The sequence below is a fragment of the Mya arenaria genome, chromosome 9 (assembly GCF_026914265.1).
Source record: "Mya arenaria isolate MELC-2E11 chromosome 9, ASM2691426v1".
In the NCBI taxonomy this organism is placed as follows: Eukaryota; Metazoa; Mollusca; class Bivalvia; order Myida; family Myidae; genus Mya; species Mya arenaria.
The window spans coordinates 53738587-53810675 of NC_069130.1; the positions used below are offsets into that span (position 1 = coordinate 53738587).

At 36.8% G+C, this 72089-nt stretch overlaps 3 protein-coding genes across 4 annotated transcripts in view; 2 read left to right on the forward strand and 1 right to left on the reverse strand.

The window, feature by feature from the left end:
- The first annotated feature begins 13352 nt into the window (after positions 1-13352).
- Positions 13353-34212, forward strand: LOC128245635 (hillarin-like). 2 transcript variants are annotated; one of them, XM_052963841.1, is made up of 14 exons: positions 13353-13848; positions 17061-17258; positions 20198-20395; positions 20791-20871; positions 21434-21582; positions 22549-22739; positions 24501-24631; positions 25317-25883; positions 26411-26546; positions 28044-28166; positions 28348-28505; positions 31599-31721; positions 32690-32875; positions 33518-34212. In XM_052963841.1, the coding sequence occupies exons 1-14, from the start codon at positions 13816-13818 to the stop codon at positions 33560-33562; spliced, it is 2319 nt and encodes a 772-aa protein (XP_052819801.1). In that variant the 5' UTR covers positions 13353-13815; the 3' UTR covers positions 33563-34212. The 2 variants fall into 2 exon arrangements, with proteins under 2 accessions (XP_052819801.1, XP_052819802.1); XM_052963842.1 differs by lacking the exon at positions 17061-17258 and having other exon boundaries at positions 13356-13848.
- Positions 34213-58341: 24129 nt separating this feature from the next.
- On the reverse strand, positions 58342-60048 carry LOC128246182 (uncharacterized). Its single transcript, XM_052964371.1, has one exon. It carries the CDS (start codon positions 60046-60048, stop codon positions 58342-58344), a length of 1707 nt encoding a protein of 568 aa, XP_052820331.1.
- An 11940-nt stretch (positions 60049-71988) lies between these two features.
- LOC128203711 (potassium voltage-gated channel subfamily B member 1-like) overlaps positions 71989-72089 on the forward strand; it is a 5175-nt gene continuing 5074 nt past the window's right edge. Inside the window, exon 1 of the mRNA XM_052905231.1 lies at positions 71989-72053. Within this exon, the coding sequence (XP_052761191.1) occupies positions 72031-72053 (23 nt within the window). The 5' untranslated portion in view covers positions 71989-72030. The remainder of the gene's footprint in view (positions 72054-72089) is intronic.

A 72089-nucleotide genomic window follows, 5' to 3' on the forward strand; every position in this document is an offset into this window, starting at 1 on the left:
AAGGTAGATGACATGAATTAAAATCTCAATGATTAAGAATGGGCGGAATGAGCGAAACGGCCAAGCCCTTCTTAATCATTAAGATTTTAATTCATGTCATTTTACTGACTTTAAATATAACTTCATTGGCTGACACACTGTCAACGCAAAATCTGACGCAGTTGTATCGAAGGGGTAGCAGTAGGCGGACGTTTAAACTCCCGCGGATGATGAAATTCTTAATGATAAAGATACATGTACAGTAGTACTTAATAATTGCCTATATGCAATTTCATTGGCTGTAAATGAAGGTTGTATTGTAGGAGTTATTTAGAAACAATCGAAAAAAGGACAATAATACACGTTAAAGTAATATACAAATATCACGTAAAGCGTACTTCATTCTTCGGCTTTAAGCCATATCGACTGATAAAGTTCAATCGATTACGAGCGGGTAGAAATGACGATGTCCAGTATGACTGACTATAAACGGCGTTGGCAGGTCAAACTTGTGTATTGAATCGCCGTCAGCGGACACGAAGAACCATATATAAACAAGTTTGACCGCCGGTCAAGGTGACGCGATTGTTTACCTAAATACTTTCATTACAACAGGATTAGAGTCTAGAGGTCAAATATTTTATCGGTTAGGCTTTGATGGCCTTGAATCGATCCGGAATCAAAATGTAGAAGTATCCACTATCGGTTTAAAATGTCAAACACGTGTCGACGCTGAACTATACTTAGATGCTACGGCCACGCACTAAGTTAACTAGGTAATAATAACAAAACTACTAATAAAAAAAATAATGTAAAAATGTATCACAGAACCCTATGTTAATTCCAAATCTTGTTTGGTTTCCAAATAAAATGAATATTTACGTAGGATGAGCAATATTTTAATTTTTTTGTAAAGACACAAGATCGTGTATGTTATTTTTGTAATATTTTGTAGTGGTAAACAACCTGAGGGACAGATTAAATACTTAAAAATATTTGTTGATCGTATTTTATTTGTAAACATACGTAATAGATCTGTAGGTGTTGTTTTTTTTGTTGTTTTTTTTGCTTCTATATAAAGGGAAACAACTTCAATTTGAAAAACACTCTTTTTGTTTTAAGACTTATCTTTCTTTCAATTATGAAAAAGGTTACATACTACTTATTGTTTTTTTGTAAATATTTGCTGTGAAAAATGTTTAAGTACTTGTTGAACAAAATGAGTATTTTTTTTTTCTTTTATTTAAGCGATCTGTGTTGTCTGTTTATTTTTTTTATAAGATACTGAAGTCTTTGTGAAAGATAAGAAAACAATGTTCGAACATATAACAGTTATGGTTTTGAGAAGTACAGAATTACCATTCTTCAATCACTTATTTTATTATGTTAATTCTGATGAATAGCAGGCATTTGATAAGCAAGTAATGTTTAAAAAAATTGGTCACAAAATGACCGTATAGTTATGAATTTTGCAAAGCTAAATATCAATATTTCAATTTCAATTAACTCTGTTTCAATATCTTAAAGATTCTCTCTTACTCCCAAATAAGATTGACCACTATTTATAAGACAATTGCTTTAATTTATCAAAAAGGATGAATAAATGTCGAAAACAATGTAGCTTATGAAGGATACCGAGTTTAATTTGAAAAAAAGGTGCAGAAAACAAAGTATTTCTACTTTTATGAGACGATAGTAGATCACAGTAAATCTTTTAGCACTCACCAATCATTTAACATTTTTGCGTTTTCAGCTATTAAGTAAACGGTTACAATCTTGTTATCATTATTTAATATTTTCCATAAATGCATTATTTAGTTAGTAGTTAATGGTTTTATCACTCAAAATTTATGTGTGTTATACATGTGTATGTAATGATTTTAAATAAGTGTTTCACTTTAAAAATAAATGTAGGCAATGAGTTATTGTTGTAGTATAACTCTGAGGTTTTCATTACCAAATATTGATGATTCAAATTTAATTTAATTCCTTTCCAACACATAAAGTTCTGAAAAGAAGTGCTGATACAAATGACCATACATCTTATAATATTCAGTTTTGAAATAAATTTAGTTTACCCCTAACAGAGCATATAAACGATGAAAAACACACAATTACATGTTAACAGACGGGCGAACGGACATACAGAAGTGCCCCTCATAAATGTTTAATTAAAATCTTAAAAGATTATCACGTTTTGAATAAAGACAACCCTGTCATCTAAAAGAGGGGAGTTGAAAGAAGATATTTGAACGTATGTCCTAAAAACAAAGTTTCTATTTCTGTTTCTCTGTTACATTTTCTTTGCATTGCCTTTACGTATACCTTCGCATATTGGTTAGACCGCGTGCATATTAATCCTTGTGCGGTTAGCGGAAAATACATAATTATTAATGATAAAAAAACACTCTTACCTGCCAATCAACTCTAAAATGTCGTTTAATATCTCACTGTTTGCACACACAGCGACGTTATAGATGGGCATACACTAAATGCGAATATAGAAATGGTCAGTCTTCGGTGAGGTTGGCGCTAAATAGCCACAAGAACGCCGCCCCATGCCAACGCAGGCGCAAGTTTGTTGCTTCCCTGACAACCGTTGAAGCCAGTTTGGACTGGTTTAGAACCTACGAGACTGAAAATTCTACGGAATGCTAAGAAACTGTTGTCGGTGTATTAACATGATCATGATCTACTTCTACAACTATGAAATATGTGAAAAACGGCCTCCGAATGGAAATTTCGAGATATAGTCAACAATTCTGTCTTTGTTTCACTGAATTAGGAGAAAGTGAATGACTTAACTCTTGGGAATCTTAATTATGTTTGCAATAAAACACTTCACTGGCAACCAATTTAAACTAATTTCTGCAGATACAAGCTAAAACACTACATTTAATTAATAATATAATTCAAAATTTTACGAACTACTTCTACTGATGTACCGGCATACATCCGAGGTTGTTTTCGATAAAAATGGCCGTGGAGCTCCGAATGAGGAGACAGAGTTTTAAGGTTAAATCGTCATTGTTTCAGGAGCTTTATGGAAACACTTGTAATCTGCAGTATTCCTAACAAGAGAATATACAACTGTATCAGATGTATTAAATACATGAGCATATTATTAAACAGTTAACAAAGATGTCGTTAATCACAGTGCAAACATTGTTGCTTCACCGTTTAGCCGCTGGAACTATTTTACTGAGATTGTAAAGTTTAAGTTTATTTTTTCAGTTTTTCATTTATGACTCAGGGGTTTATGGGGCGTCCGGATAAACAAGTCACGTAGTTCAGAATCCGCTATAAAACGGGCGGGTACATACCAACAACATGGGTTCGACGATAACTTATGACCTTAACGCTATTGTTCCCCACGGTGTTGATGTTGAAATATTGTTAGCGGATGAACGCATATAACACACTGCATTAGTAACTAAAATATGGCGTTAATTGATATCTCAGCACTACACTTGGTCCTTGGCATACGAGACAAGCTGTTGTCAAAAAGAGTCAAGTTTTTAATATACTCTTTACGCAACTGATCATCAACATAGCATGAGTAAGTAAACAGGGATAACTGTGATACAAAGTATCACAGCGGGTCCACAAACAGATCTACCATGTAAATATTTTGAAGTTGGTGTCGAGTCAAGGCTATGGAGGAATTAAAAGAGACCTATTTTGGTTAAACATTAGTCTATGCACAACTACAGTTTATATTAAACACTCCTTCCAGGTTTCAGTACAACTATAAGTTTTACAGGGGACAAAGTTCTGTGACAGACAGACAGCACTAAATCAATATGTCTCTTGCTTACTCGGGAAAAGACATAAATAAGGCAAACCAAAGTTACAGTTCTTGCACAAGCACAGCTGTAACAAAACTTTTTTTTATTTTGGTACCCATTTTTATATTCAGTAACAATTCTCGGGACATTTAGCTACTTATATTGAAAATAAGTTTCAATAACATATTAGTTAAATCACTATGTAAATTGACACTAACTTTACAATGCATCAGAGTCAAGTTTTCATATATGTTACATTGGTCAGCTGAGGAATTGGTCAGTAACATCAATACGGCAGTATCGAGTTTCCCTAAAGCATACATTGGTCAGCTAAGAAATTGGTCATTAAATTCTGAATGAGGCAGTAATTGGTCATCTATATGCACTGGACCATGAAATGTAATGACCATACAATAATTCAACACCCCGAGGGGCTTTGTGCGAAATGTGACAACACGCCTTTGAGGCTTAATGGACTGTACAAGTTAATGAACAAATAATAAATAAAATGAAAGGATTACACTTATTTCGCCATTAATGATTCATGCTTTATTTTTTACATCATATGAACATTTCATTAGCAACAGTTTGCCTTGTTTTCCACAAAACAACTTCGAAAATACAACAGATTAAAGAGAAATCTGTTTCATTTAAAATGATCAATAATGGATTGGCAAACAACATTCTTTTGATCGTTCTTTGATGTAGTTTTCCACAAGTTGTGAGGCTAACATTTAAAGCTACATTTACAATTAAAATAATTGGTTCAAACAATTGTAAATGAAACACCTAAAAAAGTAATTGACTCCGTGATATCTTCTCATCTTTTCACCAAACCAGCATTTTTTTTTAAAATAAGTCAATTCATTTCAATTAACTGCCATTTTCAAGAAAAATACACAATCATTCGTCTTTACGTACACTTTAAGGATTATATAAAATAAATTAAACAAAATAAGTCTTAAAAATCTTTAATTTCATTTTTTTCCTTCTTTGTCTATATGGTCAGCAATTGGTCAGCAACTCTACTCTATTTCTATATCGTCAGCTAACTCGTCAGCACTTTAGTACGTGCCCAGAAACGTTCCGAAAACAAACGTACGAAACACAACTCTGTAAAAAAATAGACTGTGTCTTCATTATTAATGTCAAAAGTAACACCGTTTATTTAATGACGAGACAATCATTATGGTAAGAACAACAACTCATGTAGTCAAGGTAAAAATTGACTGTGTCTACATTTTCAGCTCAAAAGTACTTGAATATTTAAGGAAAAAGAGACGCATATTTTCAACCAAGTTCTTAAGTCTCCATAAACCTTTTACTCACCACGTATTAAATAAAGCGGGCCGCTGCAGCGGCCCGCAATGAGGGATCACGCGTGTTGTTGTTTGTAAGGTGTACATGTTTGTTGAACACACCCCATGTGGGGCGGGCGGCTAAGCATTAAAATTTACACTTTGGGTTAAAAACGTGTAACTTAATAGCACTCACATACACCTACTGATTATTTCAAGATATGGACCCATGTCAGCAGCACTCACTGGTGACCAGGGGACTCATTTTTCAAAATGGCCGCCAAAATGACAGACCATTTCTTCAAATGCTTATATCTTTGTAACTATATGCAAATAGAGTCATATTTTTGGTGTCTAAATATACAGATTTTAAGCCTACGAAGCCATTGGGAAAATAAAAAATTGATATATAGAGTATTTTGTTTTAGAAATATCTTTTATATAATTTAAAATGGCCTTTTTTTGGGACAAACTCACCACCGAATATTAAACGATCATGATGCTGGTATGCTGAAAAGTTCCTAAAATATATAATAAACGGTCTTTTTGTGATAAAATATTATGAGGTTTTTTTTATTTCAAACAGTGAAGGTTTCTACCACAACGCATGAATTCAAGTATGCTTTCTTACTTTAAGATCGACATCCAACATGGGTCAAGAGGCTGCAACGATATTTTCTCATCGAGTCCTGTTTGAAGAATTCAATGCGCCTGTTTCAAGAAAAAACCCATGTCGTAAAGCTCTGCCACCACTGTTCTTCGTCATCTTGTTTTGTTCATCTTATATTTTGCTTTCAAGATAGTGTCCAGCTAATGATCTGACCAGATTTAGTTGTTTCTAAATTAAATGGACCAGTCAAGTCGAATAAACCTATTGCAGCAGTTGCAATGTCTGGTTGTAGCAAATGAGGGGACTGCAGACAGGAGCTTACCACGGAATAATTTGTTTCATGGTCTGCATGCCATGCTTCCATAGTATGGAATCCATACAGTTCGGCACTCGTGCCGCTGTTCCTGAAATGCGCACAGTCGGTTACCATGATTAAACACTCCATGAATATAGTTAAGGCTGCATAAAAATACCGCAATCCTGGACAAATTTAATTTCTTGTAATGGATCAACCACTGTTTGCAGTTGCAAAAAACAAAACAGTAAAACTTCATTGCAACATATGAAGGACATAAATATCTTACCATGGCTGGCGGACAACAGCTTTCCTTGGCGATTGGCTTGATGGAAGTTGTTGGACAACTTAACCAGGTTAAGGCATGCCCAACAATCAATAGCTGCTGCCATCTCCATCCTGCAACATGATGCTTACGACAGATCCAAAGAAACTCTTCTAGCGGGAGAGAATTTATTTATTTTCACAGACTGGTGTGACTGAAGACAGCATAACAACTAACGTTTAAATATTGTTATGTTGTGCTTGAAATGCAACTTTGAATATTTCGGATCATCGAATCAATCAGGACAGGAAACTGTCTGAGCTTCCGATACTCACTTGTATTCGATGGGTATTTAGCTTTGACCATATCAATTCTGCTAGATTGACTAGGTGCATATCAGAGACTTTTACTCTCTGTTAGAAATGCACACTGACATTTACCAAGAGTTTATCACAGGGAGGTTCGTTGCACACAATACAAATCGTCCATTCTCTGCCACGCCACTCGATCAAGCACACGAACAGGCAAATGCCAATGTGAAGGTGACAGTGGATCTTGGGGCATGACTGATAACCCAAATGCGCTACAACGCTGTACGGAAGTGTGCCTCTTGGGGACAGAACATTTGACGACTATTTCAAAAAACGTAGTTATGTCATTAATTGAGCAACAGCTAAAATATGCCGATAGGATTGATACAGTGTGTGATAAAATATGTCAATGAAAACTTGGTTGATAAAACAAAGTCAATTAAAGACCCTATAATGAAGAACAAACTCAGAGGTAGCAACAATGAAGGGAGACTGTTTCCCTTTTTCCAGATTAAACATTGCATGGCAATTCTGGGAAGGAAATCTTGAAGACTTTTTTCACACACGAAACTCAGCCATGGCCTCCAGCACTCTTGATTGGTGGGGCAATGAGGTCTGGAAAACAGGCAGGTTTACATGAAAAAGATTAACATCTGGCGCGATTAGTGGACGCAAACCCATAAGTAACTGCAAAGATACTGGATGGTGCAGTTTTAGTTCAAATTCTGTTCCGAAGAAACTCACAAACATTAAAAGACTATTCCATAACAGTATTTTCATAAATACTAAAATGAAAACTACAGGCACAACCCTGGTAGTAAAAAATATACCATACATTGGGCATGCCGATATGAATGATACATGGTGTGGGATGTTTACACCTAAGGCTGCCTGGAGGCAGCAACTAGAGAACAGAGAGGTAAGAAGGAAAGTGGAGCTTTCATCAAAGATGCCAAGTAACTGAAAAAGGCTTTTCTTCCTGTTAATGAGGACAAGCCAGATTTCTTACACCTGTTGACAGAGGAGGCTACAGGCAGAAACCTCCAAGGAAAACAAATCTTCAACTTATACGGGGTCAAAGTGCCGTTCAGCAACAAAGTGAGGAGATAAAGTGCCGATTGAACCATGCTCGCATGAAGAAACCGCCAGATTGATACATCATCTTCTTGATGCAGTACATGCTGGCCATGATTAGGTTATGACAAGGACATGCTACACTTGTAGTAGTCGTGATCATTCTGTTCCAACTAGCAAGCATTCCAATGGTACATGAAGTCTGAATATCACAGGTGTAAGGAGGTACCATAGGTACATTACAGCACATGCAATTGCAACTACTTTAGCCTGACCTGAAGCTCCAGCATTGGCAAGATTCCATGCGTTGACGTGAGGTGACACAACGTCCTTCTTTGCAGGTTTCGGCAAGAGGACAACATTGAACACGTAATATGTATTTCCGGTTGTCATTTAAGCATTCTCGTTACTCGCTGATGCCACTCCAAGTTTACCTGGCAGCACATTTGAAGTTCTGGGAGAAGTATGTTGTTCTCTTGTACGACAAAACAGGTCAACTGACGTAAAAGAGCAAGGCAGCATCTCTTTACACGTCGACCTTGAGGCTTGAAAAATATTCCTCCAACACAGGCAACTCTGAAACAGCATATACTACGAACAGCCTACCAAGCACAATATGTTTAGGAGCAATCACTACAAAACCCATATTAAGAAGACCTGCAAACTGGGGATAGCGCCAAAGTGATGGTTCATGGAAACCAAAATGGTCCACCATTGGTCAGAAACAAAAAATGTGTTATGAACTGATACACTGTAACTACCACAAGGCATGTAGGGGTGTGTGCAAATGCAGCTAACCTCCAGTGTAGATTTGATAGCAATATGTACCTCAATCCATGACACTTATGTGCGATGTACAATAAGCGACAAATGGCGTGTGTACGAAAAGCCGTAGTATTCTATGTTTTCATACAATTACTTGTAATGTGGCTCGTATTTTGACGTGTATAGTATTAAAGCAACACTGTTATTTGCTTAGGCAATACAGATCCTTTAATAGAGTGTTACTTTTAATTTGTTACATAGCATGCATATGTGGGTTGATTGGTTGATTGGCATAATTCAAACAGTCGTCACTATTTTTACTACTAACAATGATTCACTGGTTTTATATAAATGGCCATTTTAAATGATATAAAAGTTATTTATAAAACATATATCATTTTATGTGTGGCATTCTTGGCCATAATCTGTATTTGTAAACACCAAGAATTTGAGTGTACTACATATAGCTACAAAGATAAAAACATTTGAAGATATTGTCATTTAAAAAATGGCCGCCACGGTCACTAGGGGACGCTGCTAACTTAGGTCAATATCTAATCATTTTACGTAGGGAATGTTTTATATGTGTGCTAAGTGTCATGCTATTAGCCCAAAGTGCACGATTCTACCCCAAATGGCCCTTAACAGCATGGTTTTGTTGATTTATTTCTACGTTGTGAATCTATTGTGATATTTTTGAAATAATATTCAAGATATACCTGGAATAAACATGCGTTCATGGTATGTTTAGTAATAACGGAGACCGATTTTTTACCTTGAAATAGGGTAGCTTTTATTGCAGACCATATTTCCTACATAAGTTCGTATTTGTTATGTAGTAGAGGGTAATATTAGTCGAGGTGTTTTATTAGGCAGGACAGTCATTGTGATTATCTTTCAGGACAGTTATGGTGGTGTTATTTAAGGCAGGACAGTTATGGTGGTGTAATTTTCAGGCAGAACAGATATGGTAGTGTTTTTAAGGCAGGGCAGTAATGATGGTGTTCTTTCAGACGAGACAGTTATGTTACGATGCTTTCAGGCAGGACAGTAATGGTGGTGTTATTTCAGGCAGGACAGTAATGGTGGTGTTATTTCAGGCAGGACAGTAATGGTGGTGTTATTTCAGGCAGGACAGTAATGGTGGTGTTATTTCTGGCAGGACAGTAATGGTGGTGTTATTTCAGGCAGGACAGTAATGGTGGTGTTATTTCAGGCAGGACAGTTATGATGGTGTTATTTCAGGCAGGACAGTTATGGTGGTGTTCTTTCAGGAAGGACAGTTATGGTGGTGTTATTTCTGGCAGGACAGTTATGGTGGTGTTATTTCAGGCAGGACAGTAATGGTGGTGTTATTTCAGGCAGGACAGATATGGTAGCATGATTTCAGGAAGGATAGGTATAGTTCTCTTCTAGGAAGGACAGGTATAGTGTTCTTTCAGGCAGGGCAGTGATGGCGTTCTCACAGGCTGGACAGGTATAGTGTTCTATCAGGCTGGACAGGTATAGTGTTCTATCAGGCTGGACAGGTATAGTGTTCTTTCAGGCTGGACAGGTATAGTGTTCTTTCAGTCAGAACATTAATAGGGTTCTTTCCGACATGACAGTGATGGTGTTCTTTCCGACAGAACTGTTTTGTGTTCTTTCAGGCTTGACAGTTATGGTGTTCTATCAGGCATGACAGTTATGGTGTTCTTTTTGGCAGGACATGTATGGAGTTCTTTCAGGCAGGACTGATATCGTGTTCTTTCAGGCAGGATAGATATGGTGTTCTTCAGGCAGGACATGTATGGTTTTCTTTCAGGCAGGACATATATGGTGTTATTTCAGGCAGAACATGTATGGTGTTCTTTCAGTCAGGACATTTATGGTGTTATTTCAGTCAGGACAGATATGGTGTTCTTTCAGTCAGAACAGATATGGTGTTCTTAAGGCAGGACATATATGGTGTTCTTTCAGGCAGGGCAGATATGGTGTTATTTCAGGCAGGACATGTATGGTGTTAATTTAGGAAGGACATGTATGGTGTTATTTCAGGCAGGCAGGTCAGGTATGATGTTCTTTCAAGCAGGACATTTATGGTGTTCTTTCAGGCAGGACAGATATGTTGCAATTTCAGGCAGAATATGTATGGTGTTATTTCAGGCAGGACATGAATGGTGTTATTACAGGCAGGCAGGCCAGGTATGATTTTCTTTCAAGCAGGACATTTATGGTGTTCTTTCAGGCAGAACAGTTATGGTGTTCTTTCAGGAAGGACAGTTATGGGGCTCTTTCAGGCAGTACAGTTATGGTGTTCTTTCAGGCATGGTGTACCGCCAGGCAGGCCAGGTATGATGTTCTTTCAGGCAGGACAGTTATGGTGTTCATTCAGGCAGGACAGTTCTGGTAGCATGATTTCAGGAAGGATAGGTATGGTGTTCTTTCAGGCAGGACAGGTATATAGTGTTCTTTCAGGAAGGACAGTGATGGTGTTTTTTTCAGGCAGGAAAGGTATATAGTGCTCTTTCAGGAAGGACAGTGATGGTGTTCTTTCAGGCAGGACAGGTATGGTGTACCGTCAGGCAGGCCAGGTATGGTGTTCTTTCAGGCAGGACAGGTATATAGTGTTTTTTTTCAGGAATGACAGTGATGGTGTTCTTTCATGCAGGACAGTGATGGTGTTGATTCAGGCAGGACAGTTCTGGTAGCATGATTTCAGGAAGGATAGGCATGGTGTACCGTCAGGCAGGCCAGGTATGGTGTTTATTTCAGGCAGGACAGGTATAGTGTTCTTTCAGGAATGACAGTGATGGTGTTCTTTCAGGCAAGACAGTGATGGTGTTCTTTCAGGAAGGACAGTGATGGTGTTCTTTCAGACATGACAGTGATGGTGTTCTTTCAGGAAGGACAGGTATAGTGTTATTTCAGTCAGGACAGGTATAGTGTTCTTTCAGGCAGGACAGGTAAAGTGTTCTTTTAGGCAGGCCAGTGATGATGTTCTTTCAGGTTGGACAGGTATAGTGTTCTTTCAGGCAGGATAGATATGGTATTCTTTCAGGAAGGAGAGTGATTGTGTTCTTTCAGGCAGGACAGTAATAGTGTTCTTTCAGGCTGGACAGGTAAAGTGTTATTTCAGACTGGACAGGTATAGTGTTCTTTCAGGCAGAACAGTGATAGTGTTCTTTCCGACATGACAGTGGTGGTGTTCTTTCCGACATGACAGTGGTGGTGTTCTTTCAGGCTTGACAGTGATGGTGTTCTTTCAGGCATGACAGTGATGGTGTTATTTCAGGCATGACAGTGATGGTGTTCTTTCAGGCATGACAGTGATGGTGTTCTTTCGGTAAACGGACATTTGCCCCCCCGGACATTTGCCCCCCCGGATGTTTGCCCCCCTTTTGGACCATGGCGGACATGTATGGTGTTCTTTCAGGCAGGACATATATGGTGCTATTTCGAACAGGACAGTTATGGTTTATCCTTTAGGTAGGACAGGTATGGATGGTATTATTACCGACAAATTTATAATTGAACCATTTTTTTATACAAATTCTTTTGACAAAATATATGATTTTTAAATGAATCTGTATTTGACATTTTCACTCATTCTGTACATGACTTTTTAAATGAATCTGTATTTGACATTTTCAATCATTCTGTACATGACTTTTTAAATGAATCAGTATTTGACATTTTCAATCATTTTGGATATGAATTTTTCAACAAATATGTACATGACATTCTCAATCAAGTTGTACATGACATCTTCAATCAATCCCTACATGACATTCTCAATCAATTTGTACATGACATTTTCAATCAATCCCTTCATGACATTTTCATTCAATCTGTTTATGACATTTTCAATCAACCCCTATATGACATTTACAATTAATCTGGCTATGACTTTTTCAATCAATCTATATATGACATTTTCATTCAATCTGACTATGACATTTTCATTCAATGTCTATATATGACATTTTCATTCAATCTGACTATGACTTTTTCAATCAATCTTTATATGACATTTTCTATCAATTTGACTATGGCATTTCCAATCAATCTATACATGCCATTTTCCATCTATCAGGATATGACATTTTCAATCAAAACGGATGTGTCATGTTCATTCAATTTGATATAATTTCAATCAAACTGTATATAATACGTTTTTGTCATACTGACTATGACTTTTTCAATCAATCTTGATATGACAACTTCAATCAAACCTGATGTGACCTTTGTCATCAAACCTGATATTACATTTCCAATAAAACTAGATATGACTTCCTTAATAAAACAGGATATGTCATTTTCAATATTACATTTTAAAGCTAACTGGATATTACTTTTTTTAATAAAAGTGGATAGACATTTTTAATATGACATTTTCAATCAAACTGGATATGACATTTTGGATTAAATTGATAAAACATTTTCAAATAAACTTGTATGACAAAACTGTATATTATATTTTTAATCATACTTGATTTGAAAGTTCATATGTTATAATTAAGCATGAAATAATGATGGCTTTGTAAGAACGTTGTTGTAAGATTGTAGTAAATTAACTTAAACGGGTATGTCTTTAAATGCTTGTTCTTACACCAATCGTAACAACTCGGCCATCTCCGGCAAGTTTCGGGATAGACTGTTGGATGATAGCCGAAGTGTTCCGACTGGTTCTCACATTTGTTTTAACGCCAATACTCCAACAGATTAACCCCTTTAATAACTTCTTAAATCCTCGACTAGCTTTAAAACATAAATTAGGAAGTAATTAAAACTTAACTATGTATATCTTATCCTAAATACATTTCAATAAACCTTTTCTTTCAACGTTGTTGATTATAATTGTTATTTTGTTGTCGGGATAATGGTATAGTATGAATAAAATTGATTGTTTAAAATGACAATCAGCTCATTGTTTAAAGCCTCGTACGCATTATTTCATTTATTGAATGGTGAATAACTTCGTGCATGATAAAACATGTACCTATTAAGGATTTATTTAAACGGGTAATTTATGGAATAAATAAAATTTGAACGCCTGCTATTAAATAATCGATTATACATTGATGAATCAAATAATAGATCGGTCATAGTGCTTTGAGCAGATTACAGATGTTGTATACATGTAACTTTATAGTTCGTTGTTCTATTAAAAGCACCTGCAATAAAGCAGTAACGTTATCTTAACCGTTGATAAAATAATAGGAAGCTTGAAACACAATATGACGCTCAGTGTATTGATTGTTTGATCTTGTTTGTACGCGTATTTAAGAAAAAAGTCGGTTTCAAATAGGAAGTTATAACACTTAAGACATTTATTGAGTAATTCACAATAGCGTGTGGTATGAGAGTGTGTTTGTGATATACTGGAGTAAAGTGTTACAAGAGACAGCGGTGTTCTTGTTTGTCATTACATCGCCGGGATAAACAAATATGGGAGGAGGCGCTTCCAAACCCCCACCCTCGGTAAGTTTCTTTGGATGCCGCTGAGGCAGTGTACATAACTAGTCTTGGGATTTTAATCATACAGGGCCCGTGATACCGAAATCACTTAGTCCATTGTCTAACTTGCGTGAATATCTTTACTTTTTGTCTTTTTTTAATTAAGTTATTTCAAGAATGCACTTTCTCTTTTCCTAATTGTTTTACCTTTTAACAAAATATTCTTGCAGAACATAAAAGTGTGGGTTTTTAATAAGAAACATTTTTATTAATAATGAAATGTCTTTATATGTTTTATGAATATACCGGCGCTGGGCGTATTCTTTTTTGAAAAAGTGTTAATCGATTTTAATATAAAAGTTTAACCACCTCATTGATGTTATGTTTCATGTTACACCGCTAAATTTTATTATTTGCTAAATGTAATTAAAAGCACAATGTGTCTGGTTTACCTGGTATTTTTTAACAAATAAGAGTACACCAAACATGAGATTTCAATTCGATAAGTTACGAAACATACACTGATTTTAATTATGATAATATACAGTGAATAACATTTCACATAATATCGAATTAACCAAACTCCATTTTTCTCAATACATCGTATGTGCCCCTTAATTCGGTTTGAGTAAAAACGAAGCACTTTTGTAAAAGTGCAAGCACAGTCCTATCATCCATGTTAAGAACAGAACAGAATAGAACAGAACAGAACAGAACAATTATTTAACGGATGGTCATAGACCCGTGTGTCCAAATGTCATTAAGTATGTGACATTATATGATAATATGTATCTATTAGGTATGTTTTTCTATCAAATACTTTCTATTTTATTCCATGCTGTATGTATGTGTAAATTTGATAAATTACTCATTTGTATATGAAGACAAGCTGCACATATATGCCTATTCTTAATTTGTTGTACTATGATAGGGAAACACATTTTGGACATTCTTATTAATGTGAAACAACTGCATTTGAAGAGACAAATTAGCATTATATCCTAATATATCGGTTACATAGAGGTGACGAACGTGTATATTTTTTATCTCGTTAAAACGACTTACGTATCAAATTAAACAACTAAGCGTTAAAACGATATAATTGGCCAATCAGAATCATCAAATAATCGCGCATACATACACATGGATGAAGAACGGTGGATCTAAGGAAAAGTTATATTTTCACCACAGCCGCCAATATGTCGCTTAAAAGAGAAACCAAGTCCTTTCAACGAGTTACACAGATTTTAAACGAGATGCGTAAGTCGCTTTAACGAGATAAATTAAAAATCACACGTATGCCCCATCTATACCACCGTACACGTGTCGACAGTCCATGACTCGCCAAAATACTGGTCGGTAAGTATTAGCCGTAGATGATCCGTAGCAAATATATGACTTTAGTTGCAAACACTCATCCGAGTTCGATCTAATGGTTTGTGATTTGTATGAAATCGTCGTAATCATTGATCATTGATTATTACCACGTCGATGATCTTCACACATTTGTACATTGAATGTATGCGCTCGTATCTGTAATGCATTTCTTTATCAAGATCGTGACTACAATATACGTTTACCTTAATTGAGCTCTTAGAAACTATAACGCCAAAAGTATCTATTTATAATTGAATGCAAATACAGGCTTAGATGTTTGGTGTGATCTTTAAAACCAATATGCTTAAATTATGTTCATAGCCTAAAATTATTACAGTGATCTTTGATTCAAAATAACAATATTTTCTTTTGAATTAACCTTTTTCAATTAAAGGACTGGTAATATTGACATTGTTTGTTTGGTTAATGTTAAGTTAGAGGAGAAAGTGTTCATTAAAATAAATCTCTATAAATCTTATTAGTTTTGCGTAGGATTTATTAAATCAATGTTGAGTTCATTTAAAAGACCGTGCGTCATTTAACAAAATGTACAATCGAAAAACAACAAGCCGAGCGTTGAACATGTCACCCTTGACAATACAATGTGATAAGGATGATGATGATTATGATGATGATGATGTTTTTGTTGTTGTTGTTGTTGTTGTTGTTGTTGTTGTTGTTTTTGATGATGATGATGATGATGATGATGATGATGATGATGATGATGATGATGATGATGATGATGATGATGATGATGATGATGATGATGATACTCTTGCCATTGCTCCTGATGATTATAATGATGATGACGCAGCCTTTTGTTGCAAAAACGTTATATTTATTGAAAGCAATTCCTTCATAGTATAGATAAAGAAAGTGAAAATTCGAATTGTCATCATCTCACTTGTTAAGATCGGTGTCTTCACGAAATTTGAAACTTATGAACATAATAACAATACTTGAATGTTTACCTCATTGAAACGAAATATCTATTACCAACTCTCATTGGCAATCTTATTCATTGACACCTGAATGAAATGAATACATGAACCATTTTCTCCTCAAGACCCACGGACAAACAAAACATTTGAATACAATATAAAATGCACTTTTGTTCAAGCTAGGGATTTGAGTATAATTTAATGAATACATGAACACTTTTCTTCCCAATACCATCGGAAAAACAGAACATTTGAATAATATAAAAAGACACTTTTGTTCAGGCATAACTTGCTAGGGTTTGAAAAACAGTTTAGACGTTCACGATCGGACATGATACTTATTGATGTGAAAGTCGTTTATTGTCATATCTATACCTGTTTTTTATTAATAAGAATAACTTGAAGGTCATATTATTATCGTCCAAGCTTGGTTTCATCAGGGGCGTTAAAGCTGCACTCTCACAGATTGATCGTTTTGGCAACTTTTTTTTTCTTTAGTGTACTTGGAATGAGACAATTTTTGCGAAAATGGATGGAAACCAGTGATATAAGACTGTTGGCAAATGTCAGATCGCAGGTTTTCATTATTATGATAAAAAAGGATGTTTTATGCATTTTCTTTAAGCGTTACTAACGCGTTTAGCCTTAAATCATTAATTTTCAAACGTAAATATGAAAAAAAGCGATCTGATATTTTGTCAGTAGTCTTATATCACTGGTTTGCAGATATTTACGCAAAATTGGTTCATTCCAAAAAAAACCCCAACAAAAACGTTTTGTCAAAACGCTTTAACCTCTGAATAAAGATGACACAGGGGACCAGGATGTGTTTTGAAAATGTAATGTATTGTACTTTTAATCATTTTAGTTCAGGGTTTTCTTCAGAAATTCATCACTTAATCAGTTATCACATTTAAGGCAACGACCACTAACGATCCGTATAGCGTGGTAGACAAACCCACAACAGAGCAAAAACCTTCGGACAAAGTGAACACAACAGAAAACAGGACAAAACCCACCAACGCCAACGCTAGCTCTAATAATGTCCAAAGTGGGTCTTCGTCAAATCGTCCAAAATCAAACCAGCCGAAAAGCCGTACCAAGTTAAAAGACGGGGTAATTTTACGGCACTGGTGTACGGGTTTTAAGGGTTTTTTTCATTGCAGTGAGATGGTTTTTTTTTCTCGCTTACCACGGATATGGTGAAAGAGGCACGTTCTTTTGCAATGGATTTTTGAATTAAATTGTTACACCCTACGTTGTGTGTCTGCAGCGTTCATGCGTTCAGCGTTCAAAGCATATTTCTTTCAATGAAAAAGTAACGATTAATGCAAATATCGAACGCTTAGTAAAAATCTTATTTCTGTGACAAAAATAACTTTAAATATCTTAGTGAAAATGTTCGTCTGGCATAGCAATAAATTTACTGTATCATTGTTTTAGCCTTATAAACTAACATTTTAAGATATATGAACTATAATTATCTCTTTCATATGTTGCATTTGTTTACCTATGTCTTAATCTAGATTCGGGTTTTTCACTTTTCGTGCACCTGGTCGCTGGTTAGATAGGGAATAGCTTCAACTGTTTTCTTGATTTATATTTTGACATATAGCAACTATATATCTATAAATATGATTATGAGTTTTTAAGTGTTAAATATTTATAGATAAAGATAAAACACATTTGAACACAAAGAAAAAAAATCAAATTCGTTTTGTTTAAATTCCCGTCCAAGGTTAAATTCGATGATATCATCAAGAAAACGCATGTCATCATAGATAACATATCAATTGAATCAAGCAGAGATATATTTTATGAAAACACTGATTTGTTATGTGTCTTAGGGTAACTAATGCACAATTATGACCACCTAGTGTTGTTATCATTTTAAACGGTTTTAATGTGTAACAAACGGAGATTTAAACCTTTAAACAAACACTTGAAATTAAGATCACAAAAGAGCGATAATGGTCTAGTGGTATAGGTGTCCAACGATGACTCAAGAGGTTGTGGGTGCGATCAGCACCATGGTTCATGTATCATGGCCTCCCTTAATGGACACTAGTACTGATTTCTACCAATTATGAGACGGAATCGAGAACCCACTCAGCTTTCGCCATAAATAGAGCTAAAATATTAGTATAAACAAATATAACTTTAGCTAAAATGTTTCTGGTCATTTGTTTTACATACCACTTGTAGTAACCACCCTTAACAGTAAAAGATACTATATACTGGAATGAAACTTTGTACGTACCATGCCAGAGTATTTACACACATGTTTAGCAAATAATATAACTGTGCATGTGCCATAATATGGGTAAGAAAAGTGAGCAAAAACTTATTTTTTTCCGACCTCAATAATACTTAAAGGGACTCGCTCATTAATTGTATAATGCACTTTTTTTGTATGACGAAATGTTAAAAATAAGATACTGACGGCCGGAACCATTTAACAAATGTTGATGTAAGCTCAAATATTGTCTTTGAAGTCTACGATTTTGAATAGCTTTTAAACTTTTTCTGCAATTTTGGTATTAAAGAGTACACTAGTTATAATAGAAGTGTTTTCAGTGTATGGGGAAAAAGCGAGCCACTTTAAGTTAAAAATTGACGTTATGTGTCGATTTTGAGTACTGTTAGATAATGACTACCTTTCCTGTATCGGATGCGTGGCAAGAGGCGGACTTTATTGCACCCGCGCGGTTGATTATCTAAATGATAAAGCCAGGTACTTAACGATTGCCTATCTGCAGTTCCATTGATTGAAAATGTTGGTTGTTTCCTGAAGTACAGTAAATGGCAACGTTAAACGGAAATTTAATTCTGAAACTTTTTACGTTATAATAACACATTCCTTTGTCTCATTGGGGGGGGGGGGTGTGGGGGGGGGGGGGGTCATTGATATGTAAAATGATTCAGTGCATACCTATTGTTATTTCAGCAAATCATTTATGGATTCTTTCGCGTTTTATTTCGCATAGATTAGTAGACTTATTTTTTTCTGATGTTTAGTAGATGTAAACTTAATCTGTTACATATATGCATGCATTATAATGAAAAACGAATAATTTTTATACGACCTTAATATGATTCTTTATTTATATACTAATTTGCGACTACTTAATATGATGTTTACACGTACTAACATATATTTATTATATACACGTGTATATTGTTGACATATAGACTAACTCCAAACATAAACATGTATGTACCATTTCTTTTATAAATAAATGCTTGTAAATTATATGATTAAGCGTTTCTTTCATACTTTTCGATGAAATATGGGGTTTTAACAGTGAAATAACAACAGTGAAAATATCAATATGATATTTTCACTGCAAAATAAGGAGTGGAAATATCAACTTTCAGAACTGCTTTTAAATAACTAAAACTAACTATACTAAATCTATGAACTATAACATTAACCCGCCTCTTTATACCTGTGTTTACATGCAGTTATATTGAGTTTTCACATGCTTTTACTTAAATGTAAACTGTGGTATAATAAAAGAATATTGAGTTGAGTTGAGTTGATCAGACCACTGAGGTAATCCTGATCTTGTTGTGACCGACCAGACAGCCCATACTTCAGTAAATATATATAATCAGCATACAATACTTTTACAAATGTAACAAAACTATGTGGAGTTACCTGGCATCAACATGTGTTGATTTCACCAATACATCAATGAAAAAAACACTATTTATACAAATGATACCTACAAATATCCGAATAACATTTGGAGATATCTGACGCACTGATTACGAACAGTATCAAGTCTGAGATCAGACTCAAGATTCAAAATTGCAAGTCTTCATTGTATTGTAACTGTTCTTCCAGCAAAGCATTAATTGTGAACGTTGCCCTATTATATTACAGTTTGAATGTTCTACTAATAATAACATATTTTTTTGTCAAAGAATTGAAACATTCGTGTTCCTTCATAACAATACTTTCTTGAGACTGAGTTTGAACTCAAACTTGAGAATGTTTGTAATCATGGCTCCAGAACATTATTATAATACAATGAACATTTTACCTGCAGGACGAGCCGCAGGCCTGGGAGCTGCTCACCTATCTGCCGACGTACGGGAAGGAGTTCGAGTTCTCCCACACCCACTATCTGTATTCGAACGACGTCGCGCGACTCGAGGACTTTGCGCCGCCTCACACAGCACCCACGAGAAAACATGAGATCTTCGACCCTGACCAGTACCAGCACGTAGACGAACGCACGGACGCGGTGAGTAGACCCCATTTGTGTAAAGGAACGCTTGAAAAGTTAATCATATTGGCTAGACTTGATCGCCTATAATGTTATAAATACATTTTAGTATTCATAGCCAAAACGAGAATTCAGGCCCTACAATTTTTACAAGAAGTTTAATATTCGTAGCATATAACAATATTTACATAAACAATCATCCAACGCTACTGGCAGTACAAATGTTTTTGTCTAAGCATGATAATACCAGTTTTGTCAAGTATTGTTTATGTAGATGGTTAATAAATACCCTTGGAACAACCTTGCTAGGAATCGTAAAGGCGCTCGTATAGGATTGTTTGATGGGTAATTGTTAGCAATGATTTCCAGATAACGTAAAAGTGATAATTAAACTTATTGCTTCATCCTCAAAGGTGAAGGACTCTGCCCTGGAGAAACCATTGTCCGAGCTCATCCGACTGCTGTGTGGGGACTATGACGACGACATCTCCAAGGTAACCAATATACCCTGTCAAAATATGTAGTTTTTTCTCTCGATGTGAATATTTTAAAGATCTGTCAAAAATGAAAAATTTACGACAGTAATTACATTTTTGCCATAGTGAGAATGCGTAGAGTACCACAACAATAGTTACTTTTTGCTAATCATGAGATTGAGAATGCCTAGAGTACAAGTAGCAGGTGCTTGTGACATCAACAATCAACTTGCATTTTCGGTCTTTTTACAAAGAAATGTTAGTTATTCCAAAGAAAATCATTTTTTTCCATATACATTCAAAGTTCTTCATGCAATACAGAAAACATAAGCAGATGAAATAAACAATGAAAAATAGTTTTTATTTTTAACAACAGTTTAGGAGTTACTTAATGCTAAGAACATATTGTGTAAATATCCCCTACCTTCTTTCGCCATACATTTTATATAATTTATCCCACAGGTGTTAGTCGAAGCAGATTGCATATTGAAAGGTCTCCAAACCAGACTTCATTCTACAATTGAATACTATTTCTATGAATTATTTTAAACATATTTAAGTGTAAGAATATCTCCCACAGGTTCGCGCCCTGTATCGATGGTTTACGTCCCAGCCAGTAGAGACAACGGCCTACAAGAAGGGTAGCAAGCCGAACACCGCCATGTACCAACTCTGGCACCTCAAAAACAAGCGAAACACATACGCTGGCCTCTTCAGTCTCCTTTGCTGGTATGAGTTACGAGCTACGACAATGTTTTGTTGTAACATGGATTTGAATGTTGTAACACTACTAGTCGACCTCGTTGCTGGTTTCTTCTTGGTTTTACCATAAAATTTATTATTTACAAAAACAATAAGAAATTAAAAGAAATGTAATTTGATCTCGTAAAATAACTCTTGAGTTTACACTATACAATGAGGGTAACGGAATGGATAACTGCAAATGTGCACTCTTGGTGTACCAAATCAAATCGAGCCACATATAGTTTAGGGTATGACTAACACAAACGGTATTGTTATGGAAACAAAACATATCGTCTTCTAAAGTACATTAAACAAAACATCATTTTATATAATATTTTTCCTTGTTTTTTTGTTTAACACTGTTGAACTCGCGAAAGTACTTTATAAAATCATAAACATCTTTTGCGTGGTATTTTTACGAGAGAGTGACCAAAGGTCAAGGATATCAGAGCAGTATACACTATTATGGATGGCGTTTTCAATAAGTTCTTAACCTCCATCCTAATTCTATGTCTTTCGGAACACCTCGGCCATTTTAAATCGAAAACGTCCTCGGATGTAGGCATTACAATACAGTTTAAAACAAACAAGCCATATTTTAAACCACAAACAGTAATGAAACTTATCCTAATATCGATGTTCCGGTTATATATTCACGGAGTGCTGGTGACAGAATTATCCAACAATTAACTTAAACTTGGCATATATCTGGTTTAAGTACCAAAAACTAAGCCACAAGTAAGGAAGTAAAAATATAATTTAGTCATATTCCTTTACTAGCGAGTCAACAAGATTAAAATGTGGATCAAATTCAAGTATATTTTGCAAACTCAAGTCAAACATAATAAACATGTCACTGAATGCGGACTTACGATACGGGGCTATCTCAAGGGGTCCACATATTAAAGTTGACAATGCTTTATATGAATCACATGACCCTCTTACTTTCAGGTACGCTGACTTACCGTGCGCTATCATACGGGGCTATCTGAAGGGGTCCACGTACGAGGTTGGTCAGAAGATTAACAAGAACACGCACCAAGGGGAATGGAACGCTGTACTGGTGGATGGAAACTGGCGTTTCATCAACGCTTTCTGGGGCGCATGCGTGCTGTCGGGTGATGAGGACGAAGACTCGAAAAGTACGAACACTTTGAAGGGGTCGGAGTTGGCTTTAATGTTGGGGGAGGGGAGGGGATTGTGAGGAGCTGCGTTTTTTAAGTGACACATTTGCCCAAACTCACATCAACAAATGCAAACATGTGAACTTTCCTTTTACGTTGTTCCCAATACAGTGACCATAAGTTAGCGTTTGTTAAGCAATAAGAGAGCAAAACATTAATAGGTAATTTTAAAACATTTTTCAATTATTTAAAACTTTCAATATCTTAAAGGTTCTCCGTTCACCATAGCGATGGCAAGTAAATCCATATGTAATTGTTAACATTTGATAACAAACTCCAAACTATCTATAGTCAATAGTTAAAATCCTTCAGATACATTAAACATATAAACACATGTGTGAAAGATAAACGATATATATGTACTTAAATGCGTATTGGTAATTTATAAAGATTCATCAGTGAAATACAAATGATATTTCACTGTTTCAAAACTATCGGCATAAAACAATACACTGTAAAATATTCATGACGTATTGTTAGCAATTTAAATAAAAACAAAATTGGTATAAATGAGATTTCGGAACTCTTGAATACGCTAACACCGTTATATGAGGAAACCAGGCTTCACTTAAATTGAACATAATAGTCGCCGGACGAACCTGGAGACGGACGAGATCGCGGTGCTTTTCACAAGATTCTGCGGCCCGATTGGACGCGTGTCACATCCATTTAGATTATGAGCTGAAATGCGATGTATCTACTTTATTGTTGTTTAAAAACCTCACTTCAGAATATGAGCTGAACCGCGATACACGTATATCGAGGATGTTTAACCTCGCTTCAAATCGTGACCTCAAAGGCGATGTTATGTACATTGTTATTGATACTAACTGATTAAAGATTTCTGTGAGTTTACACATAGTTTTCAGTGACCGTACGTTTTCTTAAACAATTACTGATACCGATGTTTTTTTTGTATTTATTGAATGTACACCATTTGACACTAAATTATTTCATATCTTCAAGGTTTGAAGAGTTCCTGTTCTTGTTATGAGATAAAAAAAAATGTAAAAACTATATCATATGTCAAAGCACGTGGTATGATAAACACCTTTTTAAAACTTTCTAGCATGTTTTTATCTTGGTTGAGCTCTGCATCCTGCTTTGAGATGTTTGGTGTCTTCCGTTAAGTGTTTGTTGTCATTGCTGTTCGTGCTTTTAAACCGGGTCTTTGTTGATTTTGTTGTCTTACTGACTACATTGAAGCGTTTGACGTGTAATTCAGACAGCATATGTATTTATACATGTGTGACGAGTTATACAGACTACATTTACACATGGTGTAATATTTCTGACTACATCTTCACATGTTACGTGTATTTCCGACTGTTTGTACACGTTTTACTTGGACGTATGTTTCAGACAACTTTTTCAGACATGTACTAGTGCTACACATATGGCATCTCTTATTCAACCTATATCTACACATATGACAAGTTTTGAAACTAAATCATCACATATGACATGCTTGTAGACTACGTTTACACATAATTATGTCATGTTTGCAGAATTTGTACATACATATGTCATATACAGGTTTTAGGCTATATCTTCACATATGGCATACTTTTCATACCATTTCTACACATATGTTAAGACTACTTCCACACATGTGCATATTCTGAAGACTACATTTACACATATGGCATCATTTTAAGACTAACTATACACATATGACAAATGGCTTGATTAATCCATTCCATGTGGCGTATATTTCAGACTACTTCTACACATGTGACGAGAACTTCTTCCTGACGGACCCCCAGCAGCTCATCTACACACACTTCCCCGAGGAGCCTAACTGGCAGCTCATCGACACGAAAAAAACGATAGAGGAGTTCGAAACCATGGTTTGTGGACCGTATTTTGACCTTACATTTTACACCATGCTTTAGACATGTTATATACTTTGCTATATACCCATCATAGATCCACATATCGTAAAATACTGTAGTCAGTATTCCACTCCAGTGCAATACGGTCGTATTACATTGTGTTGAATGTCACATCATTCGTGATTTTAAAATGGCGTCATTAAACAAAATAGTGCTTCATTCAAGTGCCATTCAATAAAAGTACGGCGTTTTGATTCGGAATGTCGCATTCGTCTCTAGTATATGTTTGCAGTTGTGTTCACTTTCACTCGGCGTGCGTTTTTTGATTTCCGAATCTGCAAAAACAAAATGCAGCTAATAGAGCCCTATTATACTTCGGTCAAGTTTCAAATATAAAACTTGTCACACTCGGCATAGCAGTTATATTATATGAAGGGGTTTCACTTTATCGCTTTTCCACGAATATTCTGATAATATCGGCTCGGGCTTAGTCTATTAAATTTTATTCCAAACCATGACAGATATGATATAAATATCAGCCACAAACGTCCTGCTTAAACACCTTGAACTAGAATAATCGAACATTTTTCGGATGTTCTTTAGGCGATATTTATACCATTTTTTTTACAGCGCACTCAAGATATTTTGAATAATCTAATTTCCATATACTAGTATCAATGTACTTTTTCTTGTTGCCTAGGTATTCTTAAAAGACCGGTTTTTTAACCTGGAGATGAGGGTCCTGTCTCATCCATACTGCAACACGGAGGCCAAGGACGGCGAAATAGATATCGTGTTCGGTCTTCACCCAGAGAAATCCAGCAACCACACATTCCTGTGTATCCCAACTTTCTTCGTCGACAAAGACAAACACAGAACCAAACCTGTTGAACTTCCGCAGAAAAACGTCCAGTTGGACTTTATCCACAGATCGAATGAAAATGTTCTGTCAGTGAAAGTGCGGTTTCCAAAAATCGGCACATACAAACTTGAGATAGTCGGAAAGGACTTGGCAGTGAATCAGCCGGACTATGACTATGACTGGGTCGCTATCTACAAGGTGACAGTCAACAGTATTCCGGAGCGGCAGGTGTTTTTCCCTATCCTGGAGGAAGCTGGCTGGGGACCGGGCAAAATCATAGCGGAACTTGGGTTGGAGGCCATCACACACAAAACAGGGGTTATTAAAATGCAGCCAGGCCAGCTGGATGTCAAATTTAAAATCATTGACCACGCAAAATTCAAGGAAGCTAATGTCACATACAAGGTACTTGGGTGTACACTTACCTTAACATTCTGTTATCTATATCATACTAAGTTGAATTTTATTTTTAATCATGGGCCATTTGGTATACACCTTGTGAATCATAATATATACGTAATGTGGATAATAACAAAAACCGGTTTCATAGGTCGCAATATTAAAATAGGGGGTCAATATCATTAAACATATTTCTTACACTTTTTTCCCAAACTAAAACTAGAACATACGTATTTATATTATTCGGATATATGTAGTAATAAGATGGACAATGTCACTTAAATATTGATATCATATAACTGATTACTTGTATATGCTTTTATTAATACTTAAGTTTAAAGGAGATAAGACATAGACGTTTAAATACATATTTTACAATTTATAATTTATGGGATGAATGCATAAACCTAGATGCTTACAATATTCAATGTGTCAATTCTCATAAATTGTTGAATCGACCCCCTTGCACCAACGCCTTCCCACATATTGTTCCCAAAAAATATTCGAGGTTCTCTTTTCTCTTTCCCCGCCAGGTGTCGCCAATCGGAAGTGAGGACGAGGCCCGCCTTGAGAATCACCCCTTCCAGCAGACTGGAGACATCCTTGAAGCCTCATTCAATGTCACAGAAGGCGAATTCAAAATGAAGATATCACACAACCTTGGAGGAGGTAGGATACTTTCTCTTCATTTCCTTGTGAAATTAATTATTTTGAAAATAGATAACCAATTCCTTATGAGTTGCAATTACTACTTCAATTTACGCGTAGTCTAAGTAACGTATTGATGTGCAGTTTAACAAATTCGTTCCCTGTTAATGAATGTGTTGCATTATCCAGATGTTGCTTGTAACACTAGCGGGTCCAAGGGGGGGGGGGGCAACCGGCGCCCCCCCCCCTCTAAAATCGTCAAAGTTCTTTTTTTTGTCAATTTAGGAGAAAAACAAGGAATAAAATACGCCCAAAATGCACATTTTTGGACTTCAGTCTGTTAAAATGTTCTTAGGGGAATACCCCCGCCCCCCCCCCACCCCCCCCCCCCCTCCAAACACGTTTAACCAACAAATTTCGGTTCTGAGTGAGGAGCAGAAGTCAAAATGTTTTGCCTCTAAGTAGCTCACCCTCTAACATCGAATCCTGTGGATACGCCCCTGTGTTATAATAAATGATGATGCCGGGTGACAAGATGATTTTACTGAAAGTATTTGGAAAGATTTTCGTTGTTGTTGATCACAAATATTGGACATTAACGTCCAAAAATACATGAAAGGGATTGCCTGTTTTAGTTTTTAAGAATAGGTATATATTTCCGTAAACCAGTGTAAATGGATGCACCAGGTGGCCAAAGGATGTGTGAAATATGCGATAACTTTAACATCCTTATAGTAACATTCATAAAAAATAACAACATGTTTTAATTTTCGGGTGCAAACCGATGAATGTGTAGGACGGTGATACAGCATAATATGAGCCCATCGTGACTGTAACCTTGTGTTGCTATCGAAACATCGCACAAACTGCCAAGCCGAAGTTTTCTTATAGTAATCGCGGTTTTTCATATTACGATGTTATTACTATAAGCGTGTCTACTTGTGTTATAAACTGAGTTGAGTTTTACACAGAACCAAATACAACATTTTCTTTCTCTACGGTTATGCAGCAGTCAGTTGTAACCACGGCCCCCAGGTCCGAGGGTATACAGGGGATAGAGGGGGAAATGTGCCGTGTTGTTACCTTCAAGGTGGCCCCGCAGTGCCGAATGAATGCGATGGTTTTGTATTCGCGTCGAAAATATCGGGGAATGGGCCTTACCTAGGATACCCCCGGGGTCGGGGGCATTTGGGGGGATTTTGCCAGCAGTTTGTGCCCACAGGGCGGAGATTTTACCCGGAATTGGCTGGACCGAAAGTCGAAGTTCCCGCTATTCCCCGGACCTGGCGGGAGGGGGGGGGGGGTACAATTAACTGGTGCATTATGCACTTTCGGTGAATTAGCCATGTTTGGATATCCTAGCTCGCACACATTCTACCTGAGGGCAGATTTGTCGATCTGAACCTGAAAAACATGATATATATTATTAATAAAAAATAAGTTTGAACCAATTTTCGAAACCGTGAACAAGAAAACATCATCAGATACAATGAAGTCGCTTTTTCATGTATATTGCAGGTAACGAGCGGAATATCTGTAACTACCACATTATAAGCGCTGTACCACCGGTCGTCGTACAGCAGGTCGGAAGCGAGAAAGCACCGGAACCGGAACACGATGAGCTAGGAGAACTTAGAGACAGTAGGAGATTGTCCATGCTTTATGATAATTTCATTGTTTTCAATGTATTAGTTATATGCAATTTTCCGCAGCTTATATCTTTAGAAGGACTAAGAGACTAAACTTAGTATATATAAATAATATTATCAAGCCACTAAGATTTATCATACACACATGAACATATTTACATGCGTGTCCACAGAGTTGTCGTCTGCGATTGACAGTCAGAACCTCGAGGACTTAGAGCGTGCAGTGGATCTAGTGGAGAGCAAGGGTTATGCCACCAAGCTGCACAACGAGCTGAGAGAAGCTAAGGACCTTATTGCCCGTCTAAAGAGGCTCCAAAAGTTGATACATGAGGTAATGTATTAATAGAAATAACAATGGAATAAGTAAGAGTTTAGTCACCAGGCTTCGTAAAGGCCCATATTGGTCGCTCTAAAGGCCTAGTTTAATCCTTCTATAAGTGACCCCCCCCCCCAAACCGTGTATAGTAAACAACCTCTGTGTATTGATCTTAATCTAATTGCCTAATTGTCTTATCAGATCTCCAATCTGAGTATCCTGTAGTGCAGTTTCTGAGGTTTCATTATAAAAATAGACCCTAAATGGCCCTGAGCCAATAAACGAATACACAGGAAATTGGCCCCTACTGTGACACCAGTGCAATTAGCAGGAGATGCACAGCAGGGGATTATCATGCCAAACATTCCTTAAACTAGGCCTTTAAACTAGGCCTTTAAGAGGATATAAACACTGGTACAAGTAATGACCACATTGTCCTTCATCGTCACACTAGACCTAAATGTGTTATCCGTCCGTCGTTATTACACTAGACCTGTGAACTCAATATCAATACGATAAGGGGTGTATAGTGTATGTCAACAACGTGTGCTCCCGGTTGCGAGAGGCTAAGTTCCTTATTATTCGACTTGCATAATTTCCTTGCCTCGTCACACTAATTTGGAATGCGTTTTCAATTAGAAAACAGCGAAATGCCACCTAAGGACACTCCGAGTTTCATGAGGCTATGTGCTAGACTGCCCGATTGAAAACGCTTTAATCTAAGTTGATTATCTAACCATTGAGTTCCTTCAATGTCACGCTAGATATGTACGAGTAATCATTTAGATAAAGTTGAAAAGGGTTTCAAATCATTTCCCTCGTCTGAACATTGCCAGTGTAGTAAGCACCTCGATATTTGTCTTACGACACAATACGATTAGTTTATTTGTTTGCTTATGAAAGTCGCTGTTTTCTCTTCCCCAGTGTAGAAAAGATGTAAACGATATTGTTCTAGTCCTTTATGCGCGAGTAAATACGCCTGGACTGTAACGCCGCATAACAGCATCGCCGCATAAACGTGTTTTTTTCTTTTATGCGGTTTTTCAACGCATAAACAGGGCGACCACGTTTATGCGGCGACGCTCAGCGCATAAACCAGAAATTGCTTATATGGGGCGCAACTGTGCCTTTGTGCCACATAAAGAAGATTAACTTAACCATATATTATAAAGCTAAAAATAGAGTTCTAATATTTCAACAAAAACGATGGTGATGACGTTGATGATGATGATGATGTGATGTCCGTCCGTCCGTCCCGATATATTGTGACATGGGAGTCTCCAGAGTCACTTACATTTATTCATTGGCGTATGAAGCTGTGTACCTGTGTACCTGCTTTAATTATTTTTATTATTTATTTATTTATATTGTTCCAGTAACGAAATATGTTCCTTGATTTAGTCAAAATTAAGATATTCTTTTCAGAATAATATTCAAAAGGGATTGGTTCAAAAGCCCCAATATTCCCCGGGGTGTGGGCAGTTGTTACAAATCACATGTGCCTAACTAGTGACTTATTGCAATGGACATTGGAACAAGTAAAGTTTGAAAAATATTATTATCAGTCGGGCCAAACGTCATTTCAAACGTTTTCGCAGAAAGATCAATTGGTTTGGTTCATATTTAAACCGATCTTACTAAATCTTTTTAGAATTTACGCCTCTAAAAGTCTAGTTCAAAGTCCGATATTGATGAAACGTTATCAACCACTTTTGTTATAGTATATGTTTTAATTGTTTTTATGCGGTTAAAGTGTGCCTTTTTGCCACATAAGAAAGTCATGTTAATGCGTTGAAAATCACCGCATAAACGTGGTCAATTTTGTTTATGCGGCGATGCTGTTATGCGGCGTTACACTGGACCAGTATTCAATACAGTTTTTATCATTTTCCTTAGTCACGCCTCAGTGATTCAATTCAGTCTATTGGCCAGTTATTTTTACAGTCCATTAAAACACTCAGAATCTACTCTTAAATTTAAATTAGATCTAAGTTGGTTATTGAATAAGGACCCTGATCGAATCTTGAATCAAACATCCCTTTAGTCGTTGACAGTGTAGTCGCCGCCATTGATTTTGCCCCAATCCTCGACTTTATCACCTAGGCATTGACCAAGTCCATGTGTAAATTTGCTACATCTATAACGCCCATATAAAATAAAGGTGGTAATCTAGTCGAAGCCTAAACGTTTTTCGATGAAAACTCCCTGTTAGGATATATTTCATTGTTATATCTAGATTTTCGTTGCGCATTCATAGTTCCAACTTATTTATTTTACAACGCTTGTGAAATAAAAATTTTCAACACAATATTAATAACTATCGTTGGCATGATGTTACGCGAGAATGTGTTTTTTTGTGTGGAGAAAACCGGTGTACACTTGTCCGGCTTTGTGACCACAAACCAAACTCACAGGCCGGGAATCGTATTTATCGTGAAAGCATTGTCTTTAACATATAAGCACAGCCTGCGTCTATGTGTAAATTTGTTACATCTATAACGCCCATATCAAATCCAAGCGATAATCTAGTCTGAACCAAAACACGGTTCTGTCAACACTCTCTGTTAGGTCCATTTTGGTCTTGTTCCTAGAATTGTCCATTGACTCTCTCCTGACCGTGTGTTGTGTTATCGCAAATCCTTTGCATCTACTAAATTTCGACAGCAATCATTTAACCTTTCCCTGAATAGCATGTAAATCATTACTTGTGTACATGTATAACAATCTGCATCACATTGTACATGTCCTCATGTGGTTATTTGAAACATCGACTGAACCAAACAGAGTGTCTGGTTATATCGTTGTTATAATAGCATAGTTAAGCCCTTTAATACTGCTCTTTTTGTAATACCATAAAACGGAGTTCATGCTAAGTTTTCGTACATGTACACGTAGATGGTTATTATATTATGTTATAAAGCTTACGGTCTCTGCATAATGGTCAGCAATACTGTACCCGATAACCAATAATAAACATGTGTTTTACATATATTCTATTCATGTTGTTGCATATCTTGTAACCAGAATTAGTAATAAAACTTGTTTCAGTTAAGTCACGATGTATAATGTCCATGTCACTTATTAAGAGCATACATTCTTTGTTATTAGGTGATGACCTTAAACCAGAGAACGATATCTGAGATCCGCTCGTACGCACATCCCATTGCAGAGATACACACGGTGATGCGGGCCACTCTTTTGTTGCTAGGCAACCCAGAGGAGGAGACAAAGGTTGGTACCAAATGATGAGTACCAATGATTATGGGTACCAGTTTGAGTTTCTGGTACACTGTATCCCGGCTCGACCGAAGGTGCCAGAATCAGTCATAGAGGGTAAACATTTATTTTGGATAAAGCTGCTGCTCAAACACATCTACTACTTAGGTTAAACTTAATTTAGTAGTACAATGATAGTGTAGATAGTTATATAAACGTTTAGTCAATCACTAACGTTGGCGAGAGTGTGGTCTTGTGTTTGCTTGGAAACCGGAGATTCTAAAAATCTCGTCTGTTCAGTTTTGATGAGGGCCAATACCTGCAACTTTGTTTGTTACTAAACCAAAAAGTCTTGATTTTTAATATGAGGAGTACATGTGCATGTTTTGCCAGAAAAAGACGCTTTCCCGCCGAGTTGCCAACAACATTTAACATCGAACCCAATGAACTGTAGAATAATAGCACGTTTTAAACAACAGCTTGTAGAAGGATTGACTCGTAAATAAATACTGTTCACACCCGCCCAAGTGTTTTGTTGTTTGTTTCTGAACGATAGACGGGCTTTTCCGGCTGTGTGTTCAAACTCCAATAATCTACTTATCTAATCTGTCTGATCAATTCCCTGATCCAATTGGTTTGTTATCTTTAAATGGAGTTAATGGGCTTATAACTATCTTGTGGAAAACAACGACTTCACAGACTTAATGAAGGGGTCAATCATTTGAAGAGAATAAAGTGACATGATTGGCAGGCCTTGCATGACATGACAGAAAATAGCAATGTAACATTATACTTTATCATAGTATAATCTTACGACTGGAAGAAATTACTGGCGGTGGTCGGTAAGACGGGGGTTATGCTACATCATTTTATGTTCTGTTTTTTTTTTTTCATTTTAGAGTTGAAATAACGTGCAGGCTATGAACAGTAAAGAGTACGCTGCTTTATCGCACACTATTTTATCTTATTCTGTATTATCTTAGGACTGGAAGAACGTGCAGGCTGTGATAGGAAAGACGGGGAAGATGTCGCTGAAGAGGAGGATCCAGGAGCTGGACGTGAACAAGCTGAAGGCAGAGACAGTGATGAGGACCAAAGCCCTGCTAAGGGACATCAAGCTCGAAGACATCGTCATTATCAGCGCTGGGGCCGCTACCTTCTATAACTGGGTGAGTAGAGAAAATTGCTACTGTGAAACATTTAGCAACCTTTCTATTCAAATGTTATTCGTGGATTAGTAAGAGAAAAACAATTTCCGCTTTATAGTTCGGATTTCCTTATGTATTTGGACTGTGGAAGAATGATTCAGTAAAGTGCTTAACTTTGTGGTTCAAAAACACATTTAGCAGGATGCTGAGTTCGACCGAGATAGAAACATGCTAATATTTAAAAAAAAAATATGTTTATCATACCAAGTGCTTTGACGCATGATTTAGTGTTTTTTTACATTTTGCTCCGCATAACAGATACAAAAAATCTTCAAATCTCGAACATTAAATGGTGTACGTTAGAAATCAGTATTAAGATAAATAAAACGAATTTTCAGTTGTATCAAACGAAAATAGTTAATAACATATATGTTTTTATAAATACCGATTGAATCGCATAATTATATAGGATAAAAGAGTATCCAACTTTATCGTTCTAATTGATCACAGTACAATGTGACTAAATATTTTACTACTCATTCAATATAGGGTCTGGTACGTTTTTTTTCCTGAAACTGAGAATATAGCAGTTGTATGTAGTTTCCAAATCGCAACCTGCCTCTTTCTTTACTGTACGTTATGTTTATCTTGTTTATTTTTCAGTCGAACGGAATGGCAGAAGAGTATGAACAGAGGAAAAGGGAATAACAGTAAACGCTACATAACAGTCATCGTGATGGAGAATCGACCTATTCTAATAAGCGTAATACCATGTGTACATGCGTATTGAGTGTATTCAAACATGTTGTATCTCACACTTTTGACAATATCAAGTTTAAATAATTTAATTCATCATTGACCATATTTGTTACGAACTATTATTCCGTCCAACTTTGTAAAAAGCTATTTTCTGTGATACTATTTTTATATCATATTTGTTGAATTTATCTGTATAACTTTCCCTCTGACATATTGGATATACTGTGCTGGTGTTTTGTGGATATTATGTTAGTTTATTTAGATCTATCCTTCAACGAAAATAAGCTCTTGCAGTGTGTCCTTTGTGACAACCAAACAGGCGCAAAACAGTGCAACTTTATTTGGCAGACTGGTTTACCATACACTGTAACGATTGATCTGTATTACATATAGTGTGATCATGTTTTTCAGAAAAATGGAAACCTTCATTGCAGGTTGTGATTGGACGTATTTTTCTATATTGTCAAATGTACAACTAGCTATTATATAGTTTTGTACACGTTCGATTCATTCTTCCCTGTTTTTTTGTTGATTCTGTATTTGTAAGATTGCGTTGATGTATACAAGCGTCATAGAACTGAATAAATTCCTCTATCAAAGCTGTCGATCATTATATCTTCATGACTACCTATATTTATTTTACAAGTGTGAAGAAAGTTATATATGTTTATGTTAAATTACTCTCGTAAGCTCAATATTGCGCGACATAGTGGTGTTGTATTGTTTAGAAATCGGAGTATTCAGGTACCCGGGGAAATCCCACTTGTCCGGCTTGGTGACCACAATCAAAACTCACAGACGTCGGCACGGATTCAAATCCCGGACGTCTTGGTGAGAAACGAGTGCGCTGACCACTGCGATAGCTTAAGGACCTACATTTTTAGCAACCCAGGATTACGTTACCATTCTGCTTATACTGGGTTGTCGTAGATGTACATACTATGTGTGACATTTAAAGAAAATTAAAATTAAATTTTAAAAGAAATAAGGATGTAACAATGAGTAGGCATTTCCGAATTGATGTATTTGCCTCTAAGTATTCAGATATATATATATTAAATTATGAACGGATTAGCATAATAACAACTCAACCGTACCCTACGTTTCGTATCTGTCGAACAAGCTGAAATAGTTACAATTGACCATGGTACGGAAATTGTACTTTTTTAATTCGATTAAGAAGATGAATACACTTAAACCCCGTCTATATTACATGTTTGAGTCTTTTTGTACAATAACGTGCATAATTTAAAATTGGGGCAATAATTTTGTCGAATAGGTTAAGTCTATGCTTTACTGATAGACAGGTGAACTTATAAAGATATTTATTCATTTGGAAAATGGATTTAAGCTCTTGACCTGCTAATGTAGTTTGGACATCCGAAAAAGATCCTCCTTTACTAAACACAACACCAAGATATGAAAACCCATTGGCTATTCCTAATTCCTCGTTATTGTAATAAAACTTTAAATCATTTCTCAATCTCCCTGCTTTACTTAATATCATTTATTTTGTATTAACGGTATTTACAACTAATTTCCATTTATTGCAATATTCAAGCAGAGCATCTAAACTTATCTAAAGCTCAATTGCTTAGTTGGCAAATATAACAATATCATCAGCATATAAAATAAGGAATACCTTAAACATTTCGACATCAATCCCATCTAAACATTTATGTATAAAAATATATTCTATGTCATTCAGAAACATCGAGAAAAGGAAAGGCGACATACTTTCTCCTTGTCTTACACCAAGAGTACAATTAAATCCATCGCCTAATACATTATTATGTTTTACCTTTGATTTGACCACTTCGTACATAGATTTAATTATATTCAACATATTACCCCTAACCCCAAGCTTTATCAATTTATACCACAGATTGTCTCTCACTATATAATCAAAGGCTTTTGTATAATCTATAAAAGCACAGTACAAACGTTTGCTTTGATTCAACATATGAGTTATAATGCCACGCCGGACGAAAATATTATCAACAGTTCCCATACGTAATCTAAATCCCGCCTGTGCTTCTATATATACATTATATGTTTCTGCCCAATCAGTCAATTTATTTTTTAATGTTCTCGTAAAATGTTTACCAATAGTACTCAGCAATGTGATTCCTCAAAAGTTATTCTCATCATTGATATTACCCTTTTTATGCAACGGTATAACAAAACCCTCAGACCATGCCGGTGGAAAATACCCTATTTCAAAAAGCTTATTAAACAAAGTAAGAAGATGTGGCAACAAGACGGATTTCCCATGAATAAAAAAATCATTTATATTCATATCTGGGCCCTCACTTTTGTTAGTATTTAATTGTGTTCAAGCATTAAGTAAACAATCAGAGCTGATGGGCGTATTCAATTCTGCAAACATAACATCAAACTCATTTTTCTCATATCTATCTATAAAATCCACAACATCCTCGTCTACGCAGAAAAAAGGATCAGTAGGATTATTCACACTCTTAAAATAGCGTTCAAATGTATCTATTGAAATATTAGTAATCTTCATATTAGCACAACCTTTTAACATATTCCAGTATGTTTTTGCATTTTTAAATCTTGACTCGTTTAATTTCGTTGTTTGTAATTTATCATAATTTAACTTTTTCAGATGAACACATATTTTATATTGAGATTTAGCAATTACCATATTTTTTTCTATTTCCCTTTGATTTATCTAATCTATACAGACTTAACATGCTATACAAACTCCTTCTTTTTATATAACAATCCTCATTAAATCATGGCTTGTCAGAAGTAAAAGTGCTATATTCATTATGACTTGTATCTGAATGCATATTACATTTGTGCTTAAAAGGTTTTGCTGAATCATATCAAATTGACGAAAAGTCAGAAATACATAAATCAATTTCACATGCCGTGTTAGCATCTTGTATCCTTTGATTACACGATTGTAATTTATCTAGTGTTTCCTGGTTTGATAAATTTTGCATAAATGCATCTTTTTTATCACAATCCCAAACGAATTTACTATTAATTGAGCTACGAGTTCTATCTTCAATGATGTTAACTGAGATAAGTTTGTTAATTAACAAAGAAAAATTAACAGCACAATGATCAGAGAGTATATTTGGTGATTCAACTACAAAACTCGATACATGCTTAAATAAATTCTGTGTAGTCAAAACATAGTCTACAACACTTGAACCCCGACTTCCAACGTGCGTAAAATTACCCTCTTTATCTCTATCAAATCGACCATTTATAATACGTAATCCGGTTTCTTTACATAAATCTAACAGCACTAATCCATAATTATTTAGCCTCCCTTTATCTTTTGAACATCGTGTTAACGGTACATCAGTTATATAATTATTTGATAACAACTCATTAAAGTGCATATAACTATCGCCTGTGACAAAATCCGGCCTATCTGAAGTATGAGCATTTAAATCACCACAAAGCACAAAATAAAAAGAGTTGACATTCTTAGCTTCAAGATCCTTTATAAATGAAAGTAACCGATCGAATGTGTGAGTTTCAATTAAACTCTGGCGACTAATATTTTCTGGTACAACATATGATAAACAGAAATACAGATCCTGATCTAAACCCAACTAGTGTGTCACTACTGATTTTTATACATAAAATATCGTCATTACTCGTAAATATTAATGTTTCATTTTTAACATAAGTGTTTCTCAAATAAACAATTATGCCCCCTGCAGACCGTTTACTATATTGCTTATTTCCATGCCTATTTAAAACATAACATTCAAAATTGTCAATATGTAAATAAGAAAAGTCATTAGTCCAGGTTTCCGTCAAAAGAATTAAATCATTTAATTGAAAAATATTTATTAACTCAGTAGAGTGTAACTTATTCGTTCGTCTGCTAGTGAGACCCTGTACATTTAACAGCGTACATCTCAGCGTGACCTTCTCGTCAGTACACTATGCGGAAATCGGCTGATCACGTTCCGCTGGTTGACCACCGCTGTCAACACCGGGTGTATTTTTAGAAGTGGGTAAAACCTGGCTAATATCATCATCTCGAGTTTTACTGACACCTTGTTGTTTTTTTATAAGGTTTCGCAGATTGAGACCGTTTTTCGGACCTAGCTACAGCACGGGGGGTACGGGATCTGTCCCGTGCAGGGGTGTCTTTGACACTCTTTAATAATGGATTTCCTCGTCACAATGCACAGTTTTTAGTTCAGTTTCACATGTGGATTTCCTTACCGGTGTTGAAATCTGTGGTGCGGCCATGCCATGACTAACAGGCTTTGGGACAACGAACTTAGCTGGTGTGATGACGATCTCCTTGGGTACCCTGAGCTGCTGTCTGGGGGCCACACTCACCTGTGAGCCCGTGGTGATGGCGTCTGTCTGCTGAGAATCGCACGATTGGGAGCTGTCTTGGGCGTTATGATCATGGGTTCGACACTAGAAGGTTCGTGCGTAGATACCGGATGTAGAGACCCAACATGAGCGGGTGAATCACTATCAGCAGGATGGGCCGCAAACGGTCAGTCGGAAGTGTCGTTAAGTGCCGACCGATTTATGCGCGGGTTACTTACAAATATTATATTGTAGATTTGTCAAACATGAAGATAGTGAAAATTGTTTACAATGCCTACTCTTATATATCATGAAACATGCATTGGTCCTGCACTATTGTTTGTATAAACAGTTGATCATTTCCCTTGATACAACCTTGATAGGAATAACACTGGTCCTCGTATGGGATGGTTTGAAGGTATTTTGGTTAAAAATGTGTTTATATTGACGTGAATATGATAACTGTTGTTTAGTGAGTTTGACGATGACATCTCCTAGGTACCAGTGACGTCAATTATTACTTCTTCAGTTAAATATTAAAAACAATCCCCTTAATTTATAATGGTCCATTCGGTAAATAGTTGAAGGAATACAATATTAAACATTTCTGAAATACATTTCGGGTACAGAAAAATGGAAATAAAATCAACCGAAAAAAACGCATTTAGGAAGTAGGTTTAAGTCAACATTGTGCAAAAAGAAAATAGAAATGTTTAATATCTCACGTTTGTAGGTGATGTGAACATACTCAATTTTAGCATAAACATTTAGTAGTTATCGTGAAGTTATGTTTTTTTCTTTTATAATACTAACTTCCTTTGCTACTACACCGTCCAAAAATCCATTGATGATGGCACAAGCACCTGGTTCTAGTACGCCAGGAATTCTTATGAATGGCGAAAACGCAACATTTGTTAATTCACATTCATTGTCGTAAATGTTTCACGTTTTGTACTAAAACATTTTTAGTGTTGAATTTTTTATCGAGAGAAATACTAAACTACATATTTTGACAATGAAATCAGACTGTCGAACTTTGAGTTTTTGATAAAAGAAATCCGAAATGGTGCATTTTGAGCGTATTATATTATCTTTTCTTCCGATATTAACATACAAAGTACACTTGGACGAGTTCGCTAGTGTAATCAGCTATATGTTACTTTTTATAAACTCTTTAAAAAGGATAACATGTAAATATACTCGTCGTGATAAATAGGTCAATATAAGCCAAAAGTAAATACTTGCGCGCGAAAGGGAGAAGGGATATTCTTGATGGGTATTAGGCCGATTAAGAGTTGATAAAACAACAATTTGAAAGGTAATAACTATGTGGCAAAACAAACAAAGGGTAGGACTGTAATGCACACGCGTGCATGTCGTTAATGATGGTACTATGGCGCAGTTACCTTGGGTTTTTAGGAAGGCCCAGCTCTGAAAAACGGTATCATTGTATTCGCTAGTAAAGTATTGATTAAAAAGGGGCCGCATTTGGGCAGTTGACAATGCAACTTCATGTATTATTGATACCCTAAAGGCACTCTAAATTTAAAAAGGATTTCCCAACAAAATCTGTAGAACCAGACGGCTCGGCCCTCTCTGAATTTTACTCGAAACCAATGAAGATATAACAAAAAACGGCCTTCAAAGCACCACTGAAAAAACTTTGGCGAAGAAAAATCGACTACTCAGGCGGATGTTCCTTCGGCGTTACTTATATCATTTTCATTTTTCTAACAGCGTCATCTCAAGCTATTTTGAATAATTTTATTTCCATAAATCAATGTTAATTTCCTGATTGCTTAGACTGTTTTGTTCAACCTGGATATGACTCACCCGTACTGTATCACGGAAGCCAAGGACGGCGAAATTGATATTGTGTTTGGTCTTCTCCAAGAGAAATTCACAACCGCACCTTCCTGTGAGTCCAGAGAAATTCTACCAAAGCGGTCAAACATCAAGTAATGACTTTGACTTGGTTGGTTTCTACAGGGTTACAGTCAATAGTACTCCGGAGCAGCAGGGGATTATCATGGACGAGGCTGGTTGGGACCGGGCAAATCATAAAGGGAGAAGGTTAGCTGGATGTCAATTTTAAAATCATTGACAACGCAAATTTCAAGCAAGGGAATGTCTCTTATGAGATATCTAACCTTCACATTAACTGTCTGTATACTAAAATCAATCTTGTTTTCAACCATGAGTCATGCAATAAACAACATGTGAATCATAATATATCATGTCACTTGCAAATAAATCGATCCAATAACAAGTTTCTGTGAAAATTTTAGTTTATAAGGATAATTGACTACGTGATGTTTATCTTCAGTCAGTTGGTCATGACTGACCACGAAAAAAGACTTCTTTTCTATTTTGAAAAGTCAAAGGAAAAGCACAAATAATGCTTCAGAATTTTATCAATAGTCCGCCAACAACCAACCCCAACAATCACTCGCCCATAAAGTTCCATCACTCTGTATGATAATGACACTAACAAAGAAGATCGTTCAATAAATATTAATGTGTACTTACTCCTCCCGCAAATGCTGAAAATGTGCAGCATTCAACGATCATAGTTAATTCCTTTTCTGTGGCGAATGACAAAATCTCACTTACAACATAAATGAATTTCCCCTTGCCGGTTCTGAACATCCAATACTTTATTCCTTAGTATCAACATGAATTAAATCAATTGAACATCTAGCGATTGTTAGTTAACACTCGTGATTTTGTAGTCTGTGACTTGCGCAATAATTGCAACATGATAAGATAATGTTTTGTGACTGATCCACGTTTATGCACTTTTACAAGTTATTTTATGTTTTGAATTGACATTGACGTATTAAAATGCAATTACTTGGACTTAAAACGTATTGAATAAAATTGAACATTTTTGAGAGCTATTTTTTTTGGCACATTTAAACATCGGTACCTAGTGTGCCGAGGTCAACAGGGAAAACAGTTGTCCGCTTTTTTAAATGGTACTTGATAATTTTAAGGTAGTTTATCATGTTTAAATAAACAATAAAACAAATTAAATAGAATACTAAGTTAGTGACTTGGATGGATAATGTTTATAAGTGGGATTATTTCACTTTAATATTGCTATCTTATAAATGAACATATTTATTCAATAAAACTGAAGTATTCATAACATATTTTAAAATGAATGGTATGTGTGCTTAATTTTAGTGGCTTACAAATGTTCAAGGTGTCCGTGTGCATTGTGTGTTGAACCGATAATTTTCACAATCGCTTTGTCCACTCAGTGTTCCAGGTTCTCTACCACAAAGCAGTTTTAATGCTTAATTTTCTCCTTCCCCGCCAGGTGTCGCCAATCGGAACGAGGACGACGCTTACCTTGACAATCATCCCTTCTAGAAGACTGATGTCCTTCAAGGCTCATTCAATGTCAAAGAATGCGAATTCAAAATGCAGATTTCACACAAACTTGTGGGGTGTATGATTCATTCTCGTGTTTTGTTTCTTTTGTAATTATTTTTTGTCTTGTCTAAGTATTTACTATTTAGTGATCCGTGAAACTACATTACGGATTTGCTATGAGTTGCGCTTACTGTTTCGATCTACGAGAAGTCCTAAACATATTGATGTACAATTTAAGATATTCGTTCCCTGTACATGAATCATTGGTTTTTATAATCCCGTGGTTGCTTATACATTAAAATGATGATGCCGTGTGTGTAATAATATGGTCTTACTGATAGAATTGGGAAAGGTTTTCATTGTTCATTATCACAAATGTATATTATGAATGTCCAATATAACATGATATATGTTTATCTTTGTTTCTAGTTTTGCAGTATGGCTCTATATAACTATATACCAATATATTTCGTCTCACTAGGCAACCTAAGGATGGATGGAATACGCGATAAATTAAACAACGAAATAGTAACATGTATGTAAAATAAAAGCAACATGTTTTAATTTTCAATTGGAAACCGATGAATGCGTAGGACGATGTGAGAAACTAAATGCCCTTCGACACTGTATTCTGGCCTGTCACGTATATATAACGTGTATTTGAAACTGAACAAACTGTCAGTCCATGTACACACACAGTGGACGTGGAACGATGTTACTTGATAATTACATACGTTGTAACTATTATCAGCTGTTTATTCGTATTTTGCACCCGGCTGTGGAGAAACCAAGAATACACAAACGATTCTAAGTTTAAACAAACCCGCGTTGCAATCACCATGAAATTCTAAGTTTGTAACACATCGCGTTGTCATCTCCAAAATACATCATCAAAACATTCTTTGTTTAAACAAAATTGCGTTGGCGTCACCAAAAATACATTTTTGCTCTTACATGTATATTGAAGCTAACGTAATACTTGTAAATACCACATCATTAGCTCTGTACCACCGCCCGTCCTGCAACAGGCCGGAAGTGAGAAAGCCGGAACCGGAACACGACGAATTAGGAGAACTCGAATACAGTAGAAGTTCATGCTTTATGTTAATGTCCTTGCTTTCAATGCATTATTTATGTGCAATTTGCCAAACGCATATATTTCTGAGAGATCATAGAGACATTGCCTTTTTAAAAAAATTATCAGGACACTACGACTTATCATACACAAGTGTTCATATCTACAAGCGTATGTGCATGCTCAGAGTTGGCGTCCGCAGTTGACAATCAGAACCATGAGGACTTAGCGAGCGCAGTGGAGCTGCATAACGAGCTTAGAGAAGCTAGGAACCGTATTGTCAGGAGGCTCCAAAAGTTGATACATGAGGGAATGACGGCTTTGACCCTCATATCAGTTTTATAGATGTACATGTATCAATGAAATAAGTAAGTAATATGTCACCAAGCTGCATATCAAACTAAGAGAAGCTCATTCTTATTCACCAGACGTTTGATAATGGTGTACGAGAGTGAGTGAAGCTAGGCACTTGAGGATTCAAAGACGGGTACAATTTATGACAACATTGTCCTTTATCGTTACACTAGACCTGAATGTGTTATCAATACGGTAAGGGATGTGAGGTTTACGTCGGCAACCTTCTTACCAGTGTTGTAAGGACCTAGGTATTTGTCTTACTATCACACACACGTATTGTTTGTTGGTGTCGCCTTGTTCTTCTTACCCAGTGTAGTAAATTTGTTTGAGAGTATTCTAGTTCCGTAAGCCCGATCGAATGCGCCAGATCGAATCTTGAATCAGAATGCACAATGAGTCGTTGACAGTTAAGTCGCCACCATTGATTTTGCCACATCCCATCCCCATTCCTTGACTGTATCACCTAGGCATTGACCAAGTATATGTGAAAATTTTCTACATCTATAACGCCCATATACAAATAAAGTGATAATCTAGTCCGAACCTAAACATTTTTCTATCAAAACTCCCAGTGGTTTGTTTTTCCCCTAGAATTTTGTTATACATTTATAGTGAAAACATTGTCGTTAACATCTATGCTCGTTTTGCGTCTTTGTGTAATTTGGTAACACTTATAACGCCATATAAAATCAAAGAGATAAAATAGTTTGAACCAAAACATTGTTCTTTCAAGACTCTCTGTTAGCTTCAGTTTTGTATTATACCTTGAATTTTCCATTAACTTTAATCTAACCGCTTGTTGTGTTATCTTGAACAAACTGGCTTTAATCCTCTCTATTTACAAAAAAAAAAAGTTGGACAGCAATCATATTGATTGTACTTGTATAACATATAAACATGCACATGAGTATCTGTATATTCCTACAATGTTAATTTTTTTTATGTCCTCACGTGGTAAATTGAAATATTCACTTTACCAAACACAAGCCTCTGGTATTAAAAACGGTTTTGTACAGCATTAAAGATGTCCTTTGAAACCGCTCCATTTTGAAAACAACATACAGTAACTTATGCCCAGCTAAGCATTTTAAAACTTAATATGCAGATACACAAGTTCAGCCATAGTTGCAAGTACGAGTCAGAGGTGGTGAAAATTCATTTTGGATATAGCTGCTGCTCAGACACACATACTACGTAGGCTAAACTTCTGTGCTACTGTGATAAGTCCTTCAAATTACGTTATTCTTTAATATACTATATTTTTTATTATGTTTTTTCCCTCTTTCATTTCTCACTTCGCTTGTACATACAAATATAACGCATGTTGTTTTGTTGATTGTATCATAAAGTGTAGTGATCAAACTTAAATGTGTAGTTCTTAATACATACAGTTTTGTTTTTTTGTTTTTCATAAGTCAAAATTATTCTTACACAGTTAGTCACAAACTTTGTATGTAACACTCAGTTTAAACTTTGTGGTTGTATTAAATAGCAGTAAATCAGTATATATATATAAATAGAAAAACATATCTTTATATCACCAAAATCATTTCTTTTGATCTTTATATATTATACCGAAATATTGACAACTTTCTTGTTATTTTCATACACATTCTCACAATATTTATGTTAAATCTTTATGATTAATCTATTAATATAAATTATGTTATAATTGTCACGTGTCATGTTTTTTGTTTCTATACATATTGTTGTGACGATGAGCCTTTTATGCTTTAAGTGGCACTCTTATTCAAAATCAATACATACACATGTATAACAAATATAAATTTGGAGTGATAAACCTTTAACTACTTACTAAATAATGCATTTATGGAAAATATTAATTACTGGTAACAAGAATGTAACCGTGTATTTAATAGCTGAAAATGCCAAAATATAAAATGATTGGTGAATGCTGAAAGATTTACTGTGATCTGATATCGTGTCATAAGGTAGAAAACCGTGTTTTCTACACCTTTCTTTCTAATTATACTCGGTATCCTTCCTAAGAACCATTGTTTTCGACATTTATTCATCATTTTTGGTAAATTAAAACACTTGTATTAATTGTGGTAAATATTATTTGGGAGTAAGAGCGCACCTTTAAGTCGAATAAAGAATTTCTGTTCTGTACTGCTGTCGGGAAACCCTGAGTACCTATTCAACTTTATGAGGATAGTACATGAGATAACACGTGCGTGTTTTTGTCCGAAAATAGCGCCATCCCGCCGTATGTTTGTAGCGATTACATATACATTGTAGTCTTTTTAAAGGAGAAAACGTGCTCTGCAATTTTAACACCGACCCCAATAACCTGGTTGAGGATTGACTCGTTTACAAAAGCCGTCCAGGTATGTTGTTGCTTGTCTCTGAACAAAATAGACGGGGTGTGTATTCATTCCGCAATAAAACTACTCATCTCATCCGTCGTACCAATCCCCTAATCCAACTTTTTCGTTATCTTTAAATGGAGTTTATGGATATTGTATGTAAAATATACCGACTCCCAACACTTTATGTATGGTCATTACCTTTCACGAACAGGAAGTGAATTGCTGGTTAGGCAAACAATAACAAAAACAACAACAAGAACAACAACAAAGTTTTAATTAAAAATGTCTTGCTTTAAGCAACATGATCTTATCTTATACTGTATTATCTTCGGACTGGAAGAACGACAGCATACGACAAGATATCCAAAATAATACAGTTAAGATAATATAACGTTGGATAAAACAAGACTTTGTAGCGTTCGCCAACTTTGTCGTTGTTGTTGTTAATCAACATGCACAATCAATTCAAACACAAAATGGCAATTCAATGCGATATGGAATTTGATGTATATAATTAAGATAATTGTACAATGTATATTCACTATAAATGTCACTTAGATTCAGTCACAATGGTTTGTAATGAATCAAAGCGCTTATAATGCTTGATGTTTACGTATTTTTTTTAACTAAACCGTTTACCACTCTTCATAATTCAACCTTTACTAGTCACTCTTGAATAACCCGAGTTACTCATTTCACTTACTCCCTTTGTCACGGGCCAGTTGTGATGATGCATAGACAATCAGTAGCAGTTGCACGACTCGAGGGATGAATGCGAAAAGGTTCTAAGAGACATTTGATAAAGAAGGAGATAGAACCCTTTCGCTTTCACCCTTCGAAGATATCATATTGTATTTTCTCAGGACTAGAAGAACGTACAGGCTGTGATCGGTAAGACGGGAAATATGTCATTACTTTATCTAACGTTATCTTAACGCATATTGTATTATCATAGGCAGGCTGTGATCGGGAAGACCGGGAAGATGTCGCTCAAGCGACGGATCCAGGAGCTTGGCCGTGAACTAGCTAAGGTTGGAACAAAAAATCCTGCTAAAGGACATCAAGTTTGTAGATGTCGTCATTAAGGGACCGCTTTCTATTATAACTGGGTGAGCAGAGGAAAATGATTATGTATAGCGAAGATCAACGAGGATCTTAACTCAGTTATTTCCCTTGACATATGTTTTGTTTGGAATGGTCTTTTAAATTAAATGTAATCCACCTCGAAGGCGGTAATATTTTAAGTGTCTCTCAGAAGTGGCGTGACAATCATGAGAATCGTTACAATAGTGATCAATAAATATATGTCATCAATGAAATATTTGATAAACATTTTTTGGGGAATATTTCGAGGTCGATCCAGCCACAATTGAAAACTGGCCCTACAAAGTGACCAACAATAATGCTCCAATATATATCGACAACTGTGTATTATTTACACCATCTTCTGTCCTTATCTATATCATTTTCCCCCTACAATTTCCCCCATTTTTATTTATGAATTCGCTATTGTGGTGTATTTACTTTGCCATTATAAAACCACGTTTCTAAACACGTTTGATTTGTCATTCAAGTAGTTTGGATTTCCTTATATTTCCTAGTAGTTGGTGTTCTTTTTTGTTGGCCACCTTTATTTTGTATTCATTCGAAAAGCGTTAAATCGTTATGATAGTTCGGGCGCAAAACAAACTCGACAGCACCACCAATACTCGACGGTGTCATACCTAGAGCAACAGCGCCACCACTTTTTTAAATATGTCTATATTTCCTATTAAGAAGTGCTTATAGTTTTGTTGTGTTCAGGGAAGTTCTATTTATAACAGTTATATTTGCATGCGCTAGAATGTTCTTACGGTTAGCAGCTCTCAAAATATGCACAAATCCGATTCGATAGAAAAGCTCCTGGCAGTTTGCACAATATTGAAACGAAATCGTAGCCAACCAGGCCTCACGCTACCATATTCTCTGATTGTCGAAATATGTCCGTTTAATGAAATTATCAAATAAAATATAAATCGCACTAACGTGTGTAAAATTCAACACATGCACAGATGCACCGCGGATGTGTCGACAGCTTATTTTCTTTACACCACCGATAAGTAGTGGAGCTAGCGTTTAATGGCGATGTAATGGTAGCTCACGTAGGAAAATTACTTTTGTTTTAAATCCCTGTTATCTCTTAGCGCATATGTTTACCATAAAAGCGGAGAACGCACTTGCTCTAATTAGATATCATGATCGAATGGTATATCTAAATTAACTCAAGGCGACCTAATTATCACCCTTGCCCTAATATTCCAATCACTGGGCTGGATCCACATCACCCCTACCCCCATTTTCCAATCACGGGGCTGGATCCACAACACCCCTACCCCATTTTCCAATCACAGGGCTGGATCCACATCAACCCTACCCCCATTTTCCAATCACGGGGGCTGGGTCCACATTACCCATACCCCCATTTTCCAATCACAGGGACTGAATCCACATCACCCTCATCCCCATTTTTCAATCACGGGGGCTGGATCCACATCAACCCTACCCCCCTTTTCCAATCACAGGGGCTGGGTCCACATTACCGATACCCCCATTTTCCAATCACGGGGGCTGAATCCACATCACCCTCATCCCCATTTTTCAATCACGGTGGCTGGATCCACATCAACCTTAACCCATTTTTAAATCACAGGGGCACGATCCACATCACCTTGACCCCCATTTTCCAATCACGGGGGCAGGATCCACATCACACTCATCCCCATTTTCTAATCACAGAGGCAGGATCCACATCACCCTCATTCCAATTTTCCAATCACAGGGGCTGGATCCACATCACCCTCATTCCCATTTTCCAATCACGAGGGCTGGATCCTCATCACCCTCATCCCCATTTTCCAATCACGAGGGCTGGATCCTCATCACCCTCATTCCCATTTTCCAATCACGAGGGCTGGATCCTCATCACCCTCATTCCCATTTTACAATCATGAGGGCTGGATCCACATCACCCCTACCCCATTTTTCAATCACGGGGGCTGGGACCACATCACCCTCATTCCCATTTTCCAATCACGGGGGCTGGATCCACATCAACCTCCTCCCCATTTTCAAGTCACGAGGGCTGGGACCACATCACCCTCATCCCCATTTTCAAGTCACGGGGGCTGGATCCACATCAACCTCCTCCCCATTTTCAAGTCACGGGGGCTGGATCCACATCAACCTCATCCCCATTTTCCAATCACGGGGGCTGGATCCACATCACCCTCATCCCCATTTTCCAATCACGGGGGCTGGATCCACATCAACTTCATCCCCATTTTCCAATCACAGGGGCTGGATCCACATCAACCTCAACCCCATTTTCCAATCACGGGGGAACGGACCACATCAACCTCATCCCCATTTTCCAATCACGGGGGCTGGATCCACATCAACCTCATCCCAATTTTCCAACCACGGGGGCTGGATCCACATCAACCTCATCCCCATTTTCCAATCACGGGGGCTGGATCCACATCAACCTCATCCCCATTTTTCAATCACAGGGGGCTGGATCCACATCAACCTCATCCCCATTTTCCAATCACGGGGGCTGGGTCCACATCAACCTCATCCCCATTTTCCAATCACAGGGGCTGGATCCACATCAACCTCATTCCCATTTTCCAATCACGGGGGCTGGATCCACATCAACCTCATCCCCATTTTCCTATCACAGGGGCTGGAAACACATCAACCTCATTCCCATTTTCCTATCACGGGGGCTGGATCCACATCACCCTCATTCCCATTTTCCTATCACGGGGGCTGGATCCACATCAACCTCATCCCCATTTTCCAATCACGGGGGCTGGATCCACATCAACCTTATCCCCATTTTCCAATCACGGGGGCTGGATCCACATCACCCTCATTCCCATTTTTCTATCACAGGGGCTTGATCCACATCACCCTCATTCCCATTTTCCTATCACGGGGGCTGGATCCACATCACCCTCATTCCCATTTTCCTATCACGGGGGCTGTATCCACATCAACCTCATCCCCATTTTCCTATCACGGGGGCTGGATCCACATCACCCTCACCCCAATTTTCCAATCACAGGGGCTGGATCCACATCACCGTCATTCAGATTTTCCAATCACAGGGGTTTGATCCACATCACCCTTTTACCCATTTTCTAATCACGGTGGCTGGATCCACATCACCCCTTCCCCATTTTCCAATCAGAGGGGCATGATCCACTTAACCCTCATTGCCATTTTTACAATCACGGAGGCTGGATCCACATCACCCACATCCCCATTTTCCAATCACGGAGGCTGGATCCACATCACCCTCATTGCCATTTTATATTCACAGGGGCTGGATCCACATCACCCTCATTCCCATTTTCCAATTACATAGGCTGGATTCACATCACCCTCATCCCCATTGTCCAATCACATGGGCTGGATTCACATCACCCTCATCCCCATTGTCCAATCACATGGGCTGGATCCACATCATCCTCATTCCCATTGTCCAATCACATGGGCTGGATCCACACCACCCTCATCCCCATTGTCCAATCACATGGGCTGGATTCACATCACCCATATTCCCATTTTCCAATCACATAGGCTGGATTCACATCACCCTCATACCCATTGCCCAATCACGCGGGCTGGATTCACATCACCCTCATCCCTATTGTCCAATCACATGGGCTGGATCCACATCACCCTCATCCCCATTGTCCAATCACATGGGCTGGATCCACATCACCCTCATCCCAATTGTCCAATCACATGGGCTGGATCCACATCACCCTCATACCCATTGCCCAATCACGCGGGATGGATTCACATCACCCTCATCCCAATTGTCCAATCACATAGGCTGGATTCACATCACCCTCATACCCATTGCCCAATCACGCGGGCTGGATCCACATCACCCTCATCCCTATTGTCCAATCACATGGGCTGGATCCACATCACCCTCATCCCCATTGTCCAATCAAATGGGCTGGATCCACTTCACCCTCACACCCATTTTCAAATCACGGGGGCTGGATTCACATCACCCTCATTCCCATTTTCAAGTAACTGGCGCTGGATCCTCATCACCCTCATCCCCATTTTCAAATCACGGGGGCTGGATCCACATCACCCTCATTCCCATTTTCAAATCACGGGGACTGAATCCACATCACCCTCACACTCATTTTCAAATTACAGGGGGCTCGATTCACATCACCCTCACCCCCTTTTTCCAATCACAGGGGCTGGATCCACACCACCCTCATCCCCAATTTCCAATCGCAGGGGTTGGATCCACATCACCCTCACACCCATTTTCAAATCACAGGGGGCTCGATTCACATCACCCTCACCCTCTTTTTCCAGTCTCAGGTGGTGGATCCACATCACCCATACCCCTTTTTCCAATAACGGGGACTGGATCCACATCACCCATACCCCTTTTTCGAATAACGGGGGCTGGATCAACATCACCCATTCCCCTTTTTCCAATAACGGGGACTGTATCCACATCACCCATACCCCTTTTTCGAATAACGGGGGCTGGATCCACATCACCCTCACCCCCATTTTCCAGTCACGGAAGCTGGATCAACATCACCCATTCCCCTTTTTCCAATAACCGGGGCTGGATCCACATCACCCTCACCCCCATTTTCCAGTCACGGGGGCTGGATCCACATCACCCATACCCCTTTTGTCAATAACGGGGACTGGATCCACATTACCCTCACCCCCATTTTCCAGTCACGGGGGCTGGATCCACATCACCCATACCCTTTTTTCCAATAACCGGGGCTGGATCCACATCACCCTCACCCCAATTTTCCAGTCACGGGGGCTGAATCAACATCACCCATTCCCCTTTTTCCAATAACCGGGGCTGGATCCACATCACCCACACCTCCATTTTCCAGTCACGGGGGCTGGATCCACATCACCCATACCCCTTTTTCCAATAACGGGGGCTGGATCCACATCACCCATACCCCTTTTTCCAATAACGGGGGCTGGATCAACATTACCCTCACCCCCATTTTCCAATAACGGGGGCTGGATGCACATCACACTCACCCCCATTTTCCAATCACAGGGGCTGAATCCGTATCACCCCTCCTCCCATCTTCCAATCACGGTGGCTGGATCCACATCAACCCTTCCCCCTATTTCCTCTCACGGAGGCTTCATCCGTATAACCCCTCCCCCATCTTCCGATCACGAGGACAGACCATGGTATCATTGCACACCACGAAAACAATGGCGTTTCCAGTATCACCAAATTAGCGACTTTTTTCAATTTACCACAACGAAATTAACACAACCTTCGAGACCACCTTGGCGTTTCGTAAAGATAGGTACTTGATAACACGTGTCGCGTAATGCCAACGCTCACTTAACTTTCGTGATAGTTCGTTCAGTAAACAACCAACAACTGTTCAAGTGTTCTAAGTCTTTATTGTTCACCGTTCTTTCTAAGTATAATAATCAGTATATAATAAAGTATCATACGGGCCATATGTCCAGTCCATGCCCAAAACCTAACCTTCACTAAATGAGTAACATGCGTTCATATATACTGCTGATCTCGTCTAGTTTGTGACAGGTATGCATATCTAATTTCTTGTTATACACAAAAAGATGTATTCTACAGTCATGAACTGTCACGCTAATTGGTCTAATAGCCAGCGGCTATCACGAACTGTCAGCATCTAAGTGAATCTACATTTGATCACCATGATGAAGTATTTACTTTTTGATACAAATAAACTTTGAATTCTATTATTGATTTTTGTTATTACTTTAAAGTGTTTCATACGTAACTTTTATGTTACGTGACACTTTAAAGTTGATACGTAACGATGGTTACGTGACATTCGCTACAGTCATGAACTGTCACGCTAATTGGTCTAATAGCCAGCGGCTATCACGAACTGTCAGCATCTAAGTGAATCTACATTTGATCACCATGATGAAGTATTTACTTTTTGATACAAATAAACTTTGAATTCTATTATTGATTTTTGTTATTACTTTAAAGTGTTTCATACGTAACTTTTATGTTACGTGACACTTTAAAGTTGATACGTAACGACGGTTACGTGACATTCGCTACAGTCATGAACTGTCACGCTAATTGGTCTAATAGCCAGCGGCTATCACGAACTGTCAGCATCTAAGTGAATCTACATTTGATCACCATGATGAAGTATTTACTTTTTGATACAAATAAACTTTGAATTCTATTATTGATTTTTGTTATTACTTTAAAGTGTTTCATACGTAACTTTTATGTTACGTGACACTTTAAAGTTGATACGTAACGACGGTTACGTGACACACTCAAAGTGCAGTGTATTACTTCGCATCGTTAATTTAGTAAAGGTCATTTGTCATTTAGGGCCTTGGTGGGAATAAATCTTGGAATTGTTTTTGTTTAATGACAATGAACCCCTTGTACACACGTTCACTCCTTCTCCTGATATGTATTCACATAAAATGTTGAAGCCATATCAGGTTCTTCTTTCATTTAAAATACTTAGAGCTGTAACATATTTTGTTCTTTGTGTATAAACAAAGTGTATGTAAAGAATCGTCTCCCCAAAATGTTATGTACATCATATTAAACCAGCTGAACGGATTCCAAAGCAAAAGTTGGTGTCTTAGCCATAACCTAGAGCATATATCCGAAACGTCCCAATGATAACAATACAGTTTTTGATGCAAGGCATCAAAGATACATTCTTATATCTAACAAGAAGAAATTAGGACTTTTAACTTATATTTTCAATCTGTATTGCCTAAGACACATGGCTTGTTCGGCGATAATATGAATTGTAGATTCACAATGACAACGTTACAAGTTAGACAAAGACACAACAACAAAATAAGTGATACCGTAACGTTTGAACAAATATCATTAAAATATGCTATGCAAATGCATGTAATTTCATACAAGGTGTTCGGAAACAAGATTGTTTGGAATGTATCGTACCGCAGTGTTTGAGTGTACAAGTAGTCGGACAATCTGTCTACTTTTAACCTCAGGAACCCCTTATTAATATTTAACATTTGACTAGTGTATACGAAAACACGACGACGTATGAAATATTATCCGTATAAATGCAACACCGCGTTTCCTAGCAACACAATGCATAATTTATTTATGATAAGTTATGTTACAGATTTTGTAAACACTCGTTGTTAAGTAATCTGGAATGAACTAAGTATGTGTATATGATAACTACATTGTTTCACATGATTCCATCTATATCAGAGGTGTACATTAGAAGCTTGATAGTTATTTCCACACCAACTTGCAATGTCCATGTACTATTAGTAATGTAGACACTGTTAATGAGCCTGTGAAAACCATACCGTACAAAGATTGTTGCAAAAATCCGAAATAAAACAATAAAATCTTACTTTAGTGTATATACTTGTATCTTAGATAAATAAATACAAACTAAAACACCACATTTGATTAATGATATAATTCAAAAATTTACGAACTACTTCAAATGATGTACCGGCATACATTCGAGGTTGTCTTCGATAAAGATGGCCGAGAAGTTCCGAATGTCGCGAAATGTTAACTTAGGCATTATTTGGTTTTATTAAATGAATAATATTGAAGAACACGCGTTCACACTACTCAACATAGAGGCATTTCGCGCTCAACACTAAAAAAGTTTTGGTCTTGCTTGTGTAAACAATTAAGGCGACGCCGGCCAGCAGCCAACCCTGCCTAGTGATTTAAAAAAATAAAATAAAATATATATATATATATATCTATATATATATATATATATATATATATATATATATATATATATATATATATATATATATATATATATATATATATATATATATATATATATATATATATATATATACTAAATATAACGGGGTGCTTCCAGATACAAATGCCAACTTTTTACGAGTGAAAATGTTTCCACAATCAAGGTTCAATATTTAAGGTATACACATCATACTGAAATTTCACAACTTAGTTGATGTAAGCGAACCATTAATTCACATATATCGCATCTTGTCAAAATGTGAAAACCTTTTATTTTCGCAGAAAACAATGTTGAAATATTTCAATCAAAAGCACAATGTGCAAGGTAATTCAATCTGTAATTCACAGTCATATTATGCAATATGTTTAGCTATCTAAATATACAAACCAACATTACCAAAAGGATTAAAACCATATGGATTTTGCAACTCGCCAACTTATCTTTAAACCAATCAAAACGGTTTACTTCCTTTATTTCTTCTACATCATTAATTAAACACATTATTTGATTGGTCTAATATCTAAGTCATATGTCTTAACATCTAGGTCAAAACTGAGGTTAAAAGGCTATTGCCGGAAAAAAGCCCAGAATACCGCGTACAGTATATTAATAGAGTCACACCCGCAAGTCGGTCATCTTCTGGAGGTAAAGGTGAGTAACTGCAATAAGTGCAATATAGTCGACGAAGGATGGGTTACTTACCTTATTGGCATGACGGCTATTCTCTTACATGACGAGAACTTGATCGTTGTTTATAAGATTCAAGCACCTAGAAAAGTGTCATTCCTGTAGAATGTATTATATAATGATTCGCAACCTAGGGTACACACGTTCGTTAAACATGCCCACGTGTCATCCAGGCGACGTGTATTCAGTGTGCTGATAGTGTATAGGCTTATTCATACTCGCATTCGGCGAGAGCTCGGATTAAATTGTTAAGTCATTTTATGTTTTTGAAGCATAGTAATTGACAGAAAGTAAACCTGGTTAGAACTACCCCGGTTCTTTAACGTGCACCAGTGTATAGCACTGTCACACGGGACCCCCTATTTAACGTCCCTCCAGGAAGACGGTGAGTAGTTGTTGTGGCGCGGCGGTCCCTGGATTGACAGTCAGTTGTGTTACCACTAGACCACGGATCCGCCACATATTCAGTGTGTGTTATTCCCTTGATATTTAACTGAACTGAATGATCTTTAAATATGTTGACGTTCTTTCGTAAACAATATATACATACGGTGTACAACTGAAGCACAACAAAAAATGATGCTTAACATCAAGTCGTCGCGAAAAAATAGAAGAAAAAACATGCATGTTGATCACTTAAAAAAGTTGTTATTTACGTCATTGATAACATGTTAAATACACAGATGTTCGTTAGTCATTGTTCTTGATGATAAATTAACAATTTTATTTGTTTTTGCGAACGTACTGTTATGAAAAGGGAAATATTTTGGAAAAACAAGGTATTTATAATCAATATTTTCAAACAGTAATATTTAGGGCCGTTATCATTTAGGACTTCATTTAAGGAATGAATTGCGGGATTGATGTCATTATTGGGTACTTTGACCAGCCTAATGACATCAATCCTGCAATACAGTCCTTATATTTACACCAATAGTGCATTATTTCATTCGAGAATTGTTAAAGAAATACTTAATTTCATTTAAGAAAATCGTTCAGTAATCCTTTCTTACCCATTCTGTAAATAGAACGACCCGACTGTAACCGAAAACGTTTTATCAAATGGCGTCACGATAACGCTGGAAAAGATCAACCACTTCAAATCACTTTTAAACGTAAAATTGAAACATTTATGGCAACGATACATTTAACATATCATAATTTAATACTTTCTAAAATGTTGATTTATATTTTACGGCACTTGCTGACACAATACAAACAATAACAAGATAAAAAAAATGTTAATATATATTGTTATGCGATGAATTGCGATCCGAACATATCCGAAGATGTTGCGTTCATCGATTGATAAAAGCAATTGCCGAAAGGCAGTTCATTTAAGGAATGGAAGACGAGGTGTAAATATTATCAATTAAAGTGTTCGTTTAAAAAAACAACACTGTACTTCACATTTTATCGTGCGTCGTGGAAATTATCAATACAAAAAATAAATGGTCCCTAAAATAAAGGTACTTTTTTGAAATAGAACATCACATATAGCCGGCGCCGACAGTAATACGTAACGCGAGGGAAATCAAATACGCAGTGAAACGCATGAAAGAATATCACGTGCACAATTGTACACCTATTGACTTGCGCCCCTTTCTCAGAACCGAAATTTATGTGGTTAAAAGTGTTAGTATTCCCAGTGCGAAAGTATGGTGCATTTTGGGCGTATTTAATGACCTTTATCTCCTATATTGAAATAAAAAGCAAACGATTCGGGGGTGGGGGTGCGCCCCCTCCCCCTGGATACGCTAGTGGATATTAGATTGAAACAAACACTACTTCTATAATGTTAGTTTTCTGATGCGTTGAGACACAGTGGCGAGGTTAACCTCAAATTCGTTCCGCGATGTTGATTTTTTTCAACGAGAAATCGGGAATCAAGATAATGGTATGCGGTACGAATAAACTCAATTGTTTTGGTAGAAAGTGAAAATGTGCTTGTTACGCAAGGGGGAGGCCCAGAATGGTTGGTGAAGAGATAGGGTTTTGGCTGCCCGTAGGCCCCTTATCGAATTGAACAGTGACTTTAATCTCAGCAACACACCAAGTCATATTTATGTGTACGTTAATTAACGATCTCTTCCTTTATATTTGCAGGGGCGTACCTAGCCCTTTATTCATGTGGATTCATAATTGTCCTATGGGGGCATGCCCCCTCGAAAACTTTTTTTGAAAACCATGGTGCAATGTGGTCCATTCTGTGAGTTCTGATGTGCTTTATTTACTACTGGAAAGCTTCTATTTTGAAAATTATATCATCATTAAAAAAGGTTATATACGGGATGTATTTGATATTCAGCAAAATTCGTTGTTTTTGATGTACATGTATTTCTTTTTTTTACATTATACATTTTCTTATATTTTTCAGTTATCCCTGGCTTCGGTCAGTATTGTCTCAAATGTTTCACTTACGAAATCGAAGAATGGTTGTAAAGAAAACAGTTCAATTCGCAGCAAGCCAATTGTACTTATTAAGACACTGTTTATGAAAAACATACGAAGAATCCTGCAAAAAGCCGAAATAAAACCATAAAATCTTACACTTGTGTTTATAATTGTATCTACGCTAATCACTGAGTAAGACTCTGACGAAAACATTTGCGAAAAGTCCACATAGTCATTGTCTGGTTTTATTAAATGAGTAATATAGAAGCTTGCGCGTTTGCACGGCCTAGCGTTGAGGCATTTAGCGCTCGACACTTAAGGTTTATATTTATTTTTAGACTTACACGTGAAAAACAAATAAGTCGACGCCGGGCAGCGATTTAGTGATTTTTAAATGACCAAACAAAATTAATACTTACTGTATATGGATGCTTCCTGGTACAATTGTAAACTATTTACGAATGAAAATGTTTCAACGATCAAGGCTCCATATTAACGGTAGATTCTAGACACATTATACAGAAATCTCACAACTTAGTTCATGTTAGCCAACCACGAATTCACATATATCGCATCTTGTCAAAATGTGAAACCCTGTATTTGCTTAGAAAACAATGCTATAATATTTCAATCAAAAGCACAAACTGACAAAAAACTTAATGGTTTCATTTGGATATCGAAGATACCAAGCACGATATTTCTGTAAGCAATTGTTGTTGACAATAGCGTAAATATTATCGACATTTATGTTACGTAATAATCATTTCGTAGAACGTAATATGAATAGGCAATAATGTGAGCCCTACAGTACTCAACACACCAAGTATATACATGTAAGTACATAAACACTACTTGCTCAGAGCATAATGTCGGTTATATTTGAAAGCAAAAGTCTAAACAGTCTAAAACCATATCTTTTTATTTGGCGATATCTGGCAATTACATCATGCGCAACACAAAAGAATGACATTATATAATTGTGCAGACATATAATAAGTAAGAAAATTACTTACATACGTAAATATTGCACAACTTAATCTTTGCAATCTTTCAAAGCGTATATGGTCATATATACAATCAAAATACGCTATCTCGAAGTAGTTTGGACATCGGAAAATACTTCGAGATAACGAATATTCGATTGAACTGGAATACAAAAAGAAAATAACTAAACCCAACACATTCTAAGAAAGTTCGACCTAGCCAGAACATCGACAAAACGAAATTCGACAAATAGAGTTCCGGCTGTGTTTTATATCCGCTGGATATATTTCAAGGCCATTGCGAATTCAATGCTTGTCTTGTATTGATATTTCAACGATGCAACTGTTAGTTTCAAAGCACACAACGTCATAATTTGAAAACCTCGATGACGTTTTGCATGTGCTTGGATCTTCCGCCGCCTGTTATCAAAGAGGAAACGTACATCTGGTCCTCCATGGCAGAGAGGGACACGGTTTTTGGATTGATGACTCCAGACAGCAGAACAAGAAGCAAAACTCCCCCAGGAGACAGCTTCACGACGTTGTGTGAGGAGTAACCACACACGTAGATGTGTCCATGTATATCAAGACACATTCCTGTTGGGTTCCTGAGTTCGTTGTTTCTGAAAACGAATTTCGGTTGAGAATCAATTTTCACGCCGGTTAGAATAAGACCGGTCACGGTGTGTAACGTATAGTCTGTGACGTACAGTTCGTTCTGGTCTCGGTTTGTTTGTACGTGTTGAGGGTCAGTAAAGAGGATTTCACCGCGCTGATTGTGTCTCAATGATGCAACCTCCTCTCCGGCTTTTGTGACGATTTTAACGTACCCACCTTTGACGGTAACAACTATAAAGCCCTCTATCGTACAGATTCCGTAGCATATGTTGCTGGTTTTGATCAGCCGCTCTGCGCAAAGATTGTTATTTCTGACCTTTACAAGAACAATTTTGTCATTGTCAGGAACGGTAACTGCTGCAGTCAATGAATCAATAAGAGTCATGTCCCATATTTGGCTTGTAAACACGTACTGGGTGACGATAACACCGTCGTTGTGTACCAGCAACATTTTATTATTGTTCCGATCAAGCGTTAGAAAGTGGTTGTTGTTGAGGGTGCATATAGCGGCGATCATTGGCTCGTCCTGGTCGTCTTTACGATTAAGTCGGATATCGTGCAGTTTCTGCGCATGCTCAGAACTTAACGTTTTGAAAGACTGTGGTCGGGACACTGCCGTCATTCTACTGCTTGTTGTGGACACACTGCTTCCACGCCTTCCTTTTGATTGGTCTGGCTTTGTGTGTCGATCCTCAATGATATCGTCGTTTTCATGACTGACTTCTACTTTGCCGATTACCCCTGGCGTGGTGTTTAAAGCGTCGTTTACATTCCTGTCTATAGCAAGGTCGTAATGGACGGGCTGCAGCCTGCTGTGAACACGTTGGAGGGAATATTTGTACTCCAAACAGCGTTGACGTGCCGCGTTCACTTTGTGAATGGTCTGTGGAGTAATATATTCAGATTTCATACTCTGTGTCAGATCTTTGGACATCTCAATGGCGTTAAATATATTATCGCATTCTTCTATTTTAGATTCAATCTGTAGACTTTCTGCATGTTGTGTATACTCAAGTTCTGCAGCTATATGTCCTTCAAAGTCATCTGCCAACTGTTTCAGGCGATCACGAAACAATGACGCTTTTCTCAGACAATCAACTTTCTCCGATTCGTTCTGCATTTTCAGATCAAAGAACATTTTCTTCAGTGTCAAAGCAGTGTCACTCAGACTATCCATTACCACCAAAATATTGTCAATCTCTCGGAGCTGTGTTTTCTCATTAAAATTGACGTCATTAAGTGCACTTTCCAGGTTGTATGTAACCTCCCCACGATGCTCCCGCTCGTACGACGACATGTCGGCTATTGGTCGTACTTGATGGGTCTTCGTCAACTTCATGGTTTTGTGGAACTGGCAGCATACCTTACAAAATGCCTCGCGACAAAACGGGCACCAGAAGGAAGCTGTTATAGATCTGGAACGATTTCTACACGGATCACAATACTCCATTGCCATTCTTTTGATGGTTTAATGTGCTGTAATCTTTTCAAAAAAAGAATCCAAAAATTGATTGATAAAAGTTCATAACTCGCAAATATTATCTTAAACCCAGTATGACTTATTTATGCCTATGATTGCATTCTGTTAAAGCTAATGATTGCTTTTCTAAACTAAACAGTTTAAAGGCCTTTTAGATAAATTAATTGAAAGCGTTGTATTATGATTATGTTAAACGCTGGGCGATCGTATTTGTGTTTCGGCATTGTCTTATTGTGACAACTGCAAAGCGTTTTAAATGATCTATTCAAACTTATTGGCGGAAGACGGGTTTGAAGTATCAAGTTTTGCTTTTGCGCTTAATGGTTTTCAACTTTTATATGGGTGGTGATCAGTGTGGCCAATTCTTGATTCATGCACATTGGATTAATCTCATTGATCCAACATTCGTTATTTTATCAAATTTAAGAACCACTTTCTCAAAATAAGAGACGCAACTTTTTCAGCACAGTATAGCATTTTTCGCCAATTAATACCTATTATCTGTATTGTAACATCACACAATACACCCCCAAAACCCCAACCTAAATTTCTATAGGAAAATTAGCGGTTTAGAAAGTGAGAACATGGAAAAGTATATCGTATTAAGAGACGATGTGAGAATGTAGTCTTGTCGATTTATTTTTTGTCGACATTACACAGGACATAAATTTCAATTTTGTCTACTTATCTAGTTAATATGTGAACGAAATGACAATATTATTGCGACATGTGGAGTTTTAAATCGCAAGGCAACATTAAACCAGTCGACATGAATACAGTCTAACCCCGTTGGCTCGAACTCACAGGGATCGGCGAAAATACCTCTAGCCTAGGAAAATTCGAGCCAAGCGGGAATGCTTATATTCAGTGTAAAGAAATCGGTCTTTATCATTCGGTTCGAGCCAACGAGTAGTTCGAGCGAAGCTAATTCGATCCAACGGTGTTCGACTGTACGTGATCATAGCATCTTCAGATGCGTTTTACTATTCCATAGTCTAAGACATGTAAATCGAAATATAAATTAACATTACCCCCCCCCCCCCTCAAAACAAGAGGGAAGAAAAGTTCCTTAATTGCTATATATATTATATATATGCACTTAGCTAACATAATACTCACTAATACCTTATATAAGTATATGTTTAAATAAATGTCGGTATATGATTTCTCCTATCGCAAAATTATACTTTGAACAATAACGGGATGAAATAGATTGCAACCTTTCGCGGTAACATTTTGTTTTGGTAAAATGTGAAGGGTAAACATTGGCCGATTGTCTACAATTTTGTCGAATTAACAACGATGTTAACTTTCAAATCTTTACTTCTCATTAACTTAAATAGACACCCTTGTGACTTGTATTTCCCGTAAGGGTTATGCCACCTGTTTCAGATGTACGTGTTTTATCTCTCTCTCTATATATATATATTATCACGTGGCACATAATTCACCATTTAAGGTTAACAATAAATATGTTGACAACGATGCTAACTTTAACGAAGATTTGAAAAATCGGCCCATTGACTCATAGTACAATAGAAGTTTATCCGATTAGCACTCTAGTTTATATGCGAATATCGCGATTTAGAAATCGTTGATTTTTTTGCGCAAGCCCGGTGCGCGATGACGTTCAATTTGGACCCTATAACGGGCTTAAATAACTTTAACAAAATATTTGACTTGGGTCAACGTACACTTATTTTACCATTATTTATTAATATGATCGAACGGAAAACAGTGATGTTTACTTTCGTTGTTTTTATAACAACAAACATTAAAAAACACTCACTTCTTTATATAACTTCTTTAATACATTTTACTATTAAACGACATTGGAAGGAGTTGTTAAGCGATGATTCTTTCGCACTGGCAATTGACTGTCACATTTACAGTAGAAAACACATAATCGTCACCAAAATGCTGATTCCCGAACTCTTCAATTGTAAGTTCGGTGGTGGCTATATGTTTTAAAACTGTGACGTCATATGTTTTCGGAACACATTTGAAATGCCCATACCAGCATGTCCTTCTTGTGCACTCACTGTCACGAATAAACCGCGGCAAGTAGCCTTCTCCTAGATCCCGCCAAAAAACCTCACAATCACATGACCACGGTAAGGGTCCGTTTGAAAACACGTCCTCTGTAAGGCCAGAAAATTCCTCTCCTGACTCGATAGCGTGGCGTAGCGATAAATATCGTTGAGACTGGGCAGCCCCATTGTTTGGGGCCGACATTTTTTGTACGTGATGAAGCGAGGGCCAAAAATGCGGAGGTTGAGCAATAAACGTGGCTCTTGTTTTCTCGGAGGCTACTGCATTGTACAGAAGACATATACAATTCGCCAGAGCAACTCTCTGAAACAAAACGAATACAAATTATGACTTTGATCGAAAACGTTCGTGGACTGCAGTCTTATTCATTCGTTTAATGAAATACACCATAACGCGATATCAAAACCTTTTGTTTGGGGTTCTGACTGTTTTCTATGACAAACACGAGATGTGAGGAACAGTTGTTGCCTACTTCAACATTGTCGATAATAAAAAAATGAACCTTTTCTAATAGTTGAAATATACGTTCCTTATAATATTTGGAAACACAGTTTTCTATCCACATTACGAGAACTTTATGAATAGGTAAGCTGGCGAGAAAATTGCTGAGAATTAGCAAGACCAGACACAACAATTATAACATTACAATATTTAGTTGTAAGTATAACTTGATAAAATTTATCAATGGATACCTACCAAGAATAATTCCATAATTGTTTAATAAGTAAACTGGTAACACGTGGCTTTTAAATCTTATCCTTTCACCATAACGGGATCCTTATGGATCCACTAGTATTTGTAGATATCACAGCAGCACACCTGAGCCACCTGGTCCCAAGTTTATACTTGAGGCCCGTCTCAAGTGAACTCATGTTTATTGTATACTGCCTTCCAATCTTTAAAAAATTATAATCTTATCTTATCTTATCTTATTGTATAATGTCTTAAATTTAATTATATTTTCATTTTGACAGGCATGAAAAGTAAAACTGTACCATTTTCTACAGTTTAGTGATTAATTTCTTTAGTGTGTTTTGTCTACTAGGCGTTGACCTTGTGCCATTAAGCAGGGTCATCGTGATATGTTTTGTCTCCTGGGCGTTGTTGACCTTGTGCCATTAAGCAGGGTCATCGTGATATGTTTTGTCTACTGTGCGTTGTTGACCTTGTGTCATTAAGCAGGGTCATCGTGATATGTTTTGTCTACTGGGCGTTGTTGACCTTGTGCCATTAAGCAGGGTCATCGTGATATGTTTTGTCTACTGAGCGTTGTTGACATTGTGCCATTAAGCAGGGTCATCGTGATTTGTTTTGTCTACTAGGCGTTGACCTTGTGCCATTAAGCAGGGTCATCGTGATTTGTTTTGTCTACTGGGCGTTGTTGACCTTGTGCCATTAAGCAGGGTCATCGTGATATGTTTTGTCTACTATGCGTTGTTGACCTTGTGCCATTAAGCAGGGATCATCGTAAAGTGTTTTGTCTACTGGGCGTTGACCTTATGCCATTAAGCAGGGTCATCGTAAAGTGCTTTGTCTACTGGGCGTTGACCTTGTGCCATTAAGCAGGGGTCATCGTAAAGTGCTTTGTCTACTAGGCGTTGACCTTGTGCCATTAAGCAGGGTCATCGTGATGTGTTTTGTCTACTGGGTGTTGACCTTGTGCCATTAAGCAGGTTCATCGTAAAGTGCTTTGTCTACTGGGCGTTGTTGACCTTGTAGTTTAAATTGTGTCATTAGTTATTCAGTTACTGCATATAGAACTTCTTTCGGTGTATCTGTTTTCCAGAAAGTATTTAGATATACGTTCGTTTGACCGTTGAATGCCTTGTATGATTTTAATTGTAACTGATACACTAATAATGCTAAAGTTAACCACATCAAATCTGTAGAGGATAACTAAAATACCCATTATACGCAATTGTCGATAAAAATGTAGACATTTCCAAACAGATGCCCGATTTTTTCAAACGTCTAATTTAGACTTAAAACGATTTAAGGACTATGATGTCATTAGTCATTTAGTTTTTCAATTATTATCAACTGCTGTTTTGAAAGCCCATATACATATTCATAAAAAGGAAACCGTTGAAACACTCGCTTCGGGCCTCGTGTGACGACATTTCTTAAAGGTCACCGCGTGGCTATAACTATGTCGTTTTTGATTAAGTGTATTTACCTTTGGAATTCCCGTAAGGCCGGGGTTCGCGCCATTCTAGACGATGATATTGCACATTACGGCTTTACAGCAAATAGCACGGACCGTTAAATGGAATAAATCAGATTATATCAATTAGGCGCATAACAGGCGCTAAATAAAACGTCAAAGAAATATTCAGGGAATCATGAATATATCAATATATACTTAATTAGAGCTCAACTTTTCCAGAAACGTACACTTGTTGTTGCTGGGAAAATGTTTGTCTTAGTTTGAAAAGAGAAACATCCTGAAACCTGTGTTTTATAAGAGCTATGCCGATGCGTGTGTGAACTGTTCACGATATGTGTACCTTTATGTTTCTAGTTCAGTGTTGTGTGCGCCATTACCGTGCATGTCTAAACAGGCTTTCTATAAGATGCTTTCATTTCTCGGATCACCTCTGACGTTTTCGTTGAATGCTTGGCTGAAATATTATCAAACTTGAAAGATACATCAAGATTCCAAACACAGACTGAAAGCTTCTTTTTGTCCGAACCGAATTTATAAAGCTTGTTTAAAGATGCACTCTTACTCCCAAATAAGATTTACCATAATTAATTATAGTGTTTTAACATTCCATAAAAGGATGAATAAATGTCGAAAACGGTGGTTCTTATAAAGGATACCGAGTTTAATTTGAAAGAAATGCACACAAAACACGGTATATCTACCATATGAGACGATAGTAGACCACAGTAAATCTTTTAGCATTCGCCAATCATTTAATATTATTGCCCTTTCTGTTATAAAATGCATTTGTAAACAGGTACATGTTATTAGTATCAGTAATTAATATTTTCCATAAATGCATTATTTAGTAAGTAGTTAAAGGTTTATCAATCAAAATTGATGTTTGTTATACATGTGTATGTATTGATTTTTAATAAGAGTGTCACTTTAAATATTGTAAAATTTGTGGTGTTTAAACGTTTATTTCTCAAGCTTACTTACGGTTTGGCCCTTGTCATGAGAACTTTTATTTTTATTTCTCGACTATGGGCTTGTCACTGCGGTTTTCATTCTAAATTTGACTCGTTAGGTGATTTTGTATTAGCTATTTGTCTGAGGAAAGCTGTATAGACCTCAGCCCGAAGTATTTTACTAATAAACTAGAACGTATGCTACGACATTTTGGTCATAACATACCCATTCCGTACTCTTACGAAATCATTGAAGCTGATCATGGATTGTTTTTTCTAGATTGGATTTTGATGATTTTGATCACATCCTTTGAAGTGGCATTGCACAGACGTATGAATAAAGCTGATTGCACTGCACAGTCTAAGGAAGTATATATGTTCGTGATTGTTCCGTAAATTGTTTGCCAAAAGTTCAAAATTGTATTCGCGATTGTTTTCACATTCGTAGTCCATTTTGTCGGTTTCACAAAAAAATAATTGTCATAAAATCCACGAACAGGTTAAATCAACTGTAATATAAAACCATACAAAATGGTTGAAATATTCCATTATGTTTCACATAATTTTCAAAACAGTCGGTAAAAAACGGAAAACAAAATGACTGCCCCTTAAAATAAATTCTCATTTAAGGGCGAGTTTCAACAGTAAATGGAATTTGTCCTTTCCTCGAATCCCGTATTTGGCAAGTTGAGTAATCAATCAAAACGGCAGAAACTTGTAATGGCCGTTTTTGGTCGATATGGGGCAAGTTTTGGCTTATATTGTCGCCAATTGTCGAGTAGTAGTACTGTGATTGTCCCGGTATCGCGTTAAATACATAATAGTTGATAAATTATTGGTTGTTTTACACGAAACATGATTTCACGCATCATTACAACGCACGCAGTACAATTATTATTACAGAAACAGATACGACATTATCACGATGAACACATAAATGGCCAGAGAGAGGAAATGAAACTGTTTATTGTTTATAAAGATCTCCTGGAATGACATTAAAACTTAATCAATTGTTTACAGCAATGTTGTTTCGAACCAGCTTTATAAATGGTTCATATCCATTTATCAACTGATATTGTGCACGTAGCATTCTGGAATGTCCTCTACATTATTTAGTATAGTACATGTATTGTGAGAATGTTCAAGTATATTGAGATGCATATGTACGTCAATTCATACGTAATGCTGGTACTTTAATAGATCTGCTAATATTCTCATAACGTTTGGAATGACCTTATGACATTCACTTAGTCTGCCATTAGGGCCTGTTGGCAATAGGCGCCATTTCATAGTAGAAGCTAATCTAAATATAGAGAGGTTTAGGTGTTGACTCGAAATTCGAAAATATCACTTTTAAGCTGAATTTATATAAATGCTCACAGTTTATCCGTCCAGTGAAAGGGGTCATATAGGGGTCTGTGGGATTTTAATTTTCGTCCATTTGGCGCAGGAACATGGTTCTTTCTTCATATACATAAAATACAATTAACACCTTGCCTTTTGGACGTCATATACATTGTACCCAACAATGAGACATCATATGCAGCTGATCTCAAAGAACGGCTCGGGGAACATCGTATAATCCATTATAACTGTTTGTTTTTTTTTAAATTTGAGTCTATAGTTAAAAAACAACAGCGTATAAAGGATATGGTGGGGGTCATCCGGCGCCACCCCATCCCATAGCGGTTTCTAGGACAGAAGTACAAAAAATGTGCATCAAGTCTTCACCGAAATACACCTTTTTTTCAAGATACAAGACATAGATGATATTTGTTTATTTCAGTGTAAGATCGTATTTTATTTTACGAGTGTCTTAGAAAAACATATTTTGACGAGTGAAAAATATTGTTTTTCTATGATCACTCGTGAAATAAAATACGATCTTATACTGAAATTAGTAAGCTTTTATGAACAGTTATCAACGAAGTTTGATAAATGCAAATATGTTCCAAAACATAACGAAAACACGTTTAATTTAAGCGGGGCATGAATACATAACCAAATTACTACGCCGCCATTTTATGAATGAAAATTTGGAAGGTCAAATGTGTTAGCAAAACAAATGCGGATATTCATTGGATTTTAAATATTTTTCTTAGTTTTAGACTGTTTTTAATGATACATGGATATTCAGTCATGTTACTGTCAAAGACCAGTCAGTTTCGCTTGAAAACAGGTTTGTTTTCCAGGTAAAGAGTAAATGCCACGCTAGTTTGTTGACACATTTTGTGGCGTGTGTGGGGTAAAAAATATATCAGATTATCTGTAAATTGTTGTGTGAATTTTCCGGGAAGCTCGTTTTACGTACAACGTTACAACGACAAACAGTTCAAAATACATTTGAACGATGGTATAAAATTATTTTTATGTTCGAACTGTTGTTTTCTTCTGTATTGTGTTTGGTATGAAAGCAAATGTTCGAACATTCGATCAGATTCAAAATGAAGAGAACGTTTGAAAAACGGGATAACCGGTAATAAACGGTAAGTTGTAAACTTCCAAATATATATTTATCTAAACTTATTAAATATTTCTTTAAATTTTAAACTTTTTTTGCCAAAATTTTCTGGTTCAAAGTGAAGTGTTCTGTTTTGATCAAGGGGACGTTACGACAAAGGATTTTAAAAGTAGTTCTGAAAGTTGATATTATCACTCCTTATTTTGCAGTGAAAATGTCAAATTGATATTTTCCCATATTTCATCAAAAAGCATGAAAGAAAGAAGAATCTTCATTTAAAGTCGGGAATATGATAACAAGAAACATCGTTCCAATGTTTAGCGTCCATGAGCAGATTGATTTTGGGCATGCCGTTCAAAAATACAACACATTTAATATGCCGAATATTTTTGATTTCCATTCACGTAATTCCGACTACAAAACACCAGTGAAAACGAAATGCTTCATACGTTGTAATACTATTCTTGGAATTTTATATCAGGCAATGGTCCATCATATATGATTCCCATGACAAACACACCTATATACAAGTTTTCTTTGAACACATTTTTCAGTGGAAGTCTGACAATTGAGAATGTACCATGACGGCTCTGGTGACTATATTCCACGTATAATGTTACTCATTAAGCATTCGTTCATTTCGTGGGTTCGTTTGTTATTTGCAGGATAAATAGGTTTAAGCCACACTACTCAAGCTCCAGGCTGACGTTGATGGTTGGAAGTTTTAGCAAAAGAAGTCTACAGACTTATTCTCCGATGTAAAAGAGAAACTTATTGAAGTGTTTTCCTTGCAGGGCGTTCTAATAAGTTCTTTTAATGGAAATGCGCATGCCTGCCTACCCAGGACGTAAGCCAACAAATAGTTGAATTACAGAAAACTTCTATTGGTATTCAGGAATCATGCCGAGTCATTTATGAAAATATTATTGATGTTAAATCAAAATTGATTATCCAAAATGCCAATGTATCAGATACGCTAAGTAACAGCTCAATCGTACGTCCGGACAACACTTATGTTATTGAAAAGCAAAACACTATTGATTTAGCCAATGATGTTCATACGAATATGTCTTATGACGAAAGTCATAGCGACCAGTCTGTTATAAGCTTATATATATATGTGCATGAACAATACAATCACAATTTTGTATAAAATTACAACGAGTGTCAGATCTTTTTTTTATCACATGCTTAAAACGGTGTTTTTATTGCCAGTTCAGTTCCACTTTCGAAACCCATTGTTCGACAGCCAAAGTACTCTGAGTGGAATGTCAACGATGCGCCATATAAAAAGTTCCAAATGAAAATGACAAAATAGCTAGCAGTTATCAAGTTTAAATTCTGAGAAGGCGCACAACAAGTCGCAAATATAACAATGTGTATTAAAATACCCAACAACATGAACAACGAACAATTTTAACCCCCAAAACAAATAAGTACACAATTTGATGACGTCACACTGAGGGTACATGCATATACGCGGCTTAGGTAACCTACATCGGTCTGTCAAGTTTTACTGTGTGCACGGATTTAAAAGTTATTCGCTGTCGCTTTCTACGATTGTTTTGCGGCGTTTTCTTAGTGTACATAACGTTTCGCAACATGCAGATGATAACGACGAAGCCTTACTCTGTACTGCATGGATGTTGATGTTGAAAAAGTTCCACCAAGAATGTTTCCAGCGAACATGGTGTTCTAGCCGCCATGGAGTGTGTAAGGAGAAGCCTGCGCTGTGGAATTCGTATTTGTGTTTTGGTAATCGACAGCTGATTAAACTTGCAAGAGAATGACACTGAATGGATATTGCCTGTGTTTGTCAAGATGGAGATGTTCGAAATGTTCTTGTGCTGTTTTTCACTAATGTGGCTGTATATGTTGACTGACTTGATTATTATATGACTAGAGTTCTGCATTATATCGTTGACGGAACATTGTTATCAGAAAGGTTTTGAACACGATACTTTTTGACACTATGATTCGTTAGCCATTTGTCCCGGAAGTCCTTCAACTTCATAATGGAGGTAAGTCTTTGTTGGCGTTTAAACCATTTTGTTTGCAAACAATGCGGAGGGATATCTAGGTTGCGAGTGATAAGTCTAGCCAATAGAAATGTCTGATATGTTATCTTACACATGTGTAAGATTAAAACATTCGTGATGGGTATATTACACGGAAAACAAGGGTAAGCTTGTGATAAAAAGCGTTTATAAACGAGTTATTTATACTACAAGACTTTCATACAATAAATGATATCATTGTATCAGTACTTAAAAGCACCAACTTGTGACAAACATCTACCAACACATAACCCGATGAACAAAAAAACTAACTGGAATTATGAAATAAAACAATTCTATTTAACTGATTAACACGAACGATTACAATGGATGCGAAATGTTCGTCCGCACGATCCAAGAGATGATTCATTTAAAAGATTTAAGCGAGAACAATCCCTTTTTAGAGCTTAAATGTGGAGGCGCTCCGAAACATATGTTCATTATGTTTTTGATATAATCGATAACGAGGTAGGAACAGATGACAAGTTATTTTGACGCCTTCTTAGAACGTTAAACCCCCCCCCCCCAACTCACAGTGTTCCAAAACTCGAGGTTGACGGCGTAAAGTACGAGGGTGAGATGATAAAGGATGGTTTCGCTAGTTTTTACCGATTCGTATCTGATGTTGGCTAAAATGAGCCGCTTTCAGAGTCTGGGCGTGAAATTAAAGACAGAATTAATGAAAAGAATCGCGAGTCTTTACCAGAAAACACTACATTTAAAGAAATTTCAGAGCATGAAATTAGGATCAGGATTAAAATATTAAAACGTAGAAAAGCGCCCGGTCCAGACTCGGTGTGAAATGAACAGGGTGTTTTCGGTGGGTAACCAGTTATTATGGCCCTTAAGGTTCTGTTTAATAACATAGTAAGCTACGAAGCGTATCCAGCGCCATGGAAACGTAGTTACATCATGCCTATTTATAAAGGAAATAGCAAGCCACGATCAAGTCGTAGTAGCTACAGGCCGATTTCACTCATTTCTACGTTTTGCAAAATATTCGAGCGTGTCATCGTAAATAGATTTGATAAAATGTCATTTTCCAAATTTCCGAACGAACAACAACAAGGATTTAAAAAAGGACTGAGTTGTATAACTGCAGCCTTTAATCTTCAGGAAGTAATATCGCTAAATCTTGATAGTGGACGTAATGTCTATGTAGCTCGGTTAGACCTGGTTGGCGCCACGACTCCTTATTTTTGAAATTGTACTATTTTGAAATTCAAGGGAAGTTATGGAAAACGCTACTTAATGGTTACCAAAACCTAACAACATACAGGAGGTGGTCTGGTTCAACGTTCGACTCTATAAATGTGCGTCGACCTTTTTATTATTGACTTGTTTAATCGATAAGAAAGATCAGGCTCCAAAGTTGGTACAATTGCTGCACGGAATCCTACCCTCATTATTTTAATCGTCGAGCAAGTAATCCAATACTTGGCTTTATACCTGATATATGCGCTTTGGTAAACAAATACCGCTTACAAGAAACATTCTCATATTTCATCTTGCATAATTTATGGATATAGCTTTTCCAGCTCGACTTCAAACGTGCTACGGTAGCTTGAAAAGCTGTATCCATAAATTATAACATTTTTTCTTCTTACATATTAAAACATGCTCATATATATTACACTGTGTTCAAATCTACCTTGCGAAGGATATATTGAAATACATGAATAAATGGAATGAATGAATGAATAGTTATTAGGTTTCATTCAATTTCAAACATGGCATTTACCTAATATTACTTTTATAACAATACAACGCTGTAAACTTATGACTGAACAAGGTCACGTTTGGTCATTTTATGGGCTGTTATTCAATTTTAGTCTGAGTTTGATATAAAAAGGATTTAGCTGATCGGATTACTTGTTAAAATAACTGACTAATATAGTGATTGAACTCAACATGACATGGATACATATCAGAGGATCTGTTGTATTATTATCATAGATTTGTAATATAAGCATTGTCTTAGAGGAGTGATAGAAGAGTTTTAACATGGAACGAATCACGGCAAACGTTTCGGGTGTAAGGTTTGAATTCAGCGGAAACATATTAGAAAACTATCCTGATCACAACCTGATGATCATGTATGCAAAAAAGAGAGAAACAGATATTAAATGTGAACTAATCATTGATAGACCGGCTGATTGTTTCGCAGCAATTCTTGCATTCTATCAAACTGGAGAACTACATATTCCGACTGCAGTGTGTCCTTCTGCTTTTCGGCGCGAGTTGGAATTTTGGAAGATAAGTGCGTCATATATGCCGACATGCTGTGCATACAGGTACTGTTTCGTTATTACTAAAACTATGTCAGAATA

What these genes read in the sequence shown, in the direction of transcription:
- LOC128245635 (XM_052963841.1), top strand. Translation starts at nt 13,816, where the DNA reads ATGGGAGGAGGCGCTTCCAAACCCCCACCCTCG. An exon ending in AAGCTAATGTCACATACAAG is followed by an intron (nt 25,884 to 26,410) that starts GTACTTGGGTGT and finishes TTTCCCCGCCAG; the next exon opens with GTGTCGCCAATCGGAAGTGA. An exon ending in ACCCAGAGGAGGAGACAAAG is followed by an intron (nt 31,722 to 32,689) that starts GTTGGTACCAAA and finishes GTATTATCTTAG; the next exon opens with GACTGGAAGAACGTGCAGGC.
- LOC128246182 (XM_052964371.1), bottom strand. Translation starts at nt 60,048, where the DNA reads ATGGCAATGGAGTATTGTGATCCGTGTAGAAATCGTTCCAGATCTATA.